The following is a 70,104-nucleotide window of genomic DNA, read 5'->3' as shown; positions in this document are numbered from 1 at the left end:
GGTAATCCTGGCTATCAAAGAGAGAACCTGCAAGCACAGGCGAGGGAATGAATCTTACTTGCACTTTACTACATTCCTGGATTTGAAGGAGGAGGTTTGCAAAGAAATAAAATTGTGCCAGGTGCCACCGGGAAGCATCACTGAAGGCTTAACAGCAAGAAACACATATTTGTGTCATCTGAACAATTTCCAGATGTTCTTAATCTAGGGCTCTTGGGGTTTGTGGAGGATTATCACAGCCTAATGACATTATTACCTCAGGAAGGGCTGCTGTCATAGTCATCAATTTCTAAGTATCCTGTGGGTGGATACTCCTTTTTGCTGGTCCTGCGAGCTGGGCTTTCTGCCTCTGCCCCATTTTGCTGAAAATATGATGTTCTGATCAAGGATGACAATACCATTTATTTTCTGTTTTCACTTCTAACTTGGAGGACCTGATTCCCCAGAGGCAAAAACTAGATATTAATCATTTGGGTAGGTTTGTTAAAATGGAATTTGAATTTAAATCAGGGGGGGGGAATCTTCCTGGTACTTTAGAGCCAACAACCTCTGATAATGGTGTCAAAAGACCTGGGTCTACCAATAAACAATAAACATGTTCATCTTGAACAATTTGTGATTGGAGATGGAGTTTGAAATGTGGGCATTCATATTTTTCAGTTTTCCTTTTTAGTGAGTTCATCCTTCTTCTTTAACAAAATAAGAAAATCACAAAAACTAGGGTGCCGTATTTTAAAAAGGAAATGGAAATAAAACAAAAAATCCTGAAAAGCTGCTTGAGTTCTTCCTCATTTCCTGTCCCTAGTGGCCCCCTTTTCAACAGACTTGACTCTCCAGACCCACTGTGGTTGGCAGTGTGGCCAGAATCATGAATTTGCTAGAACTCTGGGAAGTTCTACTACCGCAGTAAACACAGATTCCACTGCTTCAAGAACTCTGTAATGAGTGCCTATTTTATGAAGTTACTCTTGTTAGTTGTCCATTTCATTTTCAAATTTTTATAATCTCTATAATTTCTTGCTGGAAAATACCATGAATAGTAAGAGGCCAGAAATATTTTCTTTTGTCACTGACAGATATATAAACTTTTCAAGAAAGTAGCATATTTATGTGTGTGTATGGTTTTAGAAAATTTCCAGATAAGAGTTGTCTTCATTCTAACCACTGCTCTATTTTTTTTTTTCTGTAATTCTCATCACCTTTAACTTACTATGTAATTTTTTCCTTATCTTCATGGATTGTATCCTTCAACTAGAGTGTAAGCACAATGAAGACATGGATTTTTGTATGTTTTTAATCAATGGAATGTGTTCCCAGCCCTTAAAACAGTGCCTGGCACATTGAAAGGGTTCAGTAAATACTTGTTGAATAACCTCACTCTCCTGTCTTAAAATAAATACAAAATAAAGAGGGTCTGGTTGGGAATGTGGTCATTTTTTCAATGGCAAAATAAATATTTGAATGTAAAGGAAACGTTGAACTGAAAGAGCTAAATGTTATGGAGATGTTTCCAAAAATAATACAGTAAGGATCATAAGTAACTATTGAAAACCACTGCCTCATGAGGAATTTATGAGCATAATGAATATAACACATACCTGACCCTGATTTTGAAAATCACCCAATGTGCAGATCTACTTCTTATGGTTTTTACCACAATTAAGGAGTTGAAGAGAAATTATATTTTATAAGTGGTACATATCCCTGTATTGTGGGAAGACATTCAGAAGTCTTTCTGAAACCTTGTAAATGTTACTAAAAGTAATTAAAGTATGTGGGCCGAGTGACTGGATGCAGAATGTCCTGCTTGAGCAGTGGAGGAGCTAAGGGTGCTGGGCATGGAGACCATGGGGGCATAGGCTACCGTGGAAGCAGAATATTGATCCTCTCTGGGGGCGCAGCCCCTTTCTCACTTGCACACCTCCTATCACCCTGTTTGGCCCTGGAGGATGGCTGGTTAGCCAGAGACGGGTAAGATTCCTCAGGGGAGGAACAACCTAAGACAGGCACAGTCGCAGAGGGGCCAACAGGGGTAGGGCACAGACCCTTAATCCTTCTGAGAGAGGTCTCCTGCCCCCAGGGCTGCTTTGCTCTCCACGCCCAGCTCAAATCCACACCCTGCTCAGATCCACACCCTGCTCAAATCGGACCCAGGAGGCAAACAAAGATCATTGCCCCAGTCATGTGATGCCTTTGTTTGTTTATTTCAAAGATAACCTTGTTTGTGGGACTAAACTGGGAGTGTTAGACCCTTAGGCTATGCCAAGAACTCAATAAAAGCAACGTGGGATCAATCAGCGAGGCTCTTGATCCTAGAGGTCTTGAGTCCTCTGGCCCCATCTTTCTCTTAAATCTGTGTCTGTGTTTTCTTTAAGCTTGCGGCACCCATCACTCACCTCGAGTCACCGAGCTGGTCTCGGCACTGTACGTATCATAAGGAAGATGAAATTAAGGAAAGCATTTTTGACTTCTCTTTTATTTAGCTCTCCTATGTTATTCCCCTTCCCTATATAAAATAGATTTTGGAAAGCATCAACTCATTTTTTGAACTAAAGATCAAAATGTTAAAATAAATATGTAGGTATATTGATCCAGTCAGAAAGAAATAAACCTTCCCCTAACCTTCTAGGCTCTTCTTGCTCGTCTAAGAATTAAACTGACATGAGCCAGAGTAACAGGAGGAAATCAAACAAAAGTTTAAAAATATGTATACATGGGAGAGATCCAGGAAAACTCTAACTCACCAAAATGACCAAAATCTCACCTTAAATGCCATCTTCAGCTAAAGACAAAAGAGGACATTGGGGATAGTGGTTTGAGAATTCGAAGGGGAGGAAGGCAATTGACATGAAGTTGGAAAAGCAAATAGTTGGTAAACAAATGTTTGCTGTGTCATGCATTGAAATTGGGACACAGAGAGGAATTTTAAGCAACAGGCTTTGCTAGGCTCCTCCCTATTGACCACCTAGTTCACACTACACTTACCTATGGTGATACCTTCCTTCCTGGAATAGATCCTCCATCTACATTTTTTTTTAGGCAGTTATGGGCCAGGTCAAAATTTCTTCCTGAGTCTTTTGGGCCTCAATTTTTTTCAGCTTGACATAACACACATACCAAAGAGACATCTTGGGATGGCAAATCTTGTTTCTTCAAATCTTACATTTAGAGAAAATTAAGATAATGATTAAAATATTTTAAAAAATGAGGTTTATCTGTGTTGAGTAAACAAATATCGTTCAGGGGTTATGAGTTAAATTCAGAAACTGGGTGAAAAGTGAAATATGAAAAGTAAAACATTTACAATTATAACATGGACTGAAGCATCTATTGTTGATGAAAAGTTTTGGAACCTGGGTGACAGTGTACACTGATATTTAGTATGTATTTAAATCACTTTTTTCATTTATATCATTAAAAAGTATAAATCAGAAATATTGCCATTTGCAGCAATGTAATGGACTTAGAGAATATTTTTTAAGTATTATTATTATTATTTTTTCTTTGCATCTTTATTAGAGCATAATAGCTTTACACTGTTGTGCCAGTTTCTGCTGTACAACAAAGTGAATTATCTGTATTTATACATATATCTCCACATCCCCTCCCTCTTGAGCCTCCCTCCCACCCTCCTTATCCCACGCCGCTATTGTCCTAGAGAATATTGTTTTTAACGATATGACAGAGAAAGACAAATATTACATGATATCACTTTATGTGGAATCTAAAAAGTAATACAAATGAATATCTATGCAAAGTAGAAATAGACTCAGAGACATAGAAAACAAACTTGTGGTTACCAATGGGGAGAGGGAAGAGAGTAGGGACAAATTAGGTGTATGGGATTCATTGTAACAGATACAGACTACTAGATATAAAATAGATATGCAACAAGGATATACTGTACATCCCAGGGTATTATACCCATTGTCTTGTGATGCCTATAATGGAATATAATCTGCAAAAATACTGATCACTATGTTGTACAGTTGAAGCTAACACAGCATTGTAAATCAACTATATTTCAATAGAAAAAAAAAGAGAAAGTATAACTTAAATAGCTTACATTCCCTGACCCTTAAAATATTCATATGGTAAGGAGTCAAATTGGAAACAGTCAGCTAAATTGTGTTTGGCAAACAGAAACTATACAAGTTCATAAGGGGGGGATATCTCTCAGGATATGATCATCTCTAAGCCAATCCATTACATGACTAGTTATCATATAATATTTTATGCAGGCAACAAATAAAACGAGTAAGAAGCAGACAAAAAAAAAAAAAACACCTTGCTCATGGATAGGATTCTGCAGAAGTGTCTTTCTTTGGATGTCAGCCTATTTTAAAAAAAAAAACAACTGTTATTACTAGTTTTTTTCATTTTTACTGTTTCTTTGTTGTTATTGTTCATTGGTTTTGTTTTGTTTTGTTTTGGCTAAGAGTCATAAAAAAGAAATAAGAACAAATCATTGGAGATAGAATTTATTAGGCTTGGCAGACAAAGAAACTTTACTGCCAATTGTTATATCGTTATTGTCATTTTTCTATTTTGCAAGCACAATGTTTAGTATGATGGGAAACTTATCTTTATGCTGATGAGTCCCTACCTAAAGATGTTAATGTATTTCTTCCTCCAAAATTTCTCTTTCATGGAAATCTCATTTACACTACTCTATATTCCCATATTCCTGATAATCCCTGTGACCAAAGACTAAAAATTTCTTGAAGTTTGGTGCAACTCAGCTACTTTTTTTCCATCTTTTTGGAAGATGACCATGAATTTCTTTCTCCAAAATTTTCATTTCTAGAAATCCCATTCATGAGTGTCTGTATCCACAAATTCCCTGTCGGTATGTTAACAGGTGATAAGTCTATTTTATACAACAGCTGTGCAGCACAGCTGTGTTTTACCATTATCTTGAGTGCAACTGAACTTTTTTTTTTCTGGCTGTGGCCATCTGCAATCCCCTGCATTACACCACCATCATGAGTGGCAGAGTCTGCAACTTGCTAATCTTTGCTTCATGGCTGGCTGGTTTCATAATAATTTTTCGACCACTCCTTGTAGGTCTCCAGCTTGATTTCTGTGCAGCCAACACTGTAGATCATTTCTTTTGTGATGTATTATGTACATTGCAGTTTTCTTGCACAGACATGGATAAAATAGAATTAATAATGCTTCTCTCAGCCATTTTGATACTTCTGATTACTCTAGTGTTAGTGATTCTCTCCTACACAAACATCAGAAATACTCTGAAGATGCTTTCTTCTTAAAAGAGAAAGAGTGCCTTTTCTGTGTCTTCTCATATGGTGATTGTGTCCATTTCCTATGGCAGCTGCATCTTCAGGTATGTGAAGCCCTCTGCCAAGGAAAGAGTGTTTTTAAATAGAGGGGTACCTCTGTTCAGTACTTCTGTGGCCCTCATGTTGAATCCCTTCATTGATACACCGAGAAACAGACAAGTGAAAGATGCTTTTAAGCACATGATCCAAAAGGTTGGGGTCTTCTCAATGAGGTGAATGACATTATACAACTTAGATTATGAGTAAAAAAAAATCAAGAAGGGTGGAGTGTGGTACAGATCTCTTCACTGTTCGTATTCCACATAATATTACCTATCTTCCTTGACTTACAATTTTCACTATGTCCTGCCTAAAAATCTCCAGTCTAATCCTCACTGCTATTTTTCCCTCATGCTGGGAACACTTATAAAAGATATTTCTTATTTATGCTCATATTCACTTGCCTTTTTTTTTTTTACAGTGCCTCTTTCGATTTCCTTTCAAAATTTACTCAGTGTGAGACAAATTGGGACTTCAGTTGTCCATGCTCTTTTCCACAGTTCTGAAATTCAGAAATTCAATTTGGCATATATTCCATGTAGCCGTTAGTAGTCTACCTAGATTTGATCACCTAATCAGCTTATTATTGGTGGTCATAGACTCACTAACAAATTGTGTTTCACTAAAATATATTGAATGAGTGTTAAGAAAAGTTCATAGCAAGAAATATCAATTGTCTCTAAAATACACTTCCTGCCTTTGACCTCTGATTCATCCTGCACATTGCTGTTAGAATATTTTCTAAACTATGAATCAATCATGGCACTTTCCTGTTAAGAAATTTTTGATGGATGGGTATGGCATACAAAATGATGTTCAAACTCTTCAAGTATTTTTATTTTTATTTATTTAAGCTCTTTATTGGAATATAATTGCTTTACACTCTTGTATCAGCTTTTGAAGTACACCAAAGTGAATCAGCTGTATTTATACATATATCCCCATATCCCCTCCCTCCCGCAACTCCCGCCCATCCTCCCTGTCCTGGCCCTCTAAGGCATCACCCATCATTGAGTTGATCTCCCTTTGTTAGACAGCAACTTCCCACTAGCTATTTTACACTTGGTAGTATATATATGTCTATGCTACTCTCTCACTTTGTCCCAGCTTCCCCTTCACCCCCGCCCCCCCCAACCCCATGTCCTCCAGTCCATTCTCTGCATCTGCATCCTTATTCTTGCCCTGTCACTGGGTTCATCAGTACCATTTTTTTTTTTTTAGATTCCGTATATTTGAGTTAGCATACAGTATTTGTTTTTCTCTTTCTGGCTTACCTCGCACTGAATGACAGAATCTAGGTCTATGCACCTCATTACTTATAGCTCAATTTCATTCCTTTTTATGGCTGAGTAATATTCCATCGTATATATGTGCCACATCTTGTTTATCCATTCATCTCTTGATGGGCACTTAGGTTGCTTCCATGTCCTGGCTATTGTAAATAGTGCTGCAATACACATTATGGTACATGTTTCTTCTTGGATTATGGTTTTCTCTGGGTATATGCCCAGAAGTGGGATTACTGGGTCATATGGTAGTTCCACTTTTAGTTTTTTAAGGAACTTCCAAACTGTTTCCCATAGTGGCTGTACCAACTTACAGTCCCACCAACAGTGCAGGAGAGTTCCCATTCCTCCACACCCTCTCCAACATTTATTGTTTCTAGATTTTTGGATGATGGCCATTCTGATCAGTGTGAGGTGATACCTCATTGTGGCTTTGACTTGCATTTCTCTAATGATTAGTGATGTTGAGCATCTTTTCATGTGTTTGTTGGCCATCTGTATGTCTTCTTTGGAGTAAAGTCTATTTAGGTCTTCCACCCATTTGTGGATTGGGTTATTAGCTTTTTTGGTATTAAGCTGCATGAGCTGCTTGTATATTTTGGAGATTAAGCCTTTGTCCATTGCTTCATTGGCAAGTATTTTCTCCCATTCTGAGAGATGTCTTTTTGTCTTGTTTATGGTTTCTTTCACTGTGCAAAAACTTTTAAGTTTCATTAGATGCCATTTGTTTATTCTTGATTTTATTTCCATGATTCTAGGAGATGGGTCAAAAAGGATCCTGCTTTGATGTATGTCATAGAGTGTTCTGCCTATGTTTTCCTCTAGGAGTTTTATAGTGTCTGGCCTTACATTTAGGTCTTTCATCCATTTTGAGTTTATTTTTGTGTATGGTGTTAGGAAGTGTTCTAATGTCATTCTTTTACATGTTGCTATCCAATTTTCCCGGCACCACTTATTGAAGAGGCTGTCTTTTTTCCATTGTATATTCTTGCCTCCTTTGTCAAAGATAAGGTGCCCATATGTGCTTGGTTTTACCTCTGGGTTCTTTATTCTGTTCCATTGATCTTCCTTTCTATTTTTGTGCCAGTACCATACTGTCTTGATCACTGTGGCCTTGTAGTATAGTCTGAAGTCAGGATACATAGAAAACCCTAAAGATTCTACCAGAAAACTGCTAGCACTAATCGATGAATTTAGTAAAGTAGCAGGATACAACATTAATGCACAGAAATCTCTTGCATTCCTATACACTAACAATGAGAAAGCAGAAAAAGAAATTAAGGAAACTCTCCCATTTACCATTGCAACAAAAAGAATAAAATACCTAGCAATAAACCTGCCTAGGGAGGCAAAAGACCTGTATGCAGAAAACTATAAGATGCTGATGAAAAAAATCAAAGACGATACAAACAGATGGAGAGACATACCATGTTCTTGGATTGGAAGGATCAACGTTGTGAAAATGACTATCCTACCCAAAGCAATTTACAGATTCAACACAATCCTTATCAAATTACCAACGGCATTTTTCACAGAACTAGAACAAGAAATCTTACGATTTGTATGGAAACGCAAAAGACCCCGAATAGCCAAAGCAATCTTGAGAAGGAAAGATGGAGTTGGTGGAATTAGGTTTCTTTAAGTATTTTTATAATCTGGACTTTTCAGTTTTATTTCTTATCTCTTCCAACTTGAGGGTGACCAGTAAAAATAAAGTTAAAAAAAAGACTACTATAAATTATATGCTAAGAAATGAGAAAAAAAATGGAATCATATAACATGCTTAACAAAAATCATAGAAGACCAAAAAAGAGTGGAACACAAATACAAAACCATAGAAAAACAACAAAAACAGTAACATATAATTGCAGATAGTAATCCAACTGTATCAATAATCACTTTGAATGTGAATGTTCTAAATGCACAAATTAAAAACAGAGATTGTCAGATTAAATCAAAAAACACAATCCAACTATATGTTTTATATGAGGAACTCACTGAAAGACACACATAGACTAAAAGTTAATGCATGGAGAATAATATATTTTGCTAACATTAATCAAAGTCAGAAATCACTGTATTAGTGCAGGCAGATCAGGCTTCAAAACAAAGAAAATCACTGATAAAGAAGAGCATTACATAATGACGAAGGGGTTGTTTCTCCAAGAAGATATAACACTTCTTAATGAGTATGTACCTCAAAACAGGGCATCAAAGTACATGAAAAAAAAAAAACTGATAGAAAAGAAAGAAGAAATAGATAAACTCCCTGCCATAGTTGGAGATTCAGAACTTCTCTCTAAAAACTGAATAAATGCAGCAGAGAGAAAATCAGTAGAGACATACATGAACTCAACAATAGCATCAAACAACTAGATACAATTGACACCCCTAGACTACTTCATTTGACAACAACTAAATGCCAACAACTAAATACCATTTTTCTCAAGCTCACATGGATCATTCATCAAGATGGACTACGTTTGGTGCTATAAACACATCTTAAGAAACTTTAAAGAATAGCAATTATGTAATGTCATTTCTCAGACAACAATGGAATTAAACTAGAAATAAATATCAAAAAAAACCTGGAAAACCAAACACATGGATTTTAAACAATGTTTCTAAATAACACATGGAATAAAGAAGAAATCACAAAAGAAATGATAAAAATTTGAACTAAAAGAGAATGAAAACACAAGTTATCAAAATTTGTGGAATATTATTCAGCCATTACAAAGGAATGAAATCCTGGAATCTGTGAGAACATGGATGGACCTTGATGGCATTATGCCAACTGAAATAAGTCAGACTGAGGTAGACAAATACATTATGATCTCATCTATATGCAGAATCTAAAACAAACAAAACAAAATAAATAAATAAATAAATAAATAAAAAGAAAAAAATAAGTTCATAGATACAGGGAACAGATTGGTGGTTTCCAGGCAAAATAGGAAAGGGACCAGATGGTATACACTTCCAGTTATGAATAATTAAGTCATAAGGATGTAATGTACATCATGTTGACAACGGTTCATGATACTGTCTTGCATGTTTGAAAGTTGCTAGGAGAGTAGCTCTTAAAAGTGCTCATCACAAGGAAAAAATGTATAACTATTAGTGATGTTAGCTAGACTTTTATTGTGGTGATGATTTCACAATACGTATAAATACCCCGTGTTGTCACAAATGCCAAGATTTCACTCCTTCTTAATGGCTGAATAATGTTCCATTTTATACATATGTGCCACATCTTCTCTACCATTCATCCATCCATAGAGACTAAGGTTGTTGTCTAAACCAAGTTCTCATGCTCAGTGCACAGTGAGGCCAACTAAAGGGAAACATCAAAGTTTTGGAGCAAAGAAACAATCAAGGAAGGAGAACTGTGGCTCATGCTTAGAAAGTCCTAGCTCCCTAATGAGTTTCAGGAAAGAGTTTTTAAAGGCAACTTTGCAAGGGAGTACAGTCTGCAGGGTGTATGACCCTCTTCTGATTAGTTGGTGGTGAGGTAACAGAGCAGTGGTCCAGGAATCTCAATCATCAGCCTTTTGGTTCCAACCAGTCTGGGGTCCATATGATTGTGCTCAGCCTTAAATTACCATCTTTCACCTGGGTTGGAACCCCAGCTCCTGTAGAAGAATTCAGAAATATGTATCAGATTACATCTGTGCACATCCCCTGAGAACGAACCAGGCCCTGACCCATCTCTGCATTGTTTCCAGACTGCCTTCCCTTTGTTTCTGCATTCTCTCATTCCCCTGATTAGTAACTTTTAGACTGCCCTTTGGAACTCAGAGAAGCTGTGGACCAATCTCTGTCAAGTGTTCAGCCCTCCAGAACACCTGAAGTTTGACATTTATTGTAGAAGCTACTCAGCAAAAGGCAATTTCCATCTCTTTACCTCTCTCTCTTCTCTCTTTCTGATGCACACACCTAGCTAAGGCAGTGTGGTCAATGAATCCAGCTGTCCCCATAAAAGAATTATCTCCACTTATCTCCTTCCTGGGTAATGATCAGGATAAAGGAAACAGAGATGAGGCAGGTTAATAACAAAACAGGGAAGGATAAAGTAAAAATAGGAAAATGCAAGCCCCAGGGAATAAATAACTTGTGGCCTCTTTCACAGGACCCTGCCAGGGCAGCACAAACAACTGGTTCAACGAGATAAGAAAAAAAGAAAAAAAAACTAACATATGCTCTCTGGCTTCTGTACATTGCTTCTGTGTAGATAAACATAGCTACAGGCTCCCAAAAGTGGGGGAACTAGTCTATAAAACGAGGAACTCTCCTTTAGTTGGGGGCTCAGTCTTTGAATGTGAATCCACTGGGCCTGTACCGGTACAATAAACATTGCTTCCTGCATTGCAAGCCTTGGTGTTCTGCCTACCTCTACCGATCCCTCCAACAGAGAGTTATATAGTCCTATTGTAAAAATTCAAGATCCCATCTATGTTGTTCTTAGGAATGACATTTTTCTTTCCCCTAACAATATCTCTTGGATCACTGTACTTGGCACACCTTCTAGGTGGCAACATTGCCAGAAAGGTGCCTCATGGATTCAAGCTTAATTCAGGTTAAGTTTCATAAAAATACACTTGTCCCTCAGGTACCTACATCTTTTAGAAAAAAGGTCTGAGTGTGAGTAAGGAATGTTGGAAACAAAGATGAAAGGATAGTTACTGAAATGGAGCACCCAGATTTTGTGGAAGTGGAGAGAATGACCTAGCATCTAGTGAGAGAATACCTTAGACCCCAGCAGGCATGAGGTGGGAAGGATATTGATGATCTTTGTCATGAAGAACCTTCCCTGGAGCCTTCCTCCACAAGAAAAACACTCCACTGCAGATCTCTTGGACACTGCAAGAAATTTAGAAATGTATATGAACTGCTGTTCTGCCACCCTCACCCAGAATGCTTGGTCAGAATAAAAAAGACAAGAGGGGAGCTCTCCAGGCCTTCCAGGACCTCCCACCCACCTCCTCACCCTCAGGCAAAACACCATTCGATGTCTTTCCCACCCTACTCTCAGCCAGTGAGTGAGGCAGACAAATGCTACATGTCTGATGGTTTGAACAAATATAAGACAGATTGGATAAAAAGCACTTAAACAGTCCCTCCAAAAAAGAAGCTACTGAAGTGGGAGCCCTAAGGCTTACCAGGCAGCTGGAAGGCTATGTGGAAGGGAACCTGAAAGTCATAGGTTTTACTCTGGTGCCTCCAGCAACACTGTAAACACTTAAGTAATTGATTTGTAGTTAACAAACTTCCCTCAGGAAGGAAACAATTACACTCAGATTTGGTGCATTCTTCCAAAAATTTTACAAAAGGATAATTATACACACATTCTTCCAAAAATTTGAATAGGAGGGAAAAATTCCCAATTCATTTTTAAAGCATCATTACCTTGATATCAAAAGCAGGCAAAGACATTAAAATAAAATAAAACTTTCATCGTCTTCATGAATACTGACATAGAAATTCTTTAAAGCTATGTTAAATTGCACCCAACAATACAAAATGATGAACTAAGGTTTATCTCAGGAATGCCTGTTGGTTTAACTTTAGGGAAAAAAGGATATATCTCACTGTGTTAACAAACAATGAAAAATCACTTAAACATGCATAGATGCATAACTTGATAAGACTCAATATCCATGACTGAGGAAAACTCTGAGAAGTCTAGGGCTCCAAGGGAACCCCCTCAACTTGATGAAGGACTTCTACAGCTAACCTGTAGCTAAGAGCATATGGAAGTTAAAAAACTGAACATATTCTTGCCAAAATCAGGGGAAAAAAACACACACAAAGATATTTGTTTTTATCTCTTTTAATCCACATTAAACTGGAAGTCCTAGCCATTGCAACAAGTCTAGGAACATAAACAAAAGGCATTCAATTTAAAAAATTAGAAATAAACTGTCTTTATTCAGATAACATAATTGTCAAAGTCAAAAAACGCAATGAAAGCTACAAAACTGTTACTATGATTGGTAAATGAGTTTAGAAAAATTTCCAGAATACAAAATTAATACAAAAATTAATCCTACTTCTAAGTAACTGGAAGTTAATTTTAAATGCATTTTCCAATGATGAAAGCTTGAAATACGTATCAATCCAAAATGTTCAAGACATTTATACTGAAAACTGTATAACATGGCTGAGACAAATTAAGAAGATCTTACATTAAATGAAGAGATAAAATATATATGTTCATGGGTCAGATACAGGGTTTATAGGTCAGATTCTCAATAATTTTTATTTTATTTATATATATATTTTTTTATTTTTAAAATTTTTTTTTTTATGTGGACCATTTTTAAAGTCTTTATTGAATTTGTTACAGTGCTGCTTCTGTTCTATGTTTTGGTATTTTTGGCCACGAGTCATGTAGGATCTTAGCTCCCTGACCAGGGATCAAACCCATGTCCCCTGCTTTGGAAGGTGGATTCTTAACCACTGGACTGCCAGGGAAGTCCCTCTCAATAATTTTTAGATGTCAGATGTTACTTTGCTTGATCTGTAGATTCAGTGCAATCTCACTGATACCTGAAGGAGTTTTTTTGTTTGTTTGTTTTTTGGTGAGTGTGGAAATTAACAAGCAGATTCTTAAATTCATATAGAAATGCGAAGAAACTAGAATCACCAAAACAGTTTTAGAAAAGAAGGATATTAGAGGACTAACACTACCAAATTTTAATATTTATTATAAAGCTACACTAATCATTGCAGTGTGGCATTGTCCTAAAGTAAGTAAATAGATCTATAGAATATAATAGAGAGTCCAGAAATGGAAAACACCTAGATAGATAACTGATTTTTTAACAGAGGCTAAAAGACAGATCAGTTGAAACAAGATAGGTTTTTTCCAAGGGATTGATCTGATGTTTCCTCTATAAGGGAAAAGGTTTAGGCTGTCCTTTAACTCTGAATTCCTTTAGTAGCTCTGAAGCTCCCTTAAGAATGAATGGCAACTGATCTGTCTTTTAGCCTCTGTTAAAAAATCAGTTATCTATCTAGGTGTTTTCCATTTCTGGACTCAGTCTGTCATACAGAGTGAAGTAAGTCAGAAAGAGAAAGACAAATATTGTATGCTAACTCACATATACGGAATCTAAAAATGGTACTGATGAACTCAGTGACAAGAACAAGGAAGCAGATACAGAGAATGGACTGGAGAACTCGAGGTTTGGGAGGGGGCGGGGGGTGAAGGGGAAGCTGAGATGAAGCGAGAGAGTAGCACAGACATATATATACTACCAACTGTAAAATAGATAGTCAGTGGGAAGTTGTTGTATAACAAAGGGAGTCCAACTCGAGGATGGAAGATGCCTTAGAGGACTGGGGCGGGGAGGGTGGGGGGGACTCGGGGTGGGGGGAGTCAAGGAAGGGAGGGAATACGGGGATATGTGTATAAAAACAGATGATTGAACTTGGTGTACCCCCCCAAAAATAATAAATAAATAAAATTTTAAAAAAAAAAAGAAAAAGAAAAGAAAGCACACACACACACAAAAAAGAATGAATGGCAGTAAGCGATTTTTCTTCCTATTTAAACACCAATAGCAAGTCTCTTTTGATTAGCTTTTGGTGACTTTTTTTGGGTCTTGATGAAGCTGTAGGAGACTGTTTAGTGAAACTCTAGAGCCTGGTCTCTGATATAGCATATATACATTTTGAGCATACTCTGTTATATCAAGTCCAAATGTTTCAAATATTTAATTTCTCCTGTACGTTCTGATTGTCACACACTAAATGTACCAGCATAGTTTCTTTTTTTTTTCATATTGCCAAAGGAAGCACTCTTCTAAAATTAAAAACAAAAAATTCCATATTGAGTCAATTTGCAACATTAAAGTTTGCTATAGGCCTGACGTTGTTTCTGTTGTTGTTGTTATTATTATTATTTTAGTAGGTAAGAGAAAGTTTCTTATTGGAGTAAACTAGACAAGTTTTCTCACATTGTTTTACGACTATGAACAATTGATGATTTTGTTATTTATTTCCCACTTTAGAAAAAAAACCTGAGTGGATTTTTTTGTATGTGTGTGCTAAATAGTACTTTCTGAATACCAGATTCTAGGGAAATAGTTCACCTATCTTGCTTGCTAACTTCAGTAGGTTCCCTTGTGTCTTTATTAAGACAAAAGACAACACTCTAGCTTAGTTAGACTCAAGGGATATATTAATTTTCTGTTCTTAAACATTGTATTTATTTCTAGAGTTTGATCTTGGATGTAACACTCCCAGTCAAAGATTTAAAAAATTTCTGAAAACGTAACCACAAGGGAAACTATGCTAGAGATGAATCAGTACTCTTTAGTATCTGAGTACTGAGATGTGGTAAATGCGAACTGAAGTGCAAAATGGGAAACATTGCAAAAAATAAATGAAGCATTTCAACTTTTATTTGAATCCTTCTGAAGGACAAATTAGTGCTTTTCTATTCTTTTCATAATTGAATAATATCTTGAAACGATCATCACTCTTAATTTAGTTGGTCTAAAAGTTCTAGCAAATACCATAACAACAACAGCAAAAAAAGAAATTCTAATATGCCCTGTGTAAGGTAAGTCAATTAAGTTTAACTTTTTTTTCTGAATCAGAAGTTGGGAAAAACTTTGGAAGTATAAGTAAGATATTAAATTTGTCTTTAATCTGTATTATTTGATCTATTCCTTTTGATGCAAAAGTAAAAATTTCTATGAAACTGTACTATGTATATATGAAATATAATAGCATGTATTTTTATGTCTTTAATAACATGTATTTACATATGTTATTATATTATGTATTTTTTACAAGCTTCTATCTGAAAGCTTTTGCCTGGGCCTCTCTCTCAATACACAGATGTCTCTGATACATTTTCTTTAACTTTACGAACTTGTAGTTGCACTGGATGAATCATGGAGGAAAAATTAGAGAGCAGCTATTCTACATCTTGAGGAACTTTAACAAACACATTTACACTCAGTTCAAGGTGAAAGATGATTAGTATGTTTAGTGAAACTCAGAAGATTATGAAAAATAGGAAACAATAATGAAATAAAAAGTAATGCTTTTATTTCTTACACTTAGCCCACCGTGTCATAAAAATTTTACACATAATGAATAAAAAATGTAGATTCAGATTTCAATGTAAGGGAAGGAAAGTGATTAAGGCAAAAACTTAGTGACAATCAAAGAGAAATATTTTTCTGTTGAAATTCAAGGACTACCATATTATTCATGAGCAGAAAACAGTAACTATATTAAAACTGATATGTTTCACATATGTTAAAACCAAGATACAAGTGATTTAGCAACGTTAAAAGGAGTATGTTTAAGTAAAGAATGATACTGTTATCTAGAAAAGTAGAGGAATATATTTGAATGAATTTAATGGAAAGGAAAAGAAAAATCCTTATGTGGCACTTGATTTTTTCTGTGATAACATATTTAAAAATAGGAATAAAGAAATAGAAAGTTTTTTTAAATACTGCCTGCCAATTATGAAAATTGGCTAAGACAAAGCAGTCCTGCTCCACTACAAAGAATAGAGTTAGCAAAAAGCAAATTACAATTAGTAACTATGAATCATTGCTGTAACACTGGTCAGTGGCAAGAATTGTAACCGTACTTAAAATCATTTTACATTCAAATAAAAAGTTAGGGTTTCTTAATGTAACCTGTACAGTCTTAAGAAAAGTAAGATAAGATTATTATATGTTGAATAAAGTAAAAGAAAGAATAAAATAGGAATGCTAATTTTAGTTTTTCTGTTTTATTCTCTGAGTGATCCAGATTTAAGACACCGTTAATGATTTACTGAGAATTTTCAAAGCTGTGAATTTAAAGGCCACTCATAAAGTACATGGAGAGACAAGCAGAAGGAGTTAAAAAAAATCTGAAAGAAAATGATACTAAAAATGTAAGAAAGAAGTAGGAACAGAACTCGATGATGAATAAATGGTGTAAAAATTACTTGAGATATTTGCTAAATTCAGAAAATAGAAAATATGAACATATAAATAATCTCTTAGGGTAAGGTTTTCAAAAGATGGTTTAATTATTAAACTGTTGAGCTAAATTTCAAATGCCTGAGTCCTCTATTAAGTAGTAACTAGAATTTACTTAACTCTTGTCAAGAGAAAAATCTCAGTATTTATGTAAATGACTGGCCTTAGGATGACTGACATTCATTTTGATGGAATCAAAGTAGATCTGAAAAAATATTTGCAAATAGAATGTTTCTGAAAATGGAATATTGGGAGATTGAGATTGCCATAAATAAATTAATATGTATAAAACAGATTAATAGGAAAAAATATCAAATTGTACACTTTAAATATATGCAGTTTATTGTATGTCAATTATATCTCAATAAAACTATTTTTAAAAGAAACAAAGGAAAACAGATTAGTAAAAAAAAGGAATATTCAATGACTAAGAATAAAGAAAATTCTTTTTTAACTTGTAATTTAGTTTCTGTTTTCTTTAACTTTGATAAGAGAAAAACAATGAAGAACCAATCAATGGAAATCATTCTCCTAGGATTGACAGATGACCCACAACTGCAAATTGTGATTTTCCTGTTTCTATTTTTCAACTACATCTTGAGCCTGATGGGAAACTTCATCATCATCCTCCTCACCCTGCTGGATCCCCGGCTCAAGACTCCAATGTATTTCTTCCTTCGAAATTTCTCCTTCTTAGAGATTTCATTCACAACTGTCTGCATTCCACGATTTTTGATAAGCCTTCTGACTGGAGACAAAACAATTTCCTACAATGGTTGTGCAACACAATTATTCTTTTTTCTTCTATTCGGAGTCACAGAATTTTACCTTCTGGCTGCCATGTCCTATGACCGCTATGTTGCCATCTGCAAACCATTGCATTACCCAGTCATTATGAACAGCAGAGTGTGCTATCAGCTTGTACTCAGTTCTTGGGTAACTGGCTTCCTAATTATATTTCCTCCTTTGGTCTTGGGACTTAAGCTGGATTTCTGTGCTTCCAAAATAATTGATCACTTCCTCTGTGACACTTCTCCTATCCTGCAGCTCTCTTGCACAGATACACGTCTCCTAGAATTGATGGCTTTTGTCTTAGCTGTGGTGACACTTGTAGTCACTTTGCTGTTGGTGGTCCTCTCCTACATGTACATCATCAAAACCATTCTAAAACTCCCTTCTGTTCAACAACGAACAAAGGCCTTTTCCACCTGTTCCTCACACATGGTTGTTGTGTCCATCACTTATGGGAGTTGTATTTTTACATATATGAAGCCATCGGCAAAGGAAAGGGTGACTTTAACTAAAGGTGTAGCTGTGCTCAATACCTCAATACCTTGCTCCTTTACTAAACCCCTTCATTTACACCCTAAGGAACCAGCAGGTGAAAGAAGCTCTCAAGGATGTGCTTCAAAGGTTCTGTTATTTTCAAACCAATGAGACCAAATGTAGCTATAAATAACATGCTGTTGGAACATGAATGGGGGAACTGAATACAATTTTCAATTCCTTAAATTATATCTATGCCGTTTCTCCCCTCTACAATTCATATCACATTGGGTTTACTCAGCCTTCCTAATCTGTGTACTTCTCTCTGTTCTTTCTGATTAGATTGTTTTACTCTTCAGTAATAAACTGCCTTCTTCAATGCAGAATATTAAATCCCATCTTTGTCAAGAAATATCTTTTCTCACCGATGATACGATCATGTACTGACTGCTTTCTAAAAATGAACCTTGCTAGATATATGTAGTTAATTATTTCAACATATGTGTGCTAATTGGTAAGCATTGCATCTGCTCCTAGTATTTTGCTCTGCCAAAACTGTGACAAACTCAAAACCTGATCATTGTTATATAATGCAAATGACATTTTAATGGAAACAGAAATCAGATTAATTTTAAAGATAAAAATAGCCTCTAGGAGAAATCGTCATTGCTGCTGAACCTTGAAAGATGAATAAGGAAAGAATTATTTATATAATGCAAATGACATTTTAATGGAAACAGAAATCAGATTAATTTTAAAGATAAAAATAGCCTCTAGGAGAAATCATCATTGATGCTGAACCTTGAAAGATGAATAAGGAAAGAATTATTTCTAAGCGGCTGTAACCAAAGGCATAAAATGTGCAAACAAACTGAGATTCTACTAAATAAGTTTCTCCTAGAGACTTAGAATGATTAAGAATATGGTATTTGTGTACATTATCAGTTTTTGTTTTGCATAGAGATAATTGAACTCTAGGCTTTGGTAAAAATTGCTTATATAGCATTATACTCTTAGACCTACAAATGATAGTAACCCATGAAAGAAATTCAAGATGTAGTATGTTTATATCTGGGTCTGGGGACCTTTCCATATATTTTAAATTATTTTTAATTTAAAAATGTCCTAATCCATTCTGGTTGTATCAATTTAATCAATTTTATGAAGTATACTGTAAAAACAAGCACATACAATCCTTTAAACCAATGGATTTGAACAATATTGAGACATATAACAATAAAAATACAGAACATTTACATCATACTAAATAATTCCCTCTGCCTCTTCACAGTATCCCCCCCTCATCCCACCTAAGGATCCAGGTACCCACTGACATCGTTTCAGCCACGACAGATGAGTCATGCCTTTTCTGGAATTTCTTATTAAAAAAAACAACCACAAAGTTTTAGGACTTACTTCACTTACTCAACATAAAGTTTCTGAGGTTTACCCATGCTGTTGCTGCATTCCTTAGTTCATTCCTTTTTGCTGATATAATTTAGCAGACTCTCTGGTGTCCTTTTCTCATAGCTTGCTTTCTCTCTCCTATTCTTAGAACTTGGTATTCTTTTTCTTGGAGGAATCTCTCACCAAAACTGAATCATTTACTTTGACCAGTGTGAAAAGTCAGCACATATCATATTTTGAAATTTCATCACTGAAAAGTTTCTGTCATCCCATGATGTCCATTGAAATGTATGCTACCAAAAGGAATTTTATTGGAGCAACAGGAATTGTCCCTGAAAGAGAAAGAGAAGGTCACACGTGAAGGAACACCATTGACCTATGGTTACTCATTTAGGAGTCCATCTCAATTCCAAATTAATATCCACTACTATTTTTTTAATGAAACAGTTTCCAAGATTCAACCTGCCTTTGAAGAGCGAGGAAAACAATGTTCGTACGTTGGCTAGAATAGTAGTGAGGAAAATAATACCTAAGATCTCAAGTTGAGACCTGTAGAAGCTGGTTCAGGAAAACTTGTGGGAAATGGCGGTGGCTCTCAGTAATTTCTGAGAAAGCACCTATTAATAATCTTAGCAGTAAAGTCGGTGGTTCTCCCTTACTGAGAATCAGCTATGAAGCTAGCCTTTGCTCATTGGTCTGACCACAAATACTTGTGGAGAATAATAGCCTCTTCTTCTCTTCCAACTTGCAAATTTTGTACCGATACCTCTCACAGACAAACTGTAAATAACCACCATACAGCGAAAAAAGACTCTGGGAAAAGTCATCCTGGTTTCTCCAGCGCATTTGGACAACCACTAAGAAAGTCATATGTGATGAGTTGGCAACAGACAATTCAATGCAGATAATTTCAAAATAATCAAAAACATGGCCTTAGAAATTGCAAGTTGCTGCTTTTGTCACTGGGTTTTCCCAACAAGTGATGTCAGTATTGAGGGCAAGTTAGAACAGATGAGATTTTTTTGCCCTTTCTTGTTCAACTTACCCTCATTTTATAGGACAGTATTTAAGGATTCTGATGTTATGAATGGTTAAATCCAGGTAATCCATTTCTATTATCTCAGACACCTTTGGCACCCTGATTGAAAATAGTGTTTCTACAGGATAGAGTAGGTGGCATTTCCAATGAAGGGAAGAATCAAGAAAAGCATGATTAAGGAAAAATATTGGTTTGGCCAAAAAACTCATTCGGGTTTTCCTGTAACATCTTATGGAAAAACCCAAACGAAGACTTTGGCCAAACCAATAAATTATATTACTATTATAGTAATTTAATTTTTCCATGAGGCTCACACAGGTCTAGATATTAGTCTCTAGAATTGCATTCCAGGGAGAGTAAGACGTTTGGTACAAGATTTTCCAGGATAAATTCTTTATACCCAGCAAATCCCAGAGCTTGGAAAGAGAATTGTGTTTGTTCATTTTTCATTCATACATTCATTCCCTCAAAAAACACTTACAGAGATCTAAGATCTTGAAATGATTATGGAAGAGGACATGGAAGGCATAGTTCTTGAAAGTGAATATTTATAGTTTTACCAATTCCAGAGAGAGAGGTTCATCGAATCAATGTGTCTTAATAGAAGAATTATGTTTAGGTTTTAAACCATATGATAGAAGATCCTAAAAGTTTTTTGTGTTGAAAATATTTCCCTTAATAAACATTCTTCTGCATACTTCTTACCTCTCATAGTATTAAAGCTGCCAAAATACATTAACCATGAGGAACTGAAGTTGCAACTATTAAAAGCTTAAAGAATCTTGCTCTTCCAGTAGAGCACTGTTAGCACCATGTGGACTTGGCACTCCAGGCCAATGTTTGTCTCACCAAACTCTAGAGACTTTCCTCAACAATCTATGTATTTATATTTAAATGAATTTACTAGTATAACCTTTATTAGTAAACAAAATTATTCAATTTGGGGTTATTAGTTCCATGATCTAATCTATAATCTTGTTTCTGAAGGGTTGAAATATCTAACAAACATGATATCAGAAGAAATGAAGAATAGAAATATGGGAATAAATCACTGGAAACAATTTTTAGAGGGCTAGATTCTCAGAATAATTCAATGATCATAATAGTAAGTAAACATTTAGCTATAAATAAATGTACCTTGAAAATTTGTGTAGAAAATAAGAATTCGCAACTGTTCCAGACTGATATAAAGGTACAAATACTGGGCATGGTATATCAGATTCTAAAATCGTCCACCAACAACTGATGCCAGATGAATTTATGTTGGGCTAACCAACAGGTGGAAGGATCACAAGTTCTTCTAATCAAGAACATAGAGAGTAGGAGAGAGAAGATGTGATACTGTAGCTTCTTAACCAAGTTTGTGGATGGAATACCTGCAAAAAGAAAATGTAGCTTTCTTGGTTGGAAGTTTGCTGAAATATGGAATATACAGACCTATGCCAGTGTTTGCACAAGAGAAGAGTATAGTACTCCTTATTTCCCAATCAGAACTATTAACATGTATTTCCTAGGAGAAAAAGGAACTGGAATTGAGAGAAAGACTAGCTTTGAGAATTAAACCTTACATCAACTAATGATTTTAGTTGACACTAAGTTGCTGTGAAACAAAGTTGGATTTATTTCATAACTCAATTTTAGAAAACAGTAGGAAATATAGACAAAAGACACGTTTTAGTATGTGGTATTTATTTTCCATGATATATTCATTTTGGGACAACACACTTTTTTAAAGCTTTGTTGAAATTTGGTATATAATAAATTTATATTTATAGTATTTATTTATATAATATTTCTGTATTTATATGAGATTTGATATTTATAAAATATTTTATATTTTATAAGATTTTAATAAGGCTGAAGTCATCACCACAATCACGATCATGAACATATTCATTACCACCAAAAATTTCTTGATGCAACCTTGTACTTCCTGATTACCACCTCTCTGTCACCATCTTTTATTTACCACTGATCTGCTTTTTTGCCCCTATAGATTATTTTGCAATGGGTTAAACTTTATATGAATGGAACAACGCAGTGTTCTTTCTAACTAGGCTTCTTTCACTCAGTGAACTTATTTTGAGATCCATCAAAGTTATTACAATTATAGATAGTTTAACTGTGAATGCTAACTTGCACTTAACTTTGTTGCTATACTGCAACTTACTTATCCATTAACTTATTGATATGCAGCAGGCTGTGTCCAGTTGTTGGCTACTATAAGGAAAGCTGCTTTGAACTTTTGACTACAGATCTTTGTGTGGTCATGTGCTTTGTTTCTCTTGGGTAAATACCAAATACTGCAATGGCCTGGTGTTATGATATATGTATGTTTAACTTTTTATTTTTCTAAATAATTTTTATTGGAGTACAGTTGCTTTACAATGTTGTGTTAGTTTCTGCTGTACAGCAAAGTGAACCATCTATACATATCCATATAACCCCTCTTTTTTGGATTTCCTTCCCATTTAAGTTATCCCAAAGCACTGAGTAGAGTTCCCTGTGCTATACAGTAGGTTCTCATTAGTTATATATGTTATACATACTAGTGTATATATGTCAATCCCACTGTCCCAATTCATCTCACCCTCCTTTCTCCCACGGTATTCATATGTCTGTTCTCTGCATCTGTGTCTATTTCTGCTTTACAAATAAGTTCATCTGTATCATTTTGCTAGATTCCACATATATGCAATACTATATTTGTTTTTCTCTTTCTGACTCCACACTGTATGACAGTCTTTAGGTCCATCCACATCTCTGCAAATGGCACAGTTTCATTCCTCTTTATAGCTGAATAATATTCCACTGTATATATGTACCACATCTTCTCAATCCATTCTTCTGTTGATGGACATTTAGATTGATTCCACATCCCAGCTATTGTAAATAATGCTGCATTGAACATTTGGGTGCATGTGTTTTTTTGAATTATAGTTTTCTCAGGGTATATGCCCAGTAGTGGGATTGCCTGATCATATGGTAGTTCAATTTTTAGTTTGTTAAGGAACCTCTATACTATTCTCCATAGTGGCCGTATCAATTTACATTCCCACCAACAGTGTAAGAGGGTTCTCTTTTCTCCACACCCTCTCCAGCATTCATTGTTTGTAAATTTTTTGATGATGGCCATTCCAGTGGGTGTAAGGTGATATTTCATTGTCATTTTGATTTGCATCTCTCTAATAATTAGTGATGTTGAGCATCTTTTCATGTGCTTCTTAGCCATCTGTGTGTCTTCTTTGGAGAAATGTCTATTTAGGTCTTCTGCCCTTTTTTTTTTTAGATTGGGGATTGCTTAATAAAGGGATTACTTTATTATTTTTTTATTTTTAAGCTCTTTATTGGAGTATAATTGCTTTACACTGTTGTGCCAGTTTTTGCTGTACAACAAAGTGAATCAGCTATATTTATACATATATCCCCATATCCCCTCCCTCCCTCTACTCCTTCCCATCCTCCCTAACCCAGCCCTCTAAGTCATCACCCATCATTGAGTTGATCTCCCTGTGCTATGCAGCAGCTTCCCACTAGCTATCTATTTTACATTTGGTAGTGTATATACGTCAATGCTACTCTCTCGCTTCATCCCACCTTCCCCTTCACCCTCTCCCCTACCCCCACCCTGTGTCCTCAAGTCCATTCTCTACATCTGCATCTTTATTCTTGCCCTGTCACTGGGTTCACCTGTACAATTTTTTTTAGATTCCATATATATGAGTTAGCATACAGTATTTGTTTTTCTCTTTCTGGCTTACTTTGCTCTGTGTGACAGACTCTAGGTCCATCTACCTCACTACAAATAACTCAATATCATTCCTTCTTATGGCTGAGTAATATTCCATTGTATACATGTGCCACATCTTCTTTGTCCATTCATCTGTTGATGGGTATTTAGGTTGCTTCCATGTCTTCTGCCCATTTTTGATTGGGTTGTTTTGTCTTTGATATTGAGTTGCATGAGCTGTTTGTATGTTTTGGAGATTAATCCATTGTCAGTTGTTTAATTTGCAAATATTTTCTCCCATTCTAAGGGCTGTCTTTTCATCTTGTTTAAGGTTTCCTTTACTGTGCAAAAACTGTTTAGTGTCATTAGGTCCCATTTGCGTATTTTTGTTTTTATTTTCATTACTCTAGGAGATGGGTCAAAAAAGATCTTGCTGCAATTTATGTCAATGTGTTCTGCCTATGTTTTCCTCTAAGAGTTTTATGGTGTCTGGCCTTACATTTAGGTCTTTAATCCATTTTGAGTTTATTTTTATGTATGGTGTTAGGGAGTATCCTAATTTCATTCTTTTACATGTAGCTGTCTAGTTTCCCAGAACCACTTATTGCAGAGGCTGTCTTTTCTCCACTGTATATTTTTGCTTCCTTTTTTATAGATTAGGGGACCATAGGTGCATGGGCATATCTCTGGGCTTTCTATCCTGTAGGATTGATCTATATATCTGTTTTTGTGCCAGTACCATACTATCTTGATGACTGTGGTTTTGTAGTACAGTCTAAAGTCTGGCAGCCTGATTCCTCCAGCTCTGCTTTTTTTCTCAAGATTGCTATGGCTATTCAGGGTCTTTTGTGTTTTCATACAAATTGTAAAAATTTTTGTTCTAATTCTATGAAAAACACCATTGGTAACTTGATCAGGATTACTGATCACTGAATCTGTAGATTGCTTTAGGTCATGTAGTCATTTTCACAATATTGATTCTTCCAATCCAAGAACATGGTATATCTCTTCATCTGTTTGTGTTGTCTTTGATTTCTATCATCAGTATCTTATAGTTTTCTGAGTACGGGTCTTTTGCCTCCTTAGGTAGGTTTATTTCTAGGTATTTTCTTCTTTTGGTTGCAATGGTAAATGGGATTGTTTCCTTAATTTCTCTTTCTGGACTTTCTTTGTTAATGCAAGAGATTTCTGTGTGTTAATTTTGTATCCAGCAACTTTACCAAATTCATTGATTAGCTTTAGTAGGTTTCTGGTGGCATCCGTAGGATTGTCTATGTATAGTATCATGTCATTAGCAAACAGTAACAGTTTAACTTCTTTTGAAGTTTGGATTCCTTTTATTTCTTTTTCTTCTCATTGTTGAGGCTAAGACTGCCAAAAGTATGTTGAATAAAAGAGGTGAGAGTGAATATCCTTGTCTTTTTCATGATCTTAGAATAAACGTCTTCAGTTTTTTACCATGGAGAATGATTTTGCTGCAGCTAAAGTTAGGCAGATCTCAGTTATGGGAGTTCTTGTCCATTCAGATATTCCACAGATGCAGGTTTACCAAGCAGATCACAGGGATTTAATCTGCAGCTTGTGCATCTGCACAGAGAGATTTCTGTTCCTCTTCTTCAGTCACACAGCCCTTGGGGCTCAGCTTTGTTTCTGGCTTCACCTCTGCGTGTGAGCCACCCTCAGGAGTCGGTTCCCTGCCCAGGCAAAAGGGGATGAAAGCAGAGACTGATTCCGGTTCTCAGTCTGGGGTCAACTTGCTCACTCAGGCCAGGGGGACAGAATGTGGCCACAACTGGGGTGTGGGGGACGTGCCTGCCATGGCAGAGACTGGCAGGAAGTTGCAGCAGACTTGCTCTGGTGGGAGTCCCTCCCAGTGCCCAGGGAGGCAGGGGCCATCGGATGGGGAAGAGGACAGCAATGGCGCCCCACCCCTTGTGTGCCCCAGGCTTCTTTCCAAAACCTTCCTGGTTGTGGAGCTCCTCTCTCCTGTCTCTTCACAGCCAACAGCTGTCCCCTTCTTGGGTCCACTTTCCAAACCCCACTTTCCAGCCCCAAGCCCCCCTCCACAAAGGAGACACACGACTCAGGCTGGGGTGTGCACAGCAGCAGCACAGATCATGTTGCCAACAAAAATAGAAATGAGGTTTTTTTTCCTCTCCTGATATGCACAGAAAACAAAGAAACAATGAACAGGCTGGGGAAACAATGGAAACAGGCCTGAAATGGTTAAACAATCTTGATTATTCTTTAGCTGTTACTACTAACAAACACTTGTAGCGAGACTTGTCCTTCACAAAGCTGATTGCTCTCTGACTCCACACAAATTACCCCTTTGCACCTGACATTTCTTCTCCCCCTTTGCACCTGACATTTCTTCTCCCCCTATACTCCCTTGTAGCTCTCTCCATTTCAGAAAGAAGATCATGGGCGGGGAACTTCAGGAACACCAGACCAGGTTGCCGCACCGCCTGATGCCAGCTTTGACCATGAATTTGCAGAAGAAAAGAAATGCAAGACCTTCACTAGTTTGATCCTTGTCACATGCCTTGGACTGCGAGCCCCACGTATAAAATCTTCTCCGATTCCCCAAGGAGGGGGCACAGTTCTTAAGGCACTAGTCTACTCTGTCTTCCCTTTGCCTGGCAAAGCGAATAAAAATCGTATTTCTTATCTTCCAATTCTCTGTCTCCGATTTTTATTCAGCATTGGTGCACAGGTAGCAATATTTGGCAACAATCATGCGCGTAGTTCTTGCATTGTCCTGCCTTCCACAGACCAGTTGCTGTGTTTCCCTCTGAACCCCCGCAGGTCCCTCTGTGTCCCAGCTGACGTCCCCACCGTGAATGAGCTTTTCTGAGTGCAGGAACCTCTCCTCACCTTCAGTTCCCCGGCAGGGGTTCTGGTTCCTTTCTGTTTCCTCTTTTGCTTTTTTTTTCTTCTTTCTTTCATCCAACCTGGTTACATGGGGATTTTTCTTGTCCTTTTAGGGGTCTGAGATCTTCTGCGAGTGTTCAGCAGATGCTCTTGTTCAATTTGTAGATATATATATATATATTTTTTTTTTTTTTTTTTTTTTTTTTTGCTGCATTGGGTCTTTGTTTCTGCCCATGGGCTCTTCTCTAGTTTCAGTGAGTGTGGCTGCTCGTCATTGTGGTTTGCAGGTGTCCCATTGCAGTGGCTTCTCTTGCTGCGGATCATGGGCTCTAGGCATGTGAGATTCAGTAGTTGCACCATTTGGGCTCAGTAGTTGTGGTGGGCCCTAAAGCACACAGGCTTCAGTAGTTGTGGTGTGTGGGCTCAGTAGTTGCGGCACATGAACTCAGTAGTTGAGGCACGTGGGCCCTAGGGTATGTGGGCTTCAGTAGCTGTGGCGCAGGGGCTTAGTTGCTCCATGGTATGTGGGATCTTCCCGGACCAGTGATCAAACCTCTGTCCCCTGCATTGGCAAGTGGATTCTTAACCACTGTGCCACCAGGGAAGTCCCCTGTAGATGTATTCTTGATGTACTTGTGAGGAGAAGCAAATTCCACCACCCCCTATTCCACCATCTTTACTCCTCCCCAGTCAGTGTATGTTTAACTTTTAAAGAGAGTGCTGAACAGTTTCTTTTAAGTGGTTATATAATTTTACATTCTCCCCAGCCGTGTATGTGAGTTTAGGTGCTCCATGTCCTGCACCACTTGGTAAGGGAAGTATTTTTATTTTTAAACCCTCTAAAGGGTACATAGTTTTTCTCATGATTTCAGTTTAATTTCTCAAATGGATAACGAGGATGATCATCTTCATTATGGTTATTTGCTATTTGTATATTTTCTTTGGTAAACTTACTGCTGAAGTTTTTGCCCCTTCTATATTTGGGCTATCATTTTTTTATTATTATTGCATTTTGCTATTTTTATGTGTTCTAGGCACAAATCCTTTTTCAGATATTTGATTTGCTCTTATATTTCCAGCCTATGTATTCTCTTCTCATTAACTAAACACTGTCTTTTGAATAGCATAATTTCTTAATTTTGATTATTCCAATTTATTATTTTCCTTCCATGGATTATGCTTTTGCCCATCCCAAATTCACAAAAAAAAAGTCTCATTTTTTGGGGGGAGATGCACTTTTATTTATGATTCATTTTACTTAATATTTGTATATAGTCTGGGATATGGATCAGGGTGATATTTTTAAACATAGACAGTCAATTTTCCCATATCTTTTTTGAAAAGACAGCCACACAGAACAAACAAACAAAAATGATGAAATCCAGTATGTTAATACTACATAGATAGGGAAACTTTGATCTAGACAGGCTAGGTGTTTCCATGCTATGAGCATTTTCAAACTCACATAATATTGTAATCAGTAGAGCCACTAGATTCTTATTGCTTTTCAACTTGTCAGTTACATCTAAATTTTTACAAGATTGTCTGTCCTCAATCAAAAATATTATTGACATCAACAAACATAGAAAGAGAGGGCCACAGAGCTGCTGCAAACTCTTTCTCTCCCAGCAATTATTATATTGTACAACGACTCATCCTTCAAAATTAATGATTAGGTTTTAAAAAATTCTACGTACATGTAGTCATCAAAAAGATCACAAAAGTGAATTTTTATTTCATTATTATTTAAATTATTTCATTATTATTTAAATTATTTCATATTTTAAAAGCTTTTTCATTAGCTTTATTATAATAAAGTTGATATATACCATCATATAAGTTTAAGGTGTACAATGTGATGATCTGATACATACATTATTCCAAAATAATTACAATAAGTTTAACACGTCCATTACTTCACATCATTGCTTTTTTTTTTTTTTTTGGTGGTAAGAACATTGAAGATCCACTGCCTTAGACACTTTTAAGTATGTACAAGTACAGCAGTACAGTAGTACAGTATTGCTAACTATAGTCATCTGGCTGTATATTAGATCCCCATAATTTTTTACTTTATAACCAGAATTTTATCCCCTCTGAACAACATCTCCCTATTTACCCACACCTTAGTCACTGGCAATTTTCAATGTGTATGTTTGATTCTATAATTGAAACAGAATCTTCAAAATAAATTTATCAACCCTCCTCTATGGTATTATATCACTATAGATACCATTAGCTATCAGTGCAATATAAAACAGTAGTAAGGTAAAGGAATTGAACATAAATTAAGACAACATAGTACTGTCTTAAACAAAAAGATTATTTTTCTTCCTTTTTCAATGATACATTAAATCTGCAAACAAATATACAGACATAGTTATTTCATGTCAGCAAGAAATTTACATTCATTTTATCCATACACTTGAATATTTTAGAAATATAATAATGACAAAGATGAAGACATCTAAGATAGCAATAAAAATGAAGGTAAGTTTGTGGGCCTGACAATGGAAGTCTTATATCACTAATTGTTTACACGGTTTGAGGAAAGTTACCGGAGATCAATGGGTTGAATTTCCTCAGAAATAAAATAACTACATAGGCATGAATGAATATTTTCATAATGAAGATCAAATGATGCTATAATTTTACAATATAAAGATACAATGAAGGCCTTCAGAAAATGAAGTTTGTACAAGGATGAAGCTGTTTCAGAATTTCTCAGAAAATAGAATCTCATGTAGTTGAAATCTAATCTCTCTCTTCTAGTCCCCCACTCTCAGATATAGCTCTCTTTCTCTCTGTCTCATCGCTCTCTCTTTTTCACCTTCTCTCTCTCCACACTTTTTTGTCTCAGAAGCATAATCATCACAATTTAATAAAATCAAAATAGGGGCTCAACTTTAAAAGTTATTACAAGATAATGGCTATAAAACCCTATGCTATACAAAAATGTCCTTGTTGCTTATCTATTTTATACATAGTAGTTTGTATCTCTTAATACCATACTCCTATCTTGCCCCACCCTCTTCTTTCTCCCCACTGGTAACCTGTAATTTGTTTTCTATATCTGTGAGCTTGTTTCTCTTTTGCTATATCCCTTTGTTTGTTTTATTTTTTAGATTCCATGCATAAGTGATATCATACAATTGTATCTGCCTCTGTCTATTTCACTAAGTATAATAATCTCTAGGTCCATCCAACATTGCTGCAAATAGCATGTTATGTAGCCATAAAAAATAGTGAAATTCTGACATTTGCAGCAACTTAGATGAACCTACAGAATATGTGGAAAAGCTTTTCCTGTATCTATCAAGATACTAATAAGATTTTTATTCTTCAGTTTGTAATGTGGTGTATCACATTGATTGATGTGTGAATATTGAACCATCCTTGCATCCCTGGAATAAGTCCAACTTGGTCATGGTGCAAGATCCTTTTTCTAGGTTGTTGGACATGGGTTACAATATTTTGCTGAAAAATTTTCCGTCTATATTCATCAAAGTCATTAGCCTGTACTTTTCTTCTTCTGTAGTGTCTTTGTCTAGTTTTTTTGTTTGTTTGTTTGTTTGTTTTTGGGGGGGTACACCAGGTTCAATCATCTGTTTTTATACACATATCCCCGTATTCCCTCCCTTCCTTGACTCCCCCCCCATCGAGTCCCCCCCACCCTCCCTGCCCCAGTCCTCTAAGCCATCTTCCATCCTCGAGTTGGACTCCCTTTGTTATACAACAACTTCCCACTGACTATTTTACAGTTGGTAGTATATATATGTCTGTGCTACTCTCTCGCTTCGTCTCAGTTTCCCCTTCACCCCCGCCCCCTCCCAAACCTGGAGTTCTCCAGTCCATTCTCTGTATCTGCTTCCTTGTTCTTGTCACTGAGTTCATCAGTACCATTTTTAGATTCCGTATATGTGAGTTAGCATACAATATTTGTCCTTCTCTTTCTGACTTACTTCACTCTGTATGACAGATTGTAGTTCTATCCACCTCATTACATGTCTAGTTTTGATATTAGGATTACAGCAGCCTCATAGAATGAATTTGAATGTGTTCCCTCCTCTTCAATGTTTTGAATTAGTTTGAAAGATAGGTATTAGCTCTTCTTTATCTGTTTGGTAGAATGCCTCTATGAACATGTATGGTTCTGGACTTTTGATCGATTGGAGGTTTTTTTTTAATTAAAAATTCAATTTTACTAGTAGTGATTGTTCTGTTTTAATTGCCTATTTCTTCTTGATACAGTCTCAAAAGCTTAGAATTGCTGTCATTGTAGAATAACATGACTCATGTCAAAGTAATGATTGATCCAATATCACACACTTCAACCATTCCATGTGGAACATACTCATACGGGGTTCAGTGGAAAATGTAAAGTAAGGAGTACACTTCCCGATGACATGAGAATATAATTTTCTGATACCATTTGACAGGGTTACTGGAAGAGTGGGTGGAGGAAATTCCAGGGCATCAGATATAAGAACATCAGCTCTCTCATGTGCCTGAAGTATTGATAATGTCGCATTTACCCTGAGGTGCAATGTTTCCTTGACAGGCTAAGTTCTTCATCTTATATTGTCACTTTTTATTATCAGTTAAAATAATATTTCTTTTCTGTTTTCAAATCCATATCTATGCATTTGAGTTTTCAAAATGAGTGTGTGGGAGGGCAAAAACATATATGGGAAATCTATACTGAATTGCCCAGAGACATTGTTAAAATAGTTTTTAAAATACATGTTTTATTGTTAAAAATATGTTCTGCCTGATGAGTACACTGGTATAACATGTAAATTTGTGACTCTTTGGGACTTGTGTTCTTGGATCTCATAGCCTCCTGAGAATTCTTCATAATCTTTATATATTTTCCTTCAGGCCACAGAGAACATAAACATACCATGGGCATCTTGTTGATTTGTTTTGTATGGCATTGAAAGTAATACTTACAAAGGCACTCAGGGAAAATTTTTAATAATGGGAAAAGTAATACACATGTCAAAAAATATGAAAAATAAACCACTGACCAAAGAATGTAAAAAATTGTCATCAATAGAGAGAAAAAACAAGCATAGATTGAGGGGTAGAGTGAGAGGAATGGAATATCAGTGTGCTCTGGTCAGCATGATGATAAAAGTTAAATACTGAATCAGAGGTGATTTAGTCTCAATCATCTGTGCATATATCTTCTTTAAAAATGTTAGAGATTTTATGTTTTTTGGGGAGATTGATTTAGGACTCAAAAAGATGAAAAGAATTGGTGTGTCTAAAGTTTAAAGACCATAATTCTTGTTAGATATGTTTTAACCCACTTTTTGTTCTATCTTTACCTTCACGAACTAACCTCCTTTTCTAACCTTTTGAATTTTGATTAAAGGAAAATAGTGAAAGAATACATGTGGAATACAGTAATAATTTAGTATTGAAAAAATTTCCCTCTTAAAATTTATCAGATATTCACAATATCTAACACAACTAAATGTTATCGCATGCATAGGCCGAACGTCTAATGTGAACTTTGTTAATGTTTTTACAGTTTGTGCTGGGAATATTTAGTGTGTATAACCGTCTATGTAATGTGAATGGGATTGTTATTCTGTCTGAAACATCATTTTGCTAACTTTACCTTAAAGAGTAGTTATCACTGTTATTTTTCCATTGGGATCACTGTTTTCTTTCTATTTTTTTCCCCTGTAGATGTGGAAAATTAGAGGACAGTGATGGGAAATCACACAAGAGCCAGTGTTTATTCTAACCAGCTTGACTGATGACCCACAAATGAAAGTTGTATTATTTACCTGCCTACTTCTCACCTGCTTGCTAAGCATCCCTGGCAACATGATCATCATCATAATCACACTGCTGGATACTCCCCTCAAGACCCCCATGTATTTTTCCCTTCAGAATACTTGTTGTATAACAAAGGGAGTTCAACTCGAGGATGGAAGATGACTTAGAGGACTGGGACGGGGAGGGTGGGGGGGGGAGTCGAGGGAGGGAATACGGGGATATGTGTATAAAAACAGATGATTGAACTTGGTGTACCCCTCAAAAAAAAATAAATAAATAAATAAATTATAAAAAAAAAAACCCAAAAAACCAAACAAACAAACAAACAAAAAAACCCAGAATTTTTACTTCTTAGAAACTTCCTTTATTACTACATGTATCCCTAATTGGATGGTTATGATAACAGCTGCAGACAAAACTATTTCTTAAAATGGATGTGTTGCTCAAGTGTTTTTTCCCTTCCTTCTGAATTTTACTTGCTGGCAGCCACGTCCTGTGACCACTGTGTTGCCATCTGCAAGCCCATGCATTACACAACCATCATGAACAGTAAAAGCTGCATTCAGCTTGTCTTCTGTAGCTGGCTTGCTGGCTTCTTTACCGTCTTTGCACGTCTCCTGTTAGGCCTCCAGCTTGACTTCTGTGCTTCCAACATTGTTGATCATTTTGGCTGCGACTCAACTGCCCTCCTGCAGATCTCCTGCTCAGACACACAGCTCAGGGAGACAATGGGATTCCCCTCAGCTGTGGTGACTCTCCTGCTCACACTGGGAATGGTGATAATATCATCTGCCTATATTGCATTAACAATTCTAAAAATCCCTTCAACGAATCAGAGAAAAAAGGCTTTTTCAACGTGTTCTTCTCACATGATGGTGATATCCCTGTCTTACGGCAGCTGCATAATCAAGTATGTTAAACCATCAACGGTATCTTTTTCCAAGGGAATTGCTGTGCTCTGTGCCTCCATTGTACCACTTTTGAACCCTTCCATCTACAGCTTACTCAACCAACAAGTGCAAAAAGACTTCATGAAAATGATACACAGGGTTGCTTCTTTTTCAAACAAATGAATATGCTATTGCGCTCTGTATAAAGGAAATGAACAAAGGAGTCTCTACCAATAACAGTGTACTCAATGGTAGCTTCCTATTTTATATCTCTTTCCTCTTTCTCCCTTCATTTCCTTGATATTACTCTCTGTTTCTTTTCAAGCTTTATGTCACAAAACACCTAGTTCCAAGGGAGCTAATTTTCTTTATATTCTTCAAAAGATAATTTTTTTTCATCTCACTTCCTTTTCCTTTAAATATTTGAGAGAAAGTGAGCAAAATTCTTCAATATCTATTGTTTTTGAATTCTACTTAGACAAGAATATGAAATAATTTTCATTTAAATTATGTTCAATGTAGCATGCAGTGTAATAATTATCACTACCTGTCATTTGTACTTCGTTACATCCTACTTAATGCTAACAGTCATTATATTTTTTGTAACCTTATCAATTTATTTGTGTATACACTATTTAATGAAATGGAAGAAAACTGTTGCAGAGGTTAACCCTTAGTGTTGATGCTCAAATTAGAAATGTTTATTTAAAAAATTTTTGTATTAAAGCATTTTCCATAGGAACTAGTTGTTTAGTTTCTAGAAAATTTTTAACGTTACAAGCATTTCAACTACAGATGAAAAATGTAGAAAGATGAAATTACAGATGGAATTAACCAGATGAAATTGGTTAATTTCAAAATTAATAATGAAATACCAATGAAAAGCTGTTCAACATCACTAATTATTAGAGAAATACAAATCAAAAATCAAAACTACAATGAGGTATCACCTCACACCAGTTAGAATGGGCATCATCAGAAAATCTACAAACAGTAAATGCTGGAGAGGGTGTGGAGAAAACAGAACACTCTTGCATTGTTGGTGGGAATGTAAATTGATACAGCCACTATGGAGGGCAATATGGAGGTTCGTTGCAAAACTAAAAATAGAATTACCATATGACCCAGCAATCCCACTACTGGGCATATACCCAGAGAACACCATAATTCCAAAAGACACATGCACCCCGATGTTCATTGCAGCAATGTTTACAATAGCCAGGACATGGAAGCAACCTAAATGTCCATCAACAGATGAATGGATAAAAAAAATGTGGTACATATATACAATGGAACATTACTCAGCTGTAACAAGGAATGAAATTGGGACATTTGTAGAGACGTGGTTGGACTTAGAAACTGTCATACTGAGTGAAGTGAGTCAGAAAGAGAAAAACGAATATCGTATATTAACACGTATATGTGGAATATAGAAAAAGGGTACAAATCAACCGGGTTTGCAAGGCAGAAATAGAGACACAGATGTAGAGAACAAACATATGGACACCAAGTGGGGAAAGTGGGGAGGGTTGGGGGAGAATGAACTGGGAGCTTGGAAATGCCATATATGCATTACTAATAAGAAAAAAATATCAAATTGTACACTTTAAATATATGCAGTTTATTGTATGCCAACTGTATCTCAATAAAAGTTCTTAAAAAAACAAAAAACAAACAAAAAAGAAATGCCATAGATATTGTGTGTTTCCATACCTAAAAAATTTCCTTCAGGATCTTTGGTTACTTCTGAAGCCAATTGGAGTTGGTTTTTAAATAAATATTAAGGAAAACAATGCTAACTCAATGAATTTATTCTTTCGGGTTTTCATAAATAAAGATATATAGATATATAGTGATATATCCTACAAGGGAAACCAAAATAGTAGAATAATCTAAATATTTCCTTATAGGATTTTGATGGGTTGGTCATAAACACAATTTGGAAGGTTCAGAGCAATTTCTGTGTCATGACCAATATTTTAAAATGTTAAACATAATAAAAAGATGTTTTCATAGATACAAATCATGTTTCATGATTTTTCTAAAGAAATTGTGTGCATTAGGGTACAATTTCTTTCTCATTTCCTTTTGATTTTAACTATGCTCTTGATTTGAATAAAATACTTTTGAAAAATACTCTCTAAAAGAGCAGAATTAAATATAGCCAGGTAGGAAAATAGACATAGTATGTAAGTGACAGGACAATTTTCCAGGTTTCTGGACAATTTATTAACGATTTAGCTTTTAAAAGATACATGAGTCATGAGTATGATTTCAGTAATGATGGTTATTTAAACAATGTTACATGTTCCCCTTGATCGTTTATATGCTCTATTTTGAAACAATAGATCTATTAATCCCTGAGCACTATCTATCTTTTAAAAACTTTAAGGGCACAGAAAGTGAAAAAAACACATATATTGAGACAATCCAACACAAGAAAATCTAAGGCTCTCTCAATATTCCTTTTACTTTTGATACTGCTGTGTGCCAACCAGGTTGGGTTTGCTTAAAAAACAAAAAGAAAAAAGCACTTTCCCGGTAAAATTATGAAATGCTTTAATTATATACTTTTAAATGTCTGTCATCTACTAGTTGTTTACCATAAAGGATATTCTATGACTTTTAATAAGGTCTAGAACTTCTAAACAGACTTCACCATTCCCACTCATCCCATTCCCTGGCAGCTTAAAGTTACATCATTTTCTTCTCTGCTACATTGGTTCGTCTATGACATACTACCTCACATTACATCTAATGCAACCATTACCATTGACTTTTGGATTCTTAATCCTGATGTAGTTTAATAGTGTTGTGTTTTTTTTATTTTTTTCCATTGAATCTTGAAAAAGTGACCTGACTTTCTTTTTTTTAGACTCTTTATTGGAATATAATTGCTTTACACTGTTGTGCCAGTTTTTGCTGTACAACAAAGTGAATCAGCTGTATTTATACATATATCCCCATATCCTCTCCCTTCCTCGACTGCCTCCCACCCTCCCTATCCCACCCCTCTAAGTCATCACCTATCATCGAGTTAATATCCCTGTATTATACAGCAGCTTCCCACTAGCTATCTATTTTACATATGGTAGTGTATATATGTCAATGCTACTCTCTCACTTCATCCCAGCTTCCCCTTTGCCCCCCCACCCGGCCATGTCCTCAAGTCCATTCTCTACATCTGCATCTTTATTCTTGCTCTGTCACTGGGTTCATCAATACCATTTTTTTTTAGATTCCATATATACGAGTTAGCATACGGGATTTGTTTTTCTCTTTCTGGCTTATTTCACTCTGTATGACAGACTCTGGCTCCATCCACCTCACTACAAATAATTCAATTTCATTCCTTTTTATGGCTAAGTAATATTCCATTGTATATATGTGCCACATCTTCTTTATCCATTCATCTGTTGATGGGCATTTAGGTTGCTTCCACATCCTGGCTTAAATACATATACTATTTACTTCTTAAGAGAGCTTCCACTTGAAATGCTGAAATGTTTTCCTATGAAATGCTTCAGCTTTTCTGCTCAAGTGAGGGAGGCTGAACAATAAATATTATATAAAATTGAACCCTTATTTTGTTGACTACTCACTAAATTGCAAGCAGTTGTAGGTGTTTTATATGCAACTCTAGAAACAACTGTGTGATATAATAATTATTATTAGCCTTTTGTATAGGAGCAACAGATAGCTCAGTATGGAAAGATCACCTTGAAAGACACAGAGCTAACAAATAGAATTGAAAATTTTAAACTCAAGAAAGCTTAGTTTTTAGTACTCCAATTGAGAAGTAATGAATTATGTAATGATTAATAAAAGATTTATAATAGCATTGAATAAAAGTAATGATTAGGAGAATAGGAGAAAAATAATACACGAAGGTGGATTAAGAAAAATGGAGAAATTAAAATTAAAAATTGTCCTAACAGATGCTTAAATTGGGACTTTAGAGAGAGCAGTTAAGTACATCATAGAAATGTTAGTTCTAAAGTACTTAGAATAAGAAAGAGTTAAATAACAATGTAAAATTCATATAGGCAATTACATGGATAAATAAAGGAATCAACAGTTTTCAACAAGTTTACCTTTCAGTATAATTGTGTTAGAACATATTTAAAAAGGCCTGTTTGGCTCTCCCAGCCTGTAGTGCCATGGCACCAGCGGTAGCTCTGCAGTTTCCAAGGGGTTCTCAGACTCCTGGGTGGGCCAATTGTGCTGAGTCCTGTAGCCCCTGGTCCCTGAACAGGATCCATCCTCCCCAGGGTTCGTGAGCAACCTTCCCCTCTCCCTGGCACTGCGGTGGCTCTGGGACCATGGCAGCCACTGAGAGCTGAACCCTGGGCCAAGTTCCCTGCACCTCTGCTGGGCTGGTGAGTAGGTCTCTTCTTCTCTAGGTGCACCCTTGAGGTCCCTGAGCTTGACTCTGCAGGCGAGATGCCCCTGGGACACAACATGGGGCTGGATCTGGAGAAAATCGCGCTGGAGTACATCATGCCCTGTCTGCACGAGGTCGGCTTCTGCTACATGGATAAATTCTGGTCTAGGTGGTCAGTGACTGTGCCCTGGAGCATGTCAAGCAGCTGCACTGCAACTGAGCCCTGTGGGACAGATACCTGGCCTGGCCTGACACAGGCATCTCCAAGCTGCACTTGCCTGGTAACCAGATCATGTGGATCAGGGGCAAAGAGGAAATCTCAGAGGCCATTGGCTTCCTCTTGTCCCTCATCCACAGGCTGGTCTGTACTGAGGTTGCTGGCTGGGCAAGTACTACCTCAAGCAAAGGTCCAAGGGGATAGTGGCATGCTACCCAGGAAACTGAACAGGTTGTGTTCCACATGTAGGCAACACCAACGGTGACAGCCTCTGCATCACCTGCATCTACTCTCTGAACAAAAATTGGGATGTTAAGCTCCATGATGGGATCCTGCAAATATTTCCAGAAGGCAAATCATTCACAGAGGACATGGAGCCCATTTTTGACAGACTCTTGTTCTTCTGGTCAGACTGCAGGAACCCACATGAAGTGCAGCCTTCCTAGGCAACCAGATATGCCATGATGGTTTGATGCTGACAAAGGGCAGAAGCCAAAAAGAAATTCAGGAATTTAACTAGGAAAAGTGAGCTTGTCCTCACTGAGGACTGACCCTGCTCTGAAATTCCGTGGCATCATTCATTTTATTGGTTCCTGAATTTACTTCAAGAGTTGAGATCCAAAAAAGGCTTCTTCCTCAGTGAGTCGGTGATGAGAATCCCCTACTGCTTGTATCAATCACATCCCTCTCTTTCCTATGGTACTTTGTGTTTTCTTGTCAAGACTGCATCCACCTTCAGACACTCTCTTTGCCAGATGGACTCATTTGCTAACTCCAGAAATACCTGCAGAAGACCTAGCTGGCCAGTGGTTTAATTGATAGATTTGGTAATCCTGGCTATCAAACAGAGAACCTGCAAGCACAGGCGAGGGAATGAATCTTACTTGCACTTTACATACATTCCTGGATTTGAAGGAGGAGGTTTGCAAAGAAATAAAATGGTGCCAGATGCCACTGCGAAGCATTACTGAAGCCTTAACAGCAGGAAAAACAAATTTGTGTCATCTGAACAATTTCCAGATGTTCTTAATTCACGGCTCTTGGGGTTTGTGGAGAATGATCACAACCTAATGACATTATTACCTCAGAAAGGGCTACTGTCATCGTCATCAATTTCTAAGTATCCTGTGGGTGGACACTCCTTTTTCCTCATCTAGCAACCTGGACTTTCTGCCTCTGCCCCATTTTGCTGAAAATACGATGTTCTGATCAAGGATGACAACACCATTTACTTTCTGTTTCCATTTCTTACTTGGAGGGACCTAATTCCTCAGAGGCAAAAACTAGATATTAATCATTTGGGTAGGTTTGTTGAAATGAAATTTGAATTTAAATCGGGGGGCGGGGATGTCTTCCTGGTACTTTAGAGCCAACAACCTCTGATAATGGTGTCAAAAGACCTGGGTCTACCAATAAACAATAAATGTGTTCATCATGAACAATTTGAGATTGGAGATGGAGTTTGAAATGTGAGCATTCATATTTTTCAGTTTTCCTTTTTAATGAGCTCTCCCTTCTTCATTAACAAAATAAGAAAATCACAAAAACTAGGGTGCTGTATTTTAAAAAAGAAATGGGACTAGAACAAAAAGTCGTGAAAAGCTGCTTGAGTTCTTCAACATTTTCCATCCCTAATGGCCCCTTTCAACAGATTTGACTCTCCAGACCCACTGTGGTTGGCAGTGTGGCCAGAATCATGGATTTGCTAGAACTGTGGAAAGTTCTACTACTGCAGTAAACACAGCTTCTGCTGCCTTAAGAACTTTCTAATGAGGGCCTATTTTATGACGTTACTCTTGTTAGTTTTCAGGCCTATTTTCATATTTTAAAATCCCTGTAATTTCTTACTTGAAAATCCCATGAACAATAAGGGGCCAGAAATATTTTCTTTTGTCACTTACAGATATATAAACTTTCCAAAAAAAAAAAAAGAAGCATATTTTTGCTTGTGTCTGGTTTCGGAAAATTTCTGGATAAGACTTGTCTGCATTATCACAAGTGCTCTATTTTTTTTTTTTTCTGTAGTTCTCACCACCTTCTAACTTACTATGTCATGTTCTTATTATCTTCATTGTTTTGTATCCTTCCACTAGAGTGTAAGCACAATGAAGACATGGATTTTTGTATGTTTTTAATCAATGGAATGTGTTCCCTGCACCTAAAACAGTGCCTGACACATAGAAAGGGCTCAGTAAATACTTGTTGAATAACCTCACTCTCCTGTCTTAAAATAAAGAAAAAATAAAGAGGGTCTGTTTGGGTAAATATGGTCATCTTTTAAATGGCAAAATAAATATTTGAGTGTAAAGGAAATGTAGAACTGAAAGAATTAAAAGTAATAAAGATGTTTCCAAAAATAGTACAATAAGGCTCATAAGAAACTATTGAAAACCACTGCCTCATTAAGAATTGAACAGCATATTAATTGTGCTGACCCTGATTTTGAAAATCACCCAATGTACAGATTTATTTCTTATGGTTTGTACCACAATTAAGGAGTTGAATAAATTCTAATTTATAAGTGGTACATATCCCTGTATGTATCATAAGGAAGATGAAATTAAGGAAAGCATTTTTTTTTATTTCTCTTTTATTTAGCTTTCCTATATTATTCCTCTTTCCATATATAAAATAGTTTTTGGAAAGCATCAACTCATTTTTTTGAACTGAGTATCAAAACGTTTAAATAAGTACGTAGGTAGGTTGATCCAGTCAGAAAGAAATAAACTTTCCTCTAATCTTCTAGGCTTTTCTGGCTGGTCTAAGAATTAAATTGACATGAGCCAGACTAGCAGGAGAAAATCAAACAAAAATTTAAAAACATGTATACAGGAGAGAAATCCAGGAAAATTCTGTAACTCACCAAAATAGTCAAAGATCTCACCTTAAATACCATCTTCGGCTAAAAACAAAAGAGAACGTTAGGGATAGTGGTTTGATACTTCAAAGGGGAGGAAGGCAAATGACATGTCGATGGAAAAGCAAATAGTTGGTAAACAAATGTTTGCTGGGTCATGCATTGAAAATGGGACACAGAGAGGAATTTTAAGCAACAGGCTTTGCTATGCTCCTCCCTATCGACCACCTAGTTCACACTACACTTACCTATGGTGATACCTTCCTTTGTGGAATATATCCTCCATCTACATTCTTTTAGGCAGTTATGGAGCAGATCAAAATTTTTTTCCTGAGTCTTTTGGGTCTTGATTTGTTTCAGCTTGAAATAATCCGCACGCCAAAGAGAGAAACTGAAAATTCAGAAATGATTAAAATATAAAAGACAAAAGGGGTTTCTCTGTGTTGAATAAAGTAAATAAATACTATTCAGGGTTTATGAGTTTATGAGTTAATTTTGGAAACTGGGTAAAAAATGAAATGTAAAAATAAAACATTTGCAGATGCAACATGGACTTAAACATCTATTGCTGATGGAAAGCTTTTGGAATGTGGATTATAGTGCACACTGAAATCTAGAATGTTTTTCAATCATTTTTCTTTTCTTTTTTGCCATTAGAAGGTGTAAATCAGAAATATTGCCTTTTGCAACAATGTAATTGAAACGGATAGGTGTGGTTTCAGGGGGCTCCAAGGAGCCTGGTCCTTTATGTCTCAGCCCAGAAAGAATTCAGCAAGAGGCAAAGTGATAGGTAAGAAGTGATGTATTAGAATAGGACACTTGTGAGGCTTACAAGTGGGCGGGTAAGAGGGTGACGTGCCGAGAACTTAGTGGGTTACATTTTTATAATCAAAGGAAAGGTGGGGAGGGGGAAAGGATCTTCTTTGTCTTTCTTGAGTTGACCTCATGCTACCATCATCAGCTCTTCCTCCAGGTTGGGCAGGGGACTTTCTTGTCCCTACGTGGTCAAGCCAGGACTGTAAAAATTATTTCAGGTCTCTGTACAAAGAGCACCTTTCCATAAATTATTGGTTTTTTTTAATGTGTTCAGAGGGCGTGTCCTCGGGATCATTAACTTACTGAGCTCACTGGGCGGGATGTGGATCTCATGCCACCATTGTTTTATTGTTTTGGAGCATGTCTCATGCTTGTGTTGCATGGTTTTGTTGCTAAGCAAGCCTGCTTGGTTTTGTGGTTAAGCAGACCTGCTTTCTTGAGTAATCATTAGCTTACAGGGGCGTCTCATGCTTTTTTCTATTTACAATCCTAGTGGGATTAACTATTCAACCACCTACTTTGTCCCATTACTCTGTCCCTATCATAATGGACCTAGAGAATATTATGCTTAGTGATATAAGACAAAGACAAATATTATGATATTTTATGTGGAATATAAAAAGTACTACAAATGTATGTCTATGCAAAATAGAAATATACTCACAGATATAGGAAACAAAGTTTTGGTTAGTGAGCAGAGGGAAGGGAGTAGGGACAAATTAGCTGTATGGGATTAATTGTAACAGATAAAAACTATTATATAAAAATAGATAAGCAACAAGGATATAGCACAGGGACTTATACCCATTATCTTGTAATATCTATAATGGAATGTAATTTGCAAAAATGCTGGATCACTATGCTGTACAGTTGAAACTGAAACAACAGTGTAAATCAACTCTATTTTAATAGAAAAAAAAGAGAAAGTATAATTTAAATAACTTACCTTCCCTAACTCTTAAAATATTTGTATAGTAAGCAGTCATATTGGAAACAATCAGTTAAATTGTGTTTGGCAAAGAGGAACTATACAAGTTCATAAAAAGGGGATATCTCTTAGGATACGATCATCTCTAAGCCAATGGTTCCATGACTAGCTATCATGTAGCATTTTATGCAGGGGAAAAAAAAAGAAGCAAACCAAAAAACCTTTCTCTTGGATAGGATTCTGCGGAAGTGTCTCTCTTTGGATGTCAGCCTATTTAAAAAAAAAAACAAACTGTTATTACTACTTCCGTCATTCTTACTCTTTTGTTCCTGTTGTTCTTCTGTTATGTTCTGTTTTGGCTAAGATTCATAAAAAATAAATGAGAAACAGTCACAAGAGATAGAAATCATGTGGCTTGGGCAGACGAAAGAAATTTTACTGCAAATTATTATAATGTTATTTTTCTTTTTCTATTTTGCAAGTACCATGTTGAGCATGATGGGGAACTTTTCCATTTTACCCTGCTGAGTCCCTACCTAAAGATTTTAATGTATTTCTTCCTCCAAAATGTCTCTTTCTTGGAAATCTCATTCACACTAGTATATATCCCTAAATTCCTGATAACCACTGTGACCAAGGACTAAACAATTTCTCAGAGTTCAGTGCAACTTAGCTATTTTTTTCCCCATCTTTTTGGAAGATAACCATGTATTTCTTCCTCCAAAATTTCTCAATTTAGAAATCTCATTCACAAGTTTCTACATCCCCAAATCCCCTGTCAATATGGCAACAGGTGATAAGTCCATTTCTTACAACAGTTGTGCAGCACAGCTGTGTTTTACCATTATCTTGGGTGCAGCTGAATTTGTTTTCTGGCTGTGATGTCCTATAACCATTGTGTGGCCATCTGCAACCCCTGCATTATACCACGAACATGAGTGACAGAGTCTGCAACTTGCTAGTCATTGCTTCATGGCTGGCTGGTGTCATAATAATTTTCCCACCACTCCTTGTGGGTCTCCAGCTTGATTTCTGTGCAGCCAACACTGTAGATCATTTCTTCTGTGATGTCTCTCCTATATTACAACTCTCCTGCATAGACACAGATAAATAGAATTAACGATGCTTCTCTCAGTCATTTTGATGCTCCCGTTACCCCAGTGTTGATGATTCTCTCCTACACAAACACCAAAACTATTCTGAAGATGCTTTCTTCTTAAAAGAAAAAATCCTTTTCCCGTGTGTTCTTCTCACACGGTGGATGTCTCCATTTCTCATGGCAGCTGCGTCTTCATGTATGTGAAACCCTCTGCTAAGGAAAGAGTGTCTTTAAATAAAGGGGTACTTCTGCTCAGTACTTCTATTGCCCCCTTGTTGAAACCCTTCATTGATACACTGAGAAACAGACAAGAGAAAGATGATTTTAAGCACATGATCCAAAAGATTGGGGTCTTCTCAATGAAGTGAACAACATTGTACAACTGAGGTTATGAGTAATATAAATCAAGGGTGGAGTGTGTTACACATCTCTTCAATGTTCTCATTCCACATAATATTACCTATCTTTCTTGACTTACAATTTTCACCGTGTCTTGCCTAAAACTCTCCAGTCTGATCCTCACTATTTTTCCCTTATGCTGAGAGCACTTATAAAAGATATTTCTTATTTATGCTCATATTCATTTGTCTTTTTAGACGGTACTTCTATCGATTTCCTTTCAAAGTTTACTCACTGTGAGACAAATTGGGACTTCAATTGCCCATGTTCGTTTCCACGGTTCTGAGATTCACAGAGTCAATTCGGCATGTATTCTATGTACTCTAGATTTTGTACTCTACCTAGATTTGATCACCTAATCAGCTTATTATTGGTGGTCACAGACTCTCTAACAATTTGTGTTTCACTAATGTATATTGAATGAGTGTTAAGAAAAGCTGGATGCAAGGAATATCAGCTGTCCCTTAAATACCCTTCCTGCCTTTGGTCTCTTACTCATCTTTCACATTGCTGTTAGAATTCTTTCTAAAATGTGAATCAACCATGGCACTTTCCTTTAAGAACTTTTGCATGGATAGATATTGCATACAAAATGCTGTTCAAACTCTTTAAGTGTTTTTATAATCTGGCCTTTTCAGACTTTTTTTTTAAACTTTACTTACACTGGTTGCCATAGAGTTGGAAGAGTATAAGTAAGATATTAAATTTGTCTTTAAATTGTATTATTTGATCTGTTTGATGGAGAAGTAAAAATTTCTAGGAAACTTTACTATGTATATATGAAATATAATAGCATATGTTTTTATGTTTCAAATAATATATATTTACATATGCCATTATATTATGTATTTTTTACAAGCTTCTCTCTGGAAGCTAGTGCTGGCTTTTGCCTGGGCCTCTCTCTCAATATACAGATGTCTCAGATACATTTTCTTTATTTAACTCCATGAATTTCTAGTTGCATTGGATGAATCATGGAGCAAAAATTAGAGAGCAACTACTCTACATCTTGAGGAACTTTAACAAACACATTTACGTGCACATCAAGGTAAGAGATAATTAGTATATTTAGTGAAACTCAGAAGATTATAAAAAATAGGAAACAATAATGAAATAAAAAGTAATGCTTTTACCTGATACATTTAGCCCACCATGTTATAAAAATTTTACAAATAATGAATAAAAAATGTAGATTCAGATTTGAACATAATGGAAGGAAAGTGATTATGGGAAAACTTAGTGACAACCCAATAGAAATATTTTTATGTTGGAACTCAAGGACTACCATATTATTCATGAACAGAAAACAGTAAACATATTAAAACTGATATGTTTCACATATGTTTAAAACCAAGATTCTAGTGATTTAGTAACTTTAAAAGGAATATGTTTAAATAAAGAATAATATTGTTATCTAGAAAAGTAGAAGAATATATTTGAATACATTTAATTGGAAGGAAAAGAAAATCCTTATGTCACATTTGATTTTTTCTCTGATAGCTTATATTTTAAGAGGAATAAAGGAAAAATTTTTTTTGAATACTGCCTACCAATTGTGAAAATTGGCTACGATAAAGTAGTCTTGCTCTACTACAAACTATATAGTTAGCAAAAACAAAATCACAATTAGTAACTGTGAATCATTGCTGTAACACTGGTCAATGACAAGAATTGTAACCATACTTAAAATCATTTTATATTCAAATGAAATGATAGGGTTTCTAAATGTAATCTGCAGAGCATTGAGGAAAGTAATATGATTATTATATGTTGAATAAAGTAAAAGAAAGATTAAAATTGGAACCCTAACTTTAGTTTTTCTGTTTTATTCCCTAAGTCATACAGATTTAAGACATTGTTAATGATTTACTGAGAATTTTCAGTGTTGAATTTAAAGGCCACTCATAAAGTATATGGAGAGACAAGCAGGTGGAGGTAAAAAAAGAACTGAAAAAATAAATAATACTAAAAAAAGTAAGAAAGAAATAGAAGTGGAATTTGATGGTGAATAAATGGTGTAAAAATTATTTGAGATATTTGCTAAATTCAGAAAAGAGAAAATATGAACACATAAGCAGTCTGTTAGGGTAAGGTCAATGATTAAACTGTGGGGCTAAATTTCAAATGACTCAGTCCTCTATTAAGTGGTAAGAAGAATTACTTAACTCTTGACAAAAGAAAAATCTCAGTGTTTATATACATGACTGACATTAGACTGACTTATGTTCATTTTGATGGAATCAAAGTAGATGTGAGACAATATTTGCACATATAAATGTTGCTGAAAATGGAATATTCTATGACTGAGAATGAAGAAAACTTTTCTAAATTGTAATTTAGTTTCTGTTTTCTCTAACTTTGATAAGAGAAAAAAAAAGTGAAGGACCAGTCAATGGAAATCATTATCTTAGGACTGACAGATGACCTGCAATTTCAAATTGTGATTTTCCTGTATCTATTTTTCAACTACATCTTGAGCCTGATGGGGAACTTCAACATCATCCTCCTCATCTTGCTGGATCCCCGGCTCAAGATTCCAATGTATTTCTTCCTTCGAAATTTCTCCTTCTTAGAGATTTCATTCACAACTGTCTGCATTCCATGAGTCTTGATAAGCCTTCTGACTGGAGACAAAACAATTTCCTACAATGGTTGTGCAACATAATTATTCTTTTTTCTTCTATTAGGAGCTACAGAATTTTACCTTCTGGCTGCCATGTCCTATGACCACTATGTTGCCATCTGCAAACAATTGCATTACCCAGTCATTATGAACAGCAATGTGTGCTATGAGCTTGTACTCAGCTCTTGGGTAACTTGCTTATTGTTTTTTTTTTTATAAATTTATTTATGTATTTATTTATTATTTTATTGGCTGTGTTGGGTCTTTTTTGCTGTGCCTGGGCTTTCTTTTTAGTTGCAGTGAGTGGGGGCTCTGTTGTGGTGCGCGGGCTCCTCATTGCCGTGGCTTCTCCTGTTGTAGAGCTCAGGCTCTAGGTGGGTGGGCTTCAGTAGTTGCAGCACATGGGCTCAATAGTTGTGGCTCACAGGCTCTAAAGCACAGGCTCAATAGTTGTAGCACATGGGCTTAGTTGCTCCGCAGCTTGTGGGATCTTCCTGGAGCAGGGATGGAACCCGTGTCCCCTGCATTGGCAGGCGGATTCTCAACCACTGCGCCACCTAGGAAGCCCTGGCTTCTTAATTATACTTCCTCCTTTGGTCTTGGGACTTAAGCTGGATTTCTGTGCTTCCAAAATAATTGATCACTTCCTCTGTGACACTTCTATCCTACAGCTCTCCTGAGCAGATACACGTCTCCTAGAATTAGTATCTTTTGTATTAGCCATGGTGACACTAGTAGTCACTTTGCTGTTGGTGGTCCTCTCCTACATCATGAAAACTATTCTAAAATTCCTTTCTGTTCAACAACAAACAAAGGCCTTTTCCACCTGGTTGTTGTCTCTATGACTTATGGGAGATGTATTTTTATGTATATGAAACCATCAGCAAAGGAAAGCATGACTTTAACCAAAGGTGTAGCTGTGCTCAATACCTCTGTTGCTCCTTTACTAAACCCCTTCATTTACCCCCTAAGGGTAAAGAAGGTGAAAGAAGCTCTCAAAGATGCACCTCAAAGGTTTTGTTATTTTCAAACAAATGAGACAAAAATGTAGATATAAACAAGTTGCTTTTGGAACATGAATGGGGGAATTGAATACAATTTTCAATTCATTAATATTATATCTCTGCCGTCTTTCCCCTCATTCATTCATATCACATTGGGTTTATTCAGCTTTCCTAATCTCTGTACTTCTCTCTATTCTTTCCGATTAGATTGTTTTGCTCTTCAATAGTAAACTGCCTCCTTCAATACAGAATCATAAATCCCATTTTGTCTAGGAGTATCTTTTCTCAACAATGATAGTATCACGTACTTTCAGTGTTTCACCATTGAGAATGATGTTTGGTGTGGGTTTGTCATATATAGCCTTTATTATGTTCAGGTAGGTTCCCTCTATGCTCACTTTCTGGAGAGCTTTTATCATTGATGGGTGTTGAATTTTGTCAAAAGCTCTTTCTGCATCTGTTGAGATGATCATATAGTTTTTATTCTTTAGTTTGTTAATGTGGTGTATCACATTGATTTACATATATTGAAGAATCCTTGCATCCCTGGGATAAATCCTATGGATAAATCACACTTGATCATGGTTTATGATCCTTTTAATGTATTGTTGGATTCTGTTTGCTAGTATTTGGTTGAGGAATTTTGCATCTATGTTCATCAGTAATATTGGTCTGTAATTTTTTTTTTTATATATATCTTTGTCTGGTTTTGGTACCAGGGTGACGGTGGCCTCATAGAATGAATTTAGGAGCATTCCTCCCTCTGCAAATTTTTGGAAGAGTTTGAGCAGATAGGTGTTAGCTCTTCTTTAAATGTTTGACTGAATTTTCTTTAAATGTTAGATTGCATTCACCTGTAAAGCCATCTAGTCCTGGACTTTTGTTTGTTGAAAGATTTTTAATCACAGTTTCAATTTCATTATTTGTGGTAGGTCTGTTTATATTTTCTATTTCTTCCTGGTTCAGTCTTGGAAAGTTGTACCTTTCCAAGAATTTGTCCATTTCTTCCAGGTTGTCTATTTTCTTGGCATAGAATTGCTTGTAGCAGTCTCTTATGATCCTTTGTATTTCTGCAGTGTCAGTTGTGATTTCTCTTTTTTCGTTTCTAATTTTATTGATTTGAGTCCTCTCCCTTTTTTTTTCTTGATGAGTCTGGCTAAAGTTTTATCAATTTTGTTTATCTTCTCAAAGAACAAACTTTTAGTTTTATTAATCTTTGCTAAACTATATAGTATTTATACATTAATAGTATTTATACATTAATAGTATTCATACATTAATAAACATTTCGTAAAGGAAGAGAAAACTGAAAAGCCTTGGAAGTGGGAGCTACTATAATTGTAAACAGTGTCATGGGGCAGTGGGGCTTACTGAGATGACATTTGGACAGAGACCTGAAGGAAGGGAGGGTGCTAACCATACAGATATCTGGAAGAGGAGATTTTCTTGTTTAAGAAACATTTAAGTACACTGAGGCCCTAGGAGGAAAATCATAGCATTTGCAAATAATGATTTTTTGTTTCTTCCTTTCCAATACTTTTAAATACATTTATATTTCTTGTGCAAGTTCCCTGGATAGAATTTCCAACAGAGTATTGAATAAAAGCAGTGATAGTGGTCATTCTCATCTTATAACTGATTTTTCAAGTCTGTGGCTACAGTTTAAAACATTAAGAATGATGTTTGCTGTAACTTTTAAATTATAATTTCAAATATACACTGGGATAGAGAATTGGTGAAATAGGTCGTGTACAGATCAAGCAGATTCAATAAATATGAAAACTTTTTTATATTTACCTGTCTTTTAAAAGTTGATTACAATTTTGTTGGTATATTTTAAACCAGAACTTAAAGAGCATACTTTTTCAGTCCTGTATATTTTCAGTATGAATTCCTAAAATACTCTTTTTTTTTTGGCCTAACCATGATGCAATTTCCAAGCTAGCAAAATTAGCAAAAAAATCTTTGGTATCATTTATCACCTTATCCACACTCATAGGTACCCAATTGTCCCAAAACGTCGTTATATGTTGACTTGTTCAAATTAGAGCCAAAGAAGGAGCATATAGTATATCTAGTTGTAATGATCTAGTCAGGTCTTTTATGCTACTGAAACAATATTCTGTTCTATTTTACTAAGAGACTTTTAAAAATCATGAAGGGTCATTGCATTTTATCAGATGCTGCGTGATTTACTTTTTTTAACCTTTTTTTTCATCTTTAATATTTTAATGTGGCAAATCCCACAAATACATTTTCTAAAGATAAATTACCTTTGGGATAATATCCTATTTAACATGAAATACTCATTTTAATAATTACTTTAGTACTTTATCTTCTAATTTATCAGTCAAATTGCTGGTGATTTTTTGTGTCTTATATTATCTTTTGATATCAAGAACAATATAAAAGTCCATGCCGCAGAGCAACTAAGCCCATGCACCACAACTATTGAGCCTGTGCTCTAGAGCCCTTGAGCCACAACTACTGAGCCCATGTACTGCAACTACTGAAGCCCATACACCTGGAGCCCATGCTCTGCAATGAGAGAGGCCACCAAAATGAGAAGCCCGTGCACCACAAGGAAGAGTAGCCCCCACTCACCACAACTAGAGAAAGCCCGCGTGCAGCAACAAAGACCCAACATAGCCAATAAAATTAATTAATTTAAAAAAAAAGAACAATACAAAAGTCCAATAATGAGTTAGAAATGTTTACCTCATCTTTTCCTCTGGAAATATTTTATAAATTGTGCTCATTCACCTTCATAATAAAAAAAAAATAGAAGTTGGAAGTTAAATTTTAAAATCTTACCTCTATTATTGAATTTTCCCATTTGAGACAAATTACCTTATGTTAAATAAGAAATAAAATATGGTCAATTTTTATGGAAAAGTTTAAAATGGAAGGTAGGGGGACAATCTATGGTCCATGGGCCAAATTTGGCCTGCCACCTATTCTTGTTTAAAGCTGTATTGAGTCATTCATTTACACATTGTTTACAGCTGCATTCACACCGCAAAGGCAGAGAGTTGAGTAGTTGTATCAGGGACACTATGGCCTGAAAATTCTAAATTATTAGTATAGTGCCCTTTACAGAATAAGTGTGTTGACCTCTGATATTAATAGTCAAAGTGCTCATACAGATTGCAGACATTTACAATAACCACTAAGGAGTTGTACAGAGTTACAACCATCAATTAGTCTAAGCTTCAGTATTTTCAAATGTTTCTAAGTAAGCTTAGAAATGATAGTTTCGGCATCAGGGAAAGCAATAGTAACTCCATGACTTCCTTGCAAACTGGAAAACTCTTCAGTATATTTTTATAAATTGTTTTGTTTGTTTTTCAGCAAATCATAGACCTGAGTCTCTCAACTGAGTACAGTGCATGAATATCAGGAAGAATTTGGCTCAACAAATTATGATTACACTCTTTCTAGAGAAATGGTTAAAAACTGTAGGATGAGTTTGAGTAACCTTCATTATTATTTCAGTTTTTGACTTCATGGAAAACAGAAAAAAAAGCTCAGGGCCAGAATTGCATGATCTTGTATGATCATCATATGAATTCTAATCAGTACATTTTCCATATAATCCCATACTCTAATGCTTAAAATTAGCATTTTTTACCAAAAAAAATCTCAATTTTATCTTTAGTAAAATTTTGACATTGTTAGTGTCTTTATTCCTACTGATTAGGCGTATCATTTCAAGAGACAATTAAATGAATTGTATGTGTAAGTTGTCTCAAAGTAGTCACAAATATAAGAAAGTTATAAAAACACAGCCATCAAAAAGACCAGTTTAACATTAAGCATTTATTTAAATATACAACTAACCACATCAAATGTAGTCATATTTGGTATCCAGTAATATTTATTTCTTTTGGCTTTTAAAAAGAATTGTTATGGTATATATGTTAATTATGGAGGTCCCAAAAAGGGGTGGGGAGTTATTTCATAGTTTTCCCTAAGGAACAATTTATTCATAATAGTTTTGTTTTGTTTTTGTTTTTGTTTTTGACATTACAATAAATTGCACATATTTAAAAGTGTACAATTTGATTTTTTTTCTTATTAGTAATGTATATATAGCAATCCATAATAGTTTTTTGAATTGGTAAATTATATAGAAAAGAAAAGTTTAAACTAGGTAATGAGAAAAGTTTTTGATTTCTCAAGAAAATGTAATTACACTATTCTTTTAGTTGTACTGTTTTTCACATAGTTACTAAGTGGGCCACAATATACTAAGGACAGTATTATGGTCTTTGTGTAGTTAATTAAAACTAAGGTTAAAATGATGAATTTCTAGAAAGACTTTCCTGGTGAAATCATAAAACACAGTTCTTTCTTGTGTTCTCCTGCTCTGCCTCTTACTCTCTGTCTTTAATTTTCTAAGAGTTAGTGTGAAAAAGATGGAATTAAAAATGTTTTGAAGAAGGAAATGCGGTTAGTCTCATAGTCATAGACTGGAAAGACTAGCCCAAAGGCAGGAAAGTAAATAAGAGAAGGATTGCAATTTGAAAGGAAAAAAAAATAGATAGATGATAGATAGATGATAGATAGATAGATAGATAGATGATAGATAACAGATAGATAGATATAGATAGATAGATAGATGATAGATAAATAGATACAAATACATTTACATACATGAAGAATTCAAATTTGATTGGAAAAAAGAAAATCTACATATGAAATATCCCCCATAAACCACTGGCCAAAAGTAAAACAATGAAAAGCAATCCTAGGGAGGCTATGTGGAAATTAATAGATTTTGAAAAACCTGGATTTTAATTTAATTGTTCTGTATTACACCTCTAATTTATGAAACAGCAGTCTTATTTTTCCATTTGCTTGAGAAAAATACAATGTTCCTACCATGTCCATGAAGGCTCGCTTGACTTGCTGATTCCTTAGGCTGTAAATAAAGGGGCTCAACATGGGGGCTACTGAGGTGTTTAGCACAGCCACTCCCTTGCTCAAAGACACTCTATCCTTTGCTGATGGATTAATGTACATGAAAATGCAGCTGGCATAAGAGATGGAGATGACTGTCATGTGGGAAGAACACGTGGAAAAGGCCTTTGTCCTCTGACTAGTAGAAGGGATCCTCAAAATTGTTCTGATGCTACATGTGTAGGACAGAATTATCAATGCCAAAGTGAACATTAGAGTAAACACAGCACAGGAAAAGCCCAGTATCTCTAGGAATTCTGTGTCTGAACAAGAAAGGCACAATAAGGGGAAATAATCGCAAGTAAAATGGTTGATAGCATTGGACTTACAGTAATTGGGCTGTATGAAGAGCAGGAGTGACGGGAATATGATTAAGAGTGAAGCCAGCCAAGAAGCCAAGACAAGCAGTGCACAGACTCTGTGGTTCATGATGGTCGTGTAATGCAGAGGTTTGCAGATGGCAATGTAATGGTCATAGGATATGGCAGCCAGAAGGTAAATCTCAGTGACTCCCAGGAGAATGAAAAAAAATAACTGAGCCATACAATCGTGAAAAGAAATGGTTTTATCTCCTGAAATGATGGTGCCCAGGAACTTGGGTATACTGACAGTGGTGAAGGACACTTCTAATAGGGAGAAATTTCTGAGGAAGAAATGCATGGGGGTCTGGAGGTGGGGATCCAGTAGGGTCAGGGTGATAATGGTCAGGTTCCCCATGATGCTGAGCATGTAGGTGATGAGCAGGAAGACAAGGATCACAGCCTGAAGCTGTGGGTCATTGGACAGTCCCAGGAGGACAAACTCTGTCATTTCTGTGTGGTTTCTCATTTCTCTCTCACTCTCTTTTTTTTTTTGGGGCGGGGGGGGCATATACTTCAGGAGAAAACACAAAGAGAAGACTTAAAGAAAAGGGAATTATCCACGGATAGCACTGGGATTTGTCCCTGGAAGTAAATTTATTAGGCCACGCTAATTTAATTCAGCAGATTTTTAAAACAAGTTAATGAAAATAGATAACTTGCTTTAAAGTAGGTTTTCCCAATATGTCAGGCTTTGTGTTTCATGTAGAATATTTCTCTATAAAATTTCTATTTTTACAGATTGGAACCAGGCTAAAAATGTTTTTAAAAATCTTATCCAAATCACATAGCCTAAATAGGAAAAGCAGGGATTATAACCTAGGTTTTTCTAAATCCTAGGAAATAAAGGAATAGAAATGATACCTGTTGACTTTTTAAAAGCCTCCCCTACAGGATTCCCATCCCCTTGGAAAACTTCTTGTCTTTTCTTCAACCCCAGTAAAAGCATCTCATATCCTAATTTCTGTCATTTAATTTCCTGTGTTAGTATTTACTAGTGTAATATGGAAAAGCCAGATTTGTTAGGAAAAAGGTCACTCAGACAGGTATGTCTTCAAAATGAAAGTCATTGGAGTTAAATCTTTAACAACGTGACAGATTTCTAAGTTTTCACTCTGACTCACATTCACCTTCCCAGGCTCCTACTCCTCACCTGAAGCCACAGATAATGGATTCACTGCCGTGACCTCCTCAGATATTAGAGTACAGAGGAGGAAGAGTAGGTGTTTGGTAGGTTGGGTCTCTGTCATGCAATAAGTAAACCAAATTGTATGAACATATATAATAAAACATTATCTTCCAGAGAACACTTTTTTTCTTCAAAATTTCTCCCATCTACATGATATTAGTATTGTCTTTCTATATATATTCTGTTTTCTATCCTATTGTATATTTTTATATTTTTCCTTTCATCTACATTAATATTGCCTTAATAGAAGCTCTCTTTTTCTAGCACCTTGGAGTCATCTGAGAAACAGCAATGAAAGTCTTTTATTTTGTCTTCCTAAATAACAGTAATGATAATAAAAATGTATTTATTTTCAAAGGAAGCTAAGGGTTCCCTCAGTAAATTGAACCAGTTCATTTTCATATCACTCATTCTGTGACTTCTCATTAAAGTTTACATTCCAGTGTCAGAAGTTTTTGCAATAGAATAGTTAATTTCAAGATACAGGTTTGTTTTGTATAATGCATAATAATACTGTGAAATCTCTCCAGTTTTTTTCTCTTTCATGCCTGTGCCCTGTTTTTACTCACATCACTGTACAGCAAAAAGTGTAGCTGCTGTTGATTTAAGGAAAATTCCCACTGAGATGGATGGTGGCCAATGTTACAGTACTGGGAAAGCATGTACAATTCACAAGAAAATGAACATTTCCTTTTGCTAATCCTCAGGAACTACAAAAAAATAGTTTAAGAGCACTTACAAGAAAAAGGCATTACAATTCCATATTCTGTAGACAAATGTATGGCAATTCAATTTCATGATAGATATTTACAAACATGAAAGTCATTGTTCTCAATGAAGAAGCCTCTGGAGTTAACAGTTATGTGTGACTCCGATCTGTAAACCATTTCTGGGATATGATCTGTCCTTCAACCACTCCTGCGATGTTTTTGGTGAAGTAATGTAGAATATACCCAAGTCTCTAAAACATCATTTCAGACTTTCCTTCCTAATGACTCATCCACGTTCTTTCCCCTAGTCCTGTGGAACTTTGGATAACAAGCTTCATATTCCCTTCTGTCCCTTTCTTTTTTAATGCTTTCTAATGTCTTGGATATCTCATTGTCAAATCAGGCTTGTAGCTCATTGAAAGTGAAAATTAACCTATTCAATAAACAAATGCTTGCCATTGTGTTACATAAAATAACGAAATGATTTTCAGGACACCTCTGCCATTCCTCCATAAATTGTAAGGATGGCTTCTTTGAGAAAAGAGCACCAGCATGCCCCAAATTCTCCAATTTAAAGAAGCAACAATATTTAAGTGTGTATTAAATTGTTTTCCTTATTTTATATAAAGTGTGAGAAGTGGGTAGGAAGCTCCCTAAATTCCACAGTAGAACTGGAAACATAAATTAGCTTCCCGTATTCTGTATGTGTACTGAATTCTCTCTTCTTATGTTAAGACTCCTAAGACATCATAAGGAATGCTGCGAACACATATATCCTCCAGGCAATTTGAACCTTCAGCATCTGCACAGGTTTCCAATGCTTTATCTTTTCCTCTCCCTCGACAATCTTTTTCTTGGTATTTGGTTCATACACTAGGTTAGTTTGTCACAGAAGAGAACGGAATATTGGCTGAATTCTATATCTTAGGTAAATTTTGATTTTAAAACAACCTTAACTTTTTTCTAGAATGATTCATTCCACTCTTGACTGTGTTTGCTGACATCTAATACCACGTAAGAACTTCATCATGACTGCATGAAAAAAACTCATGCGAAGAATCAATTTTGATTATTTTCACATTGTTAGTTTAAGAGTGCCTTCGAATAGTCTTACAATTAGTTCAGAATTCTGTTTCTCTGAGTCTTCTGGGAAAAAAATGACCTTGCTTTTTTCCTAATGAAAAAGGTGAGTCAGATCAAGTCAGTCAGATCAGAGCACCAACCAATACGAATGGGAATAATGAAGGGAAAACAATAATCACCTAAATCACTCTCCAAGTCTGTATGTTCTTTCCAAGACATTCTGCTAACTTCATTTATGACTTGATTCTTTTCCCTCATATGATTCATGTGATTCCCAATTCTTGAATGTTGTTTGTATTGGTATAAAAGGCATTTAACTTATGCATAATGTTATTCATACGAATGCCATTTATATGAATATCCTGTTGTCCTATTTTCTTCCCTGTGTCACATCACTGTAATGTCATAGAACTGCTGTAGTCCATGCCTGCAGAGTTCCTAGATGGCTTGGCCTTATTCAATCATATGATTAGGAAAGTCAACCCAGGTTCCTGCTGAGTTCTCTGATGGTCTCTTTGGCACTAAACAAACATGTTGGAATGCCTTGTATTAGTTTAGCCTCTTTACATTTAATCACTGTAATTGTCACAGAAACACAATATAGTATTGAGAAAGGGTAAATTAGACTAGAGATTTTAAGTGGCACTCCTGGATTTGAACAGGCATCTCTCTGATTGCAAAGAGTACTTTCTCCACCTGCTTTCAATGATGTCTAGATTTCAAATCAAAATCTATCTTGCTAAGTCTCTCTTTTAACTCTGCTGGGTCTTTCCTCCACTACCATACTGCTTTAATTTCTCTGCTGGCTGTATTTCAGCCATAAGTGATTTCTCTGCATGTTTGAAGATGTCACACTTCTTTAGCTATAAACCCGCACATTTGATGTATCTCTAGTCTGGAATTTACCATCACACCTGCACTGCTGCTCCAATAATGTGCTAAACTAATGCCTAATAATTCTTTAGATTTGAGCTAAAAACAAGAACAAACACTTTCTCTATATTTCTCTACTTCTCTAGACTAGACTAGGTTGGTTCCCAAGCACTATACTGATTGCACCTGCAAGTCCATTCTTATAACACTCATTTTATTTACAAATATTTGTTTACTATTTGCTTTCCCAGATTAACTCGACAGCTCTGTGAGGTAGAGCTGATATTCATAATGTACACCATGGTACACAAGTTGCTAACACAGAGGTGGAACAAAATAGATGTGCAAAAAGGGATGCATGTATGTGTGAATATAAGAGGAAAGGAAGGCAAAGGAGGGAATGATGCTCTGAATTTCTGTAATATCTACAGAAAATCTGCAAGGGTTGTGCTCATAGTTTATCAATCCCATAAAATATCATCTGAATCCTGGTAACTATGGAGCTGAAGAGGATATATAAACATCAACATAAGGATATATAAACATCAACAAAATGTTTATATATCCTTATGAGGCACAACATAAATATATAAATAATTCCAAAAAACACACTAAGTATTGTATATCATTGTAATGTATTGTAACATGTTGTATTGTATTATATTGTATGGCATTATTTTTCAAATTATGCAAAATAAATTCCAATTTTTTGCTATAAAAAAAAATCTGTGTTTTCACAGAGATGTTCTATTTCTCTCCTGATTGCCTGAGTTTGTTAACTAGTATCTATATTTGAAGATAATTTTAACTTAAAAAGCAAAATAAATTCTTATAATAATATGGCATCAGGTCTTAATTTTAATTTATAATGCATGGGATTATAGGGGCTTTGCATTCCAAGAGAAATGATTAAAAATACAACTGTGTCTGAGTTTTAGGTTTGGTTTGTTTTTGTTTGTTTGTTTGTTTGTTTTTCACTGTGAAAATGAGGATAATAGTTCATGGAATTATTGTGAGAGCTAATTTAAATTAAAAGTAAAATTAAATTAAAAGTAAAGTAAAAAGTAAAAGTAAAAGTAAATTATACAAAAATTTTAAAGCATGTACTCCCACACAGTAAATACTGTTCTTTTTATTATTCCTAAAAATAAAATCAATTATCACATTTGAGGAAGATGATCCCACTATAAAACAATAATTAGCATTTTTGAGGAAACCCCTTTGAGAGACAATGCTGAGGTTTATGTACTAATCTTACTGGCTCATTATAATAGCCCTATGTTACTTTTGAAGAAACTGACAGTGAGAGGTTAAACGACATAAAGAAATCAAGCAAGTAGTTAAATTGGAATTCTAAACTCTTCTGCTTGAAACTGAAGCATGTGCTATTTAGCAAACCTATATTCAGTAAAGAGGATCCAACTCAGAGAGTAATTTTCTGAAAACTAATAAAGAAATAAAATAGTATGACAATCAGGAAATATAAACATGCTCATTTTTCATAATCATTGATATATAGAGAAAGAAATAGCAACCCCAAATTATTCCACTCAACCTGATGATGCTAAGCTAAAAATTAATAAATCAGTGCTAAGAAAAGGAAGGTTTTCATTGCCTTTAACTTTGCAATCTTACCTCTACTTGTCATACAAATGCATCACATCAGTCAGTTGAAATTATGCAAAAATATGTTGGCAACCATTTCAGTTCTAGATTAAGCAATCCAGCACTTCTAAGAGTTGCTCTCTCTCAATACATTTGTAATTATTTTATTTCTGTAGATAATATTTTTGATGCATTTTCCATTGTAGCCATGGGAGCAAAAATAGTGAAGGGAAGCAAGATATGAAGTTACTGTGGGCCTTTCTGGACATGATTTCTACATGGATTTTAGCCTACATGAGTCGCATGTCATTTTATCCACCACATACGCCCAAGGATCATGGGAAATAGTGACTCAAATGTACCAACAAGGGCCAAGAGGAAAATGCACTAAGGTTTATGAACATGTTATCAATATTCGTACCAATATTGAAACAGAAAACTTGGTGGGCAATGTCCAAAGAGATAGAAAAGTATGAGAAGTAGGCCAGAATCACATGGAATATTTTGCATACTATCTATGTGAAGATATCTGAATGTAGAAAAGTTTTGCAAGAGGTTTCCTGAATTTCCTAAATCAGGATTTCTCTGAAGAATAGATCTTTTTTTTTTTTTTCTCTTGCTGACTGCAATACTGGGTTGAATGAATGTAAACATTACATTTTCATTTCTCATATAATAAAATGTCTCCATAAAAGTGATTCTTTGAACAGGGGTCAATTCTCCAAGAAGACCTAAAGGTTTCTGACTATTCCTAATTCCAAACAACAGAACAGTGTTATGGGAGGCATAAACTAATAGAATTACAAAAAGATAGATAAATACTATCAAAGTTGGAGATGTCAACACCCATCTACCAGAAATGAACAAATCCAGCATGTAGAAGATCAGTAAGGACATTGATGAACTCAGCAAATTCGTCAATCATTTGGTTAAAATTGATATCTATAGAATACTTCACTTAATAACAGGAAAATCTATATTCTTCTCAAGCTCATACAGAATATTTACCAAGACAGACCACATTTAGGGCCATCAAACACCAAACAAATTTAAAAAATAGAAATAATACAATGCCTGCTCAAAGACCACAATGGAATTAAACTAGAAATCAGTTACAAAAAGATAACTAGAAAATCCCCAAATATATGGAGGTTAAACAGAATGCTTTTAAATAACACATGGAACAAAGAAGCAAAGCGAGAATAAATTTTTAAATATTTTGAAATACATAATAAAGAAAACACAGCTTATCAAAATTTGTGGGATACAGCAAAAACAGTGTTTAAAGAGAAATAGATAGCAGTGAATACACATATTAGAAAGAAGAAAGATCTAAAATTAATAATCTAAGTTGCCACCTCAGGAAACTAGAAAAGAAAATTTAATGCAAGGTAAGCAGCTAACAGGATAAACCTAGATGCCCTTGGATATGGCGTGACTTCAACAACAAAGACATGATCCATGAAATAAATAATCGATAAAATGAACTTCAATAAAATTTAAAACTCTTGCTGTGTGAAAGGCAATGATGAAAGAATTATAAGGCAAGCCACAGACTGAGAGAAATATTTGCAAAAGAAACATCTAATAAATTGTTACCCAAAATAGGCAGAGAATTCTTAAAACTCAGCAATAAGAAAACAAACAACCCAATTAACAAATGGGCAATAGAGCTTAACAGACACTTCCCCAAAGAAGATGCACAGGTGGTAAATGAACATATGAAAAGATGTTCAAATCATAAGTCCTCAGGGAAATGCAAATTAGAACAATGAGACCTACTGCACACCTATTGGACTGGCCAGATCGGGAACACTGACAAAATCAAATGCTGTTGGGGAATTGGAACAACAGGAACTCTCATTCATTACTGACGGGAATGTACAATCGGACAGGCACTTTGGAAGGCAGTTTGGCAGTTTCTTCCAAAGGCAATCACATTCTCCCTACAATCTAGCAATCATGCTTCTTGGTATTTACTCAAGGGAGTTAAAAACAAGTCTTCACAGAAAAGTGAAACTGTTCTTCTTACCTTTGTTAATGCATCTTTTCTCATTTCTGTGCTCCACCAATGTGCTGTATCCTCTCTCGGATACTGGAGTTCTCCTGAAGGTATTTCCTCCTATGGATGGTTATTCAATTGCAGTTTTGTTGGGATATGAGGGCTGGAGCTCCTCACCTGCCATTTTGCTGATGTCACTCTTCCCTACGTTATTTTGTTTTCAAGCACACATGTAATATTTACCAAAACTAACCATATGCTGGGTCAGAAACTGGTTCATAACCACCCAAGCATCAAAAATTTCAAAGAATTGAAAAAAATTCTGACCAGAGACGTGCTTAGTTAAAGATCAATATGTCTTAAGTAATAAGGATTGCAAAGAAAATATTCCAAGTGAGCAGAGGCAGCGTGATTAGTGTTTCTGGGTGTCTGATAATAATCATTTTTTGTTCTTCCTGTTGGTTACACGTGTGCATATTTTTTCATAATTAAATTTGTTACACATTTATTTTATGTGTACTTTTCTTGATGGCCCATAACTTCAATTAAAATTGAAAGACAATACTGCCAAGGCAATTCTAAAGAACGAGGAAGGAGGAAACCAGAGTAATTATACTACCGGATAAAGCTGCCATAAATAAGATTTGTATTAGTTGTATACAGACAGTCAAATAGTCATTGGGGCTGAAACATCTTAGTGCATCATGTTAAGAGATATTTGATGTCAGCCTTATATCATCAATGACGTTAATATTTATTACTGGTCAATGTGGTTCTCTACTATAAAGTTCTCCAATGTAAAGGAACTTTCCCCTCTATAATTAAAAATGACTATGTGGTGATATTTTGTGCAGTGGAGGGATATTTTGAGACTGTATAAATATTATATTCCTTAATAAACTCTTACCTATTATAATCAATCATTATTATTTGTTTTCTAATCTAATTAGTGGAAATGTATAATAGTATAACATTAATATTAACACAATGGTTACTTTTCTAAATCTATCACTCCTTCTACATTTACTAGTTGGAATTTTACCATAAAGAACATTATCCTCTCTAATCCTTTTATCAATTTATGAATTTATTTTGTATTGTTTTTTTACTTAATGTAATAATATCTATTTTTATCACTATTTACTTTGGTGCTTGAATATCCTGAGAACCCCTTCTAAGTGACTCCTTTGTCATTTGACATGCTGCTACACTTGCTGGGCACTTATTTTTTGGAACAATAAGATACTCCAGTTCATCTTGTCCTTTCAATGTTTAGTCCTGGAATCAACCTGGAATCAACCATTTCTTCAGTTCTCAGAGGTTATTTTGAGCAAGAAATGGTACTTAGAGTCTAAGATCCAGATGCTTTGTGGTTCTTGCTTTTGAGTTATCATTATTCGTTGGAAATTTCATGCAATGGAGAAAGGAAATACATTTAAAAAAATAATAGTCTCACATTGACACTTCTCATTCCAGTTCAGTAACACTGAATTTTTCAAGTTCTTCTCTTATACCATATTTTATCTCTGTTTCTCTGCAGTGAGAAACCCAGCTCCAACAAAAATCCATTAGCGTATCAATTACTCAGTTCCACAACACACACAAAAAAGTTTCTGAATGTTTACATTACTATTATTATAAAAACAAATCTACTAAATAAAATTCAATTTTTCTGTGCAGTCCCTATCTTATTGATGGTCGATTGTCAAAATGCCATCTTGAAAATTACTTTGATCAGTTCTTTGTTCTTCTCCCTACATGGTGAGCAACTTTTTTCAACATTATGCTCACTTGTGTGTATACAGATTTAAGGTTTTTCCCTATTTTTGACCATTTAATGTTATCTTTGGATTATGTGAACAATAAGAATATTTCAAAAGTTTAAACTCTGCAATTAGGTATCAGTTACTTTTTTTTACTCCATTGATCTCTATTTTCCTGCCTGAGTACATGTTTTTATTATAGAAGCTTGATATTATATTTTAATATCTGTATGGTTAGTCATCTCATATTGTACTTTGTTTCTCAAGATTTCCTAATTATTATCGCATGCTTGTTTTTCCATATGAAATTTAGTATTGGTTTTAGTATTAGTGCTCTTCCAATTGGGCCAAATGACCAAGAAATTCCAAAGTAATTTGAAGTGTCAGTGACAAGGGGGATGCTACAAGGCTTTGCCACAAGTGGAGATTCACAACAAACTGTGATTATGGAACAAGCTTTTGCAGATAAACATTCTCCTTTTGAAGACTACTTCCTGGCTTGCTACTGGGTTCCAGTAGAGACAAAAGGGCCAACCATAGGACCTCAATTGACCATTGGATTTGGTCATAACAAACTGAGTAATAATGGACCTTTAGATTGATAAACCAGGTCATTTACAACAGCAATCTATCATCAAAGGGAGATAGTACTTGGGAGATCAGACTTGAGTAGGTCCGGAAGGCATGAGTAAAGCTTATGAACAGATGACTTGGACTTCTTCAAAACAAGTTTCTGCTGCATTGCCTGCTCTTCCTCTACCCATATGTATGGCCTAATTAGGAGTACCTAGTAACTAGCTGACCAAGATATAAACATGTGTACCTGGTTACAGATGTTCTGCACAATATGCTCACATCCACTCAAAAGTAAATGATTGATAGATAAAATATATGCCACATAAACATATGTATTTTTTAATATGCTGGTATAACTATAACAATACTTGTCAACACTGATATTACAGAAGCAAAGTGTGCTTCCAATGGAGAGGAATTGGTGGTTTTTCATGACAATAAAAATTTATGTCCCAGAGGATATAACAATTCCAAATTTGTGTCTGCATAAATACATAGTGTTAGTATTTTAAAAAATAAAAACATAAGTACAAACAGAAGCAATAACATAGTTGCTCTGGGAGATTTAAATAACTTGGTACTGGTAATAGTAATGGTACCAACAGTAAAAGTACAGATTTAAGTCATATGATTAATGAATTAGAAGAGACTAGTTGACTCAAATAGAACACTGCATTCAGCTACCATTACACATGATTTTCAAATGTTCAAGAAACGTTTACAAAACTGACCATATTCTAGGCCATAAAGTGAGATTCAACTAACTTAGAAGGATGTAATTTAAGGAAAGTATGTTTTATGACACTATAAGAGGATTCTTTTGAAAATTTTATGTCCAGAATACCCACTTACAGCAGACTGAGGCCAATACAATTCAGTGACTCCTCCCCAGTGTGGAGCATGTATCCCACATCCAGCTCCTCTTGGGGCCCTTATGGGACCCGAACATATGCTAAATGTCTAAGGGCTGCTGACAACAAAAAGAGCTGGGTGACATGCTACTGCTTCAAGGAGCTATCACAGCAGACAGAAACAGAGGGAGCAAGAGATTATGAGCCCCATCTGAAAAACATGGATAAAATCTCTAATTAGGAATCTCCAAACACGAATCTGAGAAGACACAGCCTTAGAAAAGATTTGAGAGGCACTTAGCATCTCAGGTGGACTGAATGGTGATGGTTTCCCCTGAACAAATCCAGTTGAAAAAGGCTGGAAGAGGTGGGTGTTTTGTCAGATGTGTAGATAACAGCATCAAGTATAAGCAACACAAACGGAAAAATGGTCCAATCAAGTAAACAAAATAGGTCTCAAAACATAGACCCTAAACAAATGGAGACCCTGACAAAGAATTCAAAACAACTGTCACAATCATTGAGTTAAGGAAAGTGGCAGTGTTTCAGTTTTACTGTACTTAGTTTGATTTTTTATAATATAAATGTTTTCTAAAAATGATAGAGAATGTGGAAATTCTATAAATAATACATAATATCATGATTAATATTTATTTTGAAAATATGCACTCATTTCCACAAAGTATAAAGCTCTACATTTAAAGTTGAAGGCACTAGTACATATTATCTCTTTGGACTGAATTTAGTATACAGCAATACAGAACATGTAGATTCTTCACACCTTAAGAAATTATCAATGTTCATCTTGAAATTACATAAGAAATTACTAATTTTGAAACTTTACATTTGAAATACAATACGATATCATATGTACCAATTAGGAATTGATATTAACAGAATTAAAACTATTTTTTGCTTCATGCTATGAAGTATATCTTAATGAAATACATTTCATTCACAGGAAATTCTGTAGAAGTAACCTTTGTTATATTTTTAGATGTCAATAAAACAATGCATTGGAGAAACTTAGGCATGGAAGTGGAAGAAACAGATTGGGAATTATATTATATTAGCTGTCATGTGGCAGGTAAAGAGTCTCTAAAGAAAAAGCATAGTTATACAGATATTTAGGAATTTTAAGATTTAACCTAATTGTTCTTTAAGGTGTCCTTTATTTTTTACTAAAAAAAAAAATCATTTATCAGCAGAAAATACTGCTTTATAGACCACGTCTTTGAAGGCTTGTTTTACTTGTTGGTTTCTCAGGGTGTAAATGAAGGGGTTCAGCATGGGGGCAACAGAGGTATTGAGAAGAGCTACTCCTTTTGTCAGTGATGCCTTTTCTTTGGCTGAGGGATTAGCATACATGAATATACAGCTTCCATAGGAGATGGAAATGACAATCATGTGAGAGGAACAAGTGGAAAAGGCCTTTTTTCTCTAACTGGCAGATGGGATTCTCAAAATAGTCATGATAATGTACACATAAGACAAAATCACTAATGCCAAGGTGAATAGCAAACTAACCAAAGCAAAGTAAAAGCCCATTACTTCCAGGAGCCATGTATCTGAGCAAGACAACTGTAAAAGGGGGAAATAGTCACATGCAAAGTGATCAATGACATTGGAAGCACAGTAATCCAGCTGGAGGAGAAGCATAAGGGGTGGGAAAACAGTCAGAAACCCACCCAGCCACGCACAGAACACAAGCAGGCTGCAGAGTTTCCTGCTCATGATGGTTGTGTAACGAAGGGGCTTGCAGATGGCAATGTAGCGGTCATAAGACATGGAGGTTAGAATGTAAAATTCAGTCACCCCCATGAAAATAAGGAAAAAAAGTTGGGCTGCACAACTGTTGTAAGAAATAGTCTTATCCCTGGTGATAATTGCCCCCAGAAATCTAGGGATACATACAGTAGTAAAGGAGATTTCTAAGAAAGAGAAGTTTCGGAGGAAGAAATACATTGGCGTCTGGAGATGGGAGTCCACCAGGGTTAGCGTGATGATAGTGAGGTTTCCAGTGACACTTAGTATATACGTGATCAATAAAAAGAGGAAAATCACAATCTGAAGGGCAGGATCATCAGAAAGGCCTAGGAGGACAAACTCTGTGATCACTGTGTGGTTCATTTCTCTCTCTCTCTCTTCTCCTTTTCTCTTGTTTTAAATACATTTGGCTGGAAAGTGTATTAAAGGAAAGAGATAAAGAACATAATTCATTGTGACCAATATCATCATCAGTAACACATTTCTAAAACATTCTGTATAATTCACGCTGATGTTATTTTCTTTTTGACTATATTATTTGCATTACATCTTAAAATATATTTGTGAGTCCTGCTTTGTTTACTAGTTTTCTTATTCTAAAGATAGCAGAAGTTAGGAAATCTTCATACAGTAAGTCACATTATTGAGAGATGACAAATGAAATCAATGCTTATTGTTTTGTCCAATTTATGCAAATCATTGCATTTTTGTTGAAATAATCATAATAAAATATACATTTTTCTTTTTCTCTGTGATATATGTTTAAAAGATACTATCACCTAAATACAGAAATGGATAATCTCACTTCCGTTAAAAGATATAAATGAAACTTAGAAGGCTACGTATCAACCCATTACTTTTTGTGAAATGACATCAATTAATGATTTTCTTAGCAAATAAAATCAACTTTAAAATGCTTAATGATTAATTAATTTAATTATTAATTTTTTTAAATATTTGTATATATGGATGTAATTATTGAGATAATATGAGAACATTCTGTACATATAACATATGTATTTACAATAAAATGGATAGTATAAAGAACCTACTTATTTTATTTAATAGAGAACATATTCACTTACTCAATGATTTGTCTTATAATTCCATTAAAATCATTAATGTTTGACATCTTCTGTGATTTGCTAGGAAATTATATATATACACACTTTTATTTTTGAGCTTAAAAGAATATATGGTATTTATCTACTTTTCACTTTGCACTGAAGCACAAATTGAAAAGTAACTACTTGCCTCAGATCTTAGCAGCTCTGTCACCCAGATTGTAGCCCAGTGCATTTTCCATTGGAACATCCTTATTTCTGAGCTACTAAGTTTTATGAAAAAATGTTTTATTCCCTTGTAGTTCTGCCCCACTTTTATCTTTTGCATGAGAAGACATATCCAAAAGCATACTACAGAAATGTATAGGAAAACCTCTTGTATTCATCCTAACATATTCAATTAATTCCCAACTCTACTGGGTATACCATTCTGCGTACTTGGTTTGCTAAAATTATGACCACTACTTTCTCCCTATTTCAGATATTCACATTTCTGCTGTGAACAATAGACTGCAAAATCATTGCTTCTTCTGCCAGATACTAGCAAAAGTCATATTAATCAAATTTGATTAAATTTTCTCTATTTTACGACGTGACTCAAGGGAAAAAGTTGGGGCAATAAAACCAGAATGTCAGAAACCTTAAGAAGATGTAGAAATGCACTATCATCCTCTTCAATAATGGTGGTCTAGAAGTCTAAGGGAGCAATATTGAAAGAGAGAACTGCAAGGGATATGGCAACACTGAGGATTACAAGTACAGATTCTTCAACTAGGATCTGGCGTCCCTCTGGTTGCACTAATCGCTCAAATTTTCAAGTCTAGTTGTCTTGGCCTATGAAGAGAGTCATGCATTGGTCATCTGGGAACAAAACAAAGTCCAGGCCACATCTGGGATTTCTGGAAGTCAGCCTTGGCATTCTCGGTAGCCTCCTGACTCCCCTCTACAGTAAATCTCCTTTGAGAATGGGTATGCTCATCTTTATATTCTACAGAGGATCTCAGTGCTGACTTCTATAAAATAATCACTTCCATTAATCACAATTATTTAATATTTCATGTGTCATAAAAAATAGATGTGAAACCTTATAAAATGTTACTCAATGTAACAGGCTCTCAAAGCAGCAAGGATCTAACCAAATAATTAATGTGTTTGGTCTGAAGTAAGGAATGATTGCATTAGACAATGAAACCCTGGTAATCTACATTGACACACTAGCAAAGCAGAGCTTAGCTAGAATTAAATGCCTACTAAAACAAGGTTGAAGAAGCTTACATAATGAATAGGAGGCCTGAGCAGTGGGCTGGCATCTTCCAAATGCATTAGAGAGCTTCAAGAAAGAAAATGTAACTTTAATGTTTCAGTTATCTCATAACCAAGGAGATGGCATAGCCAATATTAAATTCAGTTCTTACAGTTCCCTTAATTGTAAAAATGTTTTAATTGACAACCTCTTCCCCTGTCTTATGTGAATGTTAGGGTGTTGACAGGGAAAGAGTGGGAATTGATCACTGGAATGAGCATCTGTGGATTCAGATGACTCTGAATATCTGACTTTGGAAGCACCACCTGGACTCCCTTGCCCACAAAAGGATCCATCTCCCTTTGCTTGATGAAGCTGGCCATGCATTGTTTAGAGATTCTGTAATTACCTCAAATGAAGGAGTTATCTTTTTCTTATATGTGCATTCACCTTTCCTAGACTATTTTCAAATTTATAGCATGTACCCAAGTCTGGCATTATCCAGGAAATGCTAAGCATGAAAAAGCTAAGAATAGCCTTATATATGACAAGTTTTGCAAGTTTTTGCTATTTTTTAGAAAATTTATTAATGTTGACAATGAAATCAAACCAAACCAAACAAAAAGCAGCAACAGCAAAGAAACATAAAGATTATCTTTGGTCTCTGAAATGCTGGGATTCAAAAATCCTCCCACTATAAACCAGCTCTAGAGCCTCACTGGCTGGGCTCATCAGACAAGTGGGGAACAAATGGACCGGGTTTGGGGAGTTTTCAAAAGCAGGGAGGGACAGGAGACTGAGCAAAACGTTATAAGGCCTGCTTCCCCCTGGCAGAGGCAAAGATGAAGGCACAGGAAGGAACAGAGTGGGTACAGGAACATGCCAGAGCTCTTGTTATTCAGCTGTCCTCCCAGAGGCAGTCGAAAGGAGAGATAGCACCCAAAGGTCTGCTCCTGTGCTGCAGGAGGCCAAAGGTTCAGGCGTACAAGGACTCAGGACATTTCCAGCAAAGCTGGGAACCAGCAGAGGAAGTCTGTGAGCTTCAGGGGGACTCACTGTGGATTTAAGCTGTAGTAGAACCATCAGAGTAATAGGTGGCTGTCTTTTCCACAGCCGTGAAAATGTTGATTGACAGATTCCCATCTGTTTATGTTTTCTTTTCTTTTTAAAAGTATTTTTACTTTTTTATTGAAATATCATTGACATATAACATTGTATTACTATCGAGTGTACAAAATAATGATTTGATCTTTGTATATTTTGTAAAATAATCACCACAATAGGTCTAGTTAACATCCCATCACCACACAGTTACAATCTTTTTTTTCTCGTGACAAGAATTTTAAGATCGTAGCTATAGTTACTAAGCTTTGCATGATGCTAATTTATCTTCACTAATTTGCTGATTTATTTTACCATAAACATGGAAATTTATGCTTGGATGAATTGTCATGGCACATGTCCAGGGAAGAAGAAACTTAATTTATTGAAATGAGTGCATTTATCAGAAATTCTGGATTTGCCCTGCCACCTTGAGTAGCGGGGAGACGTTCCACTGGATTCTCAGCTGATTAATACACTGACAATTTTAAGCTAACCTATAACAAAAGAAGTTGAAATACCATAAATTCATTTATAAAAAGCAGAGTTTTAAATCAGTTGATTGAAGACATAGGTTGGAATGCATTCAGCATGTTCGAAGCTATTCATTAACTGAAGAAACTCTGTTCTGTAAGATATCCAGGGTTGGAACAAGTACAATGTCTTTGCAATCTCTCTTTTTTTTTAACTAATGAAAAGGTGCCTTGGGGGTCAATGATTAAAGTGGGAGATGCTGCTATTGAAGCATCCATTAAGGATCTCTTCTAATGTTGTTTTTAAGTCTTGGGTTCATGAAACCTTTATCCATGTTTCCAGCTGAGGTTAAACAAGGTGATGCTCTGCTGTCTTTTCTCAGCGCTCATTCCTTAAACAAATGCCCTTTTCATGGTCGATCTAATGACACATTTTTTTACATTTCTGTGTATTTTTATTGGTGATTTTGATGTTTAAAATCATCCTCAAAGCCCAGTACTGAAGTATTGTTTCTTAAGAGCATGTAT

General features: G+C 35.6%; 2 protein-coding genes and 5 pseudogenes across 2 annotated transcripts; 5 read left to right on the top strand and 2 right to left on the bottom strand.

The window, feature by feature from the left end:
* Positions 1 to 17,130: 17,130 nt before the first annotated feature.
* Positions 17,131 to 18,088, top strand: LOC130833167 (olfactory receptor 6C6-like; annotated as a pseudogene).
* Positions 18,089 to 25,783: 7,695 nt separating this feature from the next.
* On the top strand, positions 25,784 to 33,811 carry LOC130834068 (olfactory receptor 6C3-like; annotated as a pseudogene).
* A 4,260-nt stretch (positions 33,812 to 38,071) lies between these two features.
* On the top strand, positions 38,072 to 38,780 carry LOC130833689 (prolyl hydroxylase EGLN3-like; annotated as a pseudogene).
* A 4,963-nt stretch (positions 38,781 to 43,743) lies between these two features.
* On the top strand, positions 43,744 to 44,297 carry LOC130834067 (olfactory receptor 6C74-like; annotated as a pseudogene).
* A 1,944-nt stretch (positions 44,298 to 46,241) lies between these two features.
* On the top strand, positions 46,242 to 48,002 carry LOC130834066 (olfactory receptor 6C6-like; annotated as a pseudogene).
* Positions 48,003 to 52,770: 4,768 nt separating this feature from the next.
* Positions 52,771 to 53,745, bottom strand: LOC130834065 (olfactory receptor 6C1-like). Its single transcript, XM_057704157.1, has one exon. The coding sequence runs from the start codon at positions 53,743 to 53,745 to the stop codon at positions 52,771 to 52,773; it is 975 nt and encodes a 324-aa protein (XP_057560140.1).
* An 11,377-nt stretch (positions 53,746 to 65,122) lies between these two features.
* On the bottom strand, positions 65,123 to 66,058 carry LOC130833166 (olfactory receptor 6C3-like). Its single transcript, XM_057702544.1, is given in 1 exon segment — positions 65,123 to 66,058. A coding segment is annotated over 1 exon segment (936 nt).
* Between the last annotated feature and the right edge of the window lie 4,046 nt (positions 66,059 to 70,104).

The sequence above is a fragment of the Hippopotamus amphibius genome, chromosome 12 (assembly GCF_030028045.1).
Source record: "Hippopotamus amphibius kiboko isolate mHipAmp2 chromosome 12, mHipAmp2.hap2, whole genome shotgun sequence".
Lineage (NCBI taxonomy): Eukaryota > Metazoa > Chordata > Mammalia > Artiodactyla > Hippopotamidae > Hippopotamus > Hippopotamus amphibius.
This window is presented reverse-complemented; position numbering and strand designations above follow the sequence as displayed.

Bases quoted from the DNA above. Each gene is read 5' to 3' on its own strand.
- LOC130834065 (XM_057704157.1), bottom strand. From the start codon at position 53,745: ATGAGAAACCACACAGAAATGACAGAGTTTGTCCTCCTGGGACTGTCC.